A 72089-nucleotide genomic window follows, 5' to 3' on the forward strand; every position below is an offset into this window, starting at 1 on the left:
ATAAAAAATCTAACTCCATGTGCTACTTCTGGATTCAATTTAAATTTCTATTATACAATATATTCCTAAAACAATATATTTCGGCTAAAACTTTTTAAAAGTCTCATACATTCCAACATATCCTTCAACCATCCATTTCCATTTCTATGAAGAACCTTTTTATGGCTGCCATGTACTTCGCACTAGCTATTGCAATATCAAGATTTGGCATATCTGTAAGAAGTTCAATTGCCTGTGAACGCAAAATGGTGCCATATTTTAAGAAGACAGGGCATAGAAACTGCTTCTGCAGATCTAGCACTTTTGGACAATCCACTGAAATGTGTAGATTATCTCTTTTTGTACCCAGGCTACATGAACATTTTCCATCACATTGCATTATTTCTGCTCTTGTTTTCCCGTTAATCATACCAGGGTTAATACCAATTCTCAATCTTAACACTTCTACTCCAAACCGGTGGTAAGCTAATATGTACAGATAAGGATACCAGGCTTATTTCAGCTAGCTAGATAACATAAATTTCACGGACTCTTTTTCCCTCTGATACTCCATATCGTCCTTCTTGGATAATTCCTTTCCTAGAGTTCTGAAAACACTCCTTGTTATCTCTATTTGTAGGGCTGCCAATCGATTCTCACAAGTAGGTTTTCACAGACAAGATACAATTTCTTCCTGACCTCTTTGGCCCACTTTAGACCACTGTGACACTTTCATGGACTCTCCTGTGCCCAATCTTTTCCAGAACCTTAAAAGGGCCATTCGCATCTGTACATTCCAGGCTATCAAACCCAGCTCTACTCTGATTGCCTGACTCCAGAATCATGGATGAGCCTGGTAATGACATTAATGATTTTAAACATTTCCCTTCCTCAGCTTTTGCCAATTAAACAGATTACTTCTGCACCATATTGAAATTGAGTTGGGATCATAGCATTATAGGCCTTTAACACAGGTCTGTGGGACGTATCCCCATAGATACGATTGAATTTTTTCGAACCACCCACAGATACAAGTGCTCTCGCTTTCTGGGCCTCCAGGTGCGTATTCCACTTTAAAGACTTACCAAACCAGACCCCAAGATATTTATACTCCTTCAAAATGTCCAACTTGGTTGGACCCAAGTACCAATTAAACCTCAAGCCTCTCGTCCTAAAGCATAGGATCTTGGTTTATCCCTGTTTACAGTTAAATGCTTTTCCTCACAGTATTTAGTAAATGCATCTAACTTCTGCTGCAGGCCCAACTCGATCTGGTCAAAGATTACTAGGTCATCAGCATATAGTAGACAGGACACTTGTTTTCCATTCATTTTTGAGCTCGCACTTCTATCGACCTCCAGAATCTTTGGCAGATCTGCCAAGAAAATTGCGAAGAGAAGCAGAGCCAGTACACAACCCTGTCTTAGACCATTATTAATCGCTATTTTCAGCGTCAAGGACCACAATGTATCCTTAATAACTTGGGCCCAGTTCTGAGTACGTAACTCCTGGATTATCATCAGGAACCCTTCCGGGATTTCATATTTTTTCAACATCTCCCAGAGGCATTTCCTGTTGACCAAGTCAAAAGCTGTGCGTTAGTCTACAAAGCAGCAATTAAGCTTCCCTCTTTCTTTTATAGACTTCCGCACCACTGCCCATAGTGCGAAACACTAATCAATCGTGAAATTACCTTCCTTAAAGACTCCTTGTTCTTCTGGCACGATCAACCACTGTTCCACCCAGTCCTTCATGGTACTCAAAACTATTTTGGCGAAGACTTTCTCTCCAATATCTAACAGATTAATCAGTCTATAATTCTTCGGGGCACTTCTGTCCCCCTTCTTAAGTATTGATCTAATAATGACCCCCTCCAGGTATGAAGGATATGGCCAGAATCTAGAATGGTTACAAACATGTGAGATAGAAATTCTGCCCACCAATTTACCTGGGCCTTTATTATGATTGCAGGGGGGGTTATCAGGCCCTGCTGCCCTAGTTATTATTAGCTCACTTATAGTTTTCTTTACATTTTCCACCGTAAAGAGAATTTTCAAATTATCTACCTCCCCACCCCAATGTCTTTGTTTACTTATTGTGGCCACTTCATTTGTCCCATATAATTCTCCTACTTACTCTTCCCACACTGCTTCCTCCACTACCCAACTCAGGGGCCCGGGAGTCTGCCCGGAGGCTTCCTTGTATTAGCCTCTAAAACTGTTGTATGTTTTTGTTTCAATTTTTTCCAATAGATTCTCCCAACATTTCTCTTTAAAAACCCGCTTCTGATTCCTAATTAACATTTTGTACTCCTTTTTCAATGTATTCAGGTTTAACTGCCTGGTTTGGTCGTACCTTTTTTCTTTAGCTTCGCTCTTCTCTTTTTATTAGCCTTTTCTTCTTCAATTGTTGATAAAGTGCTATTTCACGGTGCATCATAGGCCCCCTAAATCATTTAAAATACAGGGGGTTAAGATCATTGCCTTCTCTTGGGGAAAGCCAAAACCTTTCCACCATGGTAAAATTCCATGCTTGTATAAACACATAATCAATAGGGCAGTTCTGCGTGTCTATTTTAAAGGTTTGTTTTGTTGGGCGATCAGTTTCCAGCCTGCCGTTTCAACAAAACTACCCCATGGACCCCAAATACTTTCCTAATGTTGATTCTTGACTAGTAGTTGTACAGTTGGGAAATTGCCCTGGTACTATATTATATGCACACAACATTTCCTTGAACCATGGGTCTAGTTTTTTTTGGTTCCATTTATGGTTGAAATCGCCCATTACAATAATCAAATTATTACCATGCTTTTCACACAATACGTCTATATCTTCTTTAAAGTGTCGCATCTCCAACCTTTACTCCTCCTGGGAACCCCATTGCATGTATACATTCACAAGGACCAGGTTCTCATACTTCCTATCTATGGCCAGTAATAATACCTTACAAACAAGCAACCATTTGCATGTCACTTTTATTGCCATTGCTTTCTTTCCGATCCTTGTTGATATGAGTGTCATAATCCCCCCGAGGGTCGACCAAACATGTTTTTCCTGGCTGGCTTATGAAGTTGGGAGAAGTCTTCGATTTCAGGCATTTTGTCGCATAGCCAAGTGTCCTGTAGACATATAGGGCCATATATAAGTAATCCAAATTTACAGATTCTAAAATACCAAATGTAACCGATTTGGTATTTCAGAATTGGTAAATGGCATGTAGGTATTGATTCGGTACATTTTACCAAATACCGATTCGGTATTTACCGAATCGGTAATTCCCATTCATTCCTATGGGGGAGGCCCATAGGAATGAATGGGAATTACGGATTTGGTAAATATCGAATTGGTAATAGGGGGAAGACTTACAAGAATGGCAGGGTGTCACAGTGACACCCTGTTGCACCCCTGAATAGTGCATGGGTGCACATGTGGCACACATACATGCCCTAGGGCATGTATGTCTGCCACATGACACTTTTGGAAAAGCACAAATTTGCTTTTTCAAAGGTTTTCTATATTTACCACCAACTTTTAGTTGGTGGTAAATACCGAATCCTTAATTCAGAAATGCACTCACTTGAGTACTCCCTACATTAAGGATTCAGTATTTTACCGAATCGGTATTTTAAGGAATCGGTAATTTACCAATTCGGTAAATTACTGAATCCTTAAATTTGGCTCCTACATCTCAAATGCCCAATACCAGTCGGTAACGGCCGCAATTGGGCTACCTACATCTGGCCCATAATCTCTACACCCAGGGCTAGTCGTTTTACATATTCTACCTTATGCTGACCTCCTAACCCATTTATATTCCATGATGTAATTGTCAGGCTATGCGACAATCCCCTTTCCCTAATCGACATTGCTCAGACAGTGGGACTCGTTCTGATGACACAGAAATGGACCTAAGTAACTATCTTCTTTACTCCAGTTACCCCAAGGGATGCAAGGCGCCGGGGCTCCACTGCTATTTGGATATTATGTTTTTCCCCACGTTCTCCAACTATCAACTTTCTCTGCCTTCTCCCTAATCCTGCATGCTATTTCAGGAAGGTACTTCTAAGGTGATGCATCCCCTCCCCTTCTTCTTCTGGGATTAACTTTATCCCTTCTTATAAAATCTAATTTTCTGCTTTTATGATATCTGCCTTTACGAACCCTGAAGACACCAGCACCGTGGTGATTTCCTTCCCTATATTAATGTGGCTAAAGCCTACCTGTCTTAGATCCTTTGACCCAATTTCCGTCAAGCTTGGGCATTTGGAAAAAGAGAAGAGAAGCTGAGACCGGTTTAGGGGTACAATTTTCCTTGATGTTTTTCCTCCCCTTCTCTGTTTCAGGCAGTTCAAAATGTATCCATATATTGCCACTTGTTTCTCTTGTAGTGGGACCAATATTCTCACTTCCTTGCTTTGTCTTCTTACTGGTTCTTACATTGGGTAATCTACCATCTTCTCCCGTGTTCCTTTTGTTTCCCTTTTGCCGCTGAAAGTTTTTACGTGTTGTATCCACCTTCTCTTCCTTTCTATTGATTACAATAATTTCCGGTTGCCCCTTTTTCCCTTTCATTTCTGCTTTTACCCCTTATAGAAGACCCTCCTTTACCCTACTCCTTTTAACTGTGGAACTTCTCTCTTTGGGGATTGCCAATTGCGAACCCATTTCACCCCTTCCTTTTCTTACAGCCTTTAGCTTTTCCTGTTCTTTCCTCAAACTTTTTATTTCCCTCCATGTATTGTAAAGCCTATACCGTGTGTATTCTCACCGTCTTCTAATCAACGTCGGGCATCTAGAGATATAAACCTCCTGCCCTTCATTAGCTTGCTTGATATCCTCTACACAACCCTGCTTCTGGGTATCGGGGACTGGTCTTACAACAGAAGGCATTAGGCCCCTTTTCCCTTGCAGTTTCCCCACAATTTTCTGTAATTGGGTTTCCTGTGTTTTTTAGCAAGTTTTTGTTTAACATGGTCGCTTCGAGCAGTCCTTGCAGAGTTTGTTGCAACATCAACATTACATCCAGCATTTAAGCTGAAGGTGTTGCTGAAATGTCTATGTCCAATGACGTTTTGCGCACTGATCCTTCTGTGGCCTCTATTTCTTGATTTTCAGACTGACCAGTACATTTATCTGGCATTACACTCCTAACCGGATCCGATTCAACTCTCTTAGTACTTCTTATTCCATCTGAGCAATTCCCCTCCCATTCAGATTCTCCATTATAACTCATAGAGAAGATTCATGGGGATGAAGAGTGTCTGGGTTATAGATTAAGTTCAGTTTGACTCTAATTGAATTGTTTGATAAATGATGCATCAGGAGTAGGGGTGCCAGTGTCTTCATGTTCTTTTTCATGTTCTTTGTTACTATCTGGGGTTCTCCCTGGGATATGCATCCTTTTAAAGTGTTTGCCCACAAAGTCCTTGATTGACTTTGACACTGTTGCTACCCCTTTCACTCCCAATTGTGTGTTGTCGCTTTCAACTTCCTTCTTCTGTGTTGACATCCTTTCCTTCCCTTTGGTCTCCCCATAGACCCCTCTGAACGCACATTATCATTTGCGAGCTCATTAGTCACTGTAAGGGGGGGATTTTGGCACTTTGCATACTTTGTCTTTCTTGGTGCCATTCTTAGTATCACTTTCTGTATTTACATAGTTCTTCAACCTCACTTAAGAGTTACATTCTATGGCTTTCTGGCACACTTTAGTTCAGGTGCTGCACAATCAGAGACAGCGTGTCAACCTTTTATCTGCCAAACATACCCTGGGGCTGGGTGCCCAAAACAATAAAAGAAGCACTTACCTCTGCTGTGAGATGGCTGGCTGCCCGTGACACTGTGTGGGCTGAGTGAACTTCAATCCTCCCCTTTTTCCTCTTCCAGGTCCTTTACTCTCCTGCACTTCCCTGCTCGATTGTTCACCTCCTGTAGCTTTCCTTAACTGTCCTTAAATGGCTCAACGTTGCTGTTTGCAGCCAGTTGCCTCCACTTGCTTCTCTTTTGGACTCCCTTTCAACTACTGCATCCTCCAGTGCATAGCCCCTAAGCAAAAGAGGGTTTGTATAACTGCGCCTTTTGCGTACTTCATACACACAGACCCAGTCCCGGTCCGTTTATCTTCACCTTTTGGGACCAGCAAGCGCCAGAGTCCCGTTTTTCCAATCGATGTACCTTCCTCCCCATGGCACCGCTCTTTGCCGCTCCTCACTAGGTAACCCCTCCCGCGTTCCAGCTTCTGCGCTCCAGCGCTGCGTCTCAACAGCAGGAAGTGAGGGAGCGAGGTATTTCGCTCGGCATTTGGCGTTCGCCAGAGCGTCGAAATTGCAGGAAGTGAGAAATCACGGGCAGCCACTCAGCAGATGTGATTCAGGATACACAATTTTAACACAGCAGGCACATGCTTGAAATAGCAAAACTAAACTAGGCAATGGGTGTCCATCTTTCAAAGATATTGTAAATAGACAATAGTGCACAACGTGACATTCACTCCTCCCAATTGCCCAAGAACTCTCAGAATCAGAGCGTGTTGTTCATGGCATAGCCTTTTTATTCACAAACCAGGTAATTCGCCATTGACCAACACGATTAACAGTATCCTTTTTGCATAAACAATTATTACAGCATCACTCTTTAGCGGCATCAACATAACGAAGGATGCAAGGCAATTAGGCACGACATTACACTTGAACTTGGCTGTACACTTTAGGGGCCTTGGCCTGTCAAAGTCAGTAAAGAAGGTATGCACCACATTACACTTGAACTTGTCCGTACACTTGAACTTGGCCGTCTCGGCCCACCAAGCCCCCACTCTTCTGCGCACATTGTGCCAGCAGGTCAGTCCTCCCTTCCGCCCACCCTCTGCACCCATGGATCCTACCCCCTCCTGGGGCCATCCAGTCGCTGCACCCCCATAGTTGTGCATGCCCTTTTGTTGTTAACTGTCATTGCTCCGCCCTCGTTTTTGCCGGGTGGGTGGGTGGTCGACAAAGCGCCCCTGCAGCTTGCCGGAGGTCCAAGGGGACAAAGAGGATGAAGATCCCAGGGCGCGGAGTTAAATATCCTTCCAGCGCATCCTGATGACATCACCTCATCCAGCCCCCTTTTCGGCCCCGGAGGAGGCCCAGTCCCACGGGCTTACTAAGGGCGCCCCTCCCCTAGGCTCGGGGGGCGCCATCATAGTACGCGCACAACGTGACATTCACTCCTCCCAATTGCCCAAGAACTCTCAGAATCAGAGCGTGTTGTTCATGGCGTAGCCTTTTCATTCACAAACCAGGTAATTCACCATTGACCAACACGAGATTAACAGTATCCTTTTTGGATATAAAATTATTACAGCATCACTCTTTAGCGGCATCAACATAACGAAGGCTGCAAGGCAATTAGACACAATATCACACTTGAATTAGGCCGTACACTTTAGGGGCCTTGACCTGTCAAAGTCAGTAAAGAAGGTATGCACCACATTACACTTGAACTTGTCCGTACACTTGAACTTGGCCGTCTCGGCCCACCAAGCCCCCACTCTTCTGCGCACATTGTGCCAGCAGGCCCCAAAGCGCTACAGCGAACAGTTGCACTACTTGAAGACCAGGGCACCGCATGGCACACTGGCCTGCCCACCGGGGTACCTGCACTCAGGCCGCCGCCCCAAGGTTCAACTCAGTCCATACGTTGTGGGTTAGGGCAGAAGAGTCCAGGACCACCAGCAGGTCAGTCCCCCCTTCTGCCTACCCTCTGCACACGTGGATCCTACCCCCTCCTGGGGCCATCCAGTTGCTGCACCGCCACAGGGTGAGTAGCTTCCTGGCGCGCTCACCCTCCCCCCACATGACGCTGACTGTGGTGCCTTATAGCCCCAGTATAGTCTGGCTAAAGAGCTTTCACTGCCAGATGCACCCCATTCTGACGGTACAGCTCCCTTTTTTATCTGGAGCAAGTTGTCCGAAAGTTGTGCCCATCATGTAACCTGCAACGATTCCCTTGATCGATTAGTTCCGCTTTTTTACCCATTTGTTCATTGACTTTCCATTGCCTGTGGATAACGCCCCAAATAAAGTGCCACCCATTATTGGAATGAGCTTTTAAAATTCATTACCTTCCCAAGAGCCACACAAATGTTATTGTTCAGCGTACCCTCAGACTTCTCCAAGGACATCATATAATTAATGGGCGATTAAGTAGTGCTATCCTAACATAGTTCGTAAGCCATTTCCCACATTGCCTGTGGAATATGTCCCTAAAACCTCACTACCCGTTTTTGGGCTGAGCTTTTGAAATGCATTTCCTTCCCAAGGCAAACTCCATGTTAATTGTGAATGTTAGTTGTGATATACACAATCCGTCCTCATTAGAAACTGCAGACGCTTAAACGGAAATGGAGGTCTCTGCATATAACTATCCAGCAATGGAAGCAAAGCCACCCTAATATTGTCCGATTTCTTAGTAATTCCCCACATTGCCTGTGGATTATGTCACCAATAAATCTCTTCTTGTTAGAAGAGTAAGCTTTTAAAATGTAGGTCCTTAATTACTGAGATAAGCCCACGGACTTTCGCTGGGAGACGGCTAACAGAAGAATGCTTCCGGTGTAATGAAGCCAACATGCCACAACTGCCAGGGTTGGTATGTCAATTCTGGAAAAACGAACCCACAAGCTTATCTAAGCACCCATTTAAAACAAAAAAGGGGATATGCCCTCATTCGCATCAAAATGTGGTACGACAACTTTGGTTCTTAATGTGTGTTTGAGCAGTCTCTTAATACAGGTGGATGTTCTTTAAGAAGGCAGGCTCCTTACACGCTATGCCGGGACACCCTCCTGGGTGATACCACGCTCAACAAAGCAGCATAGCACCCCATATAACCGAAGATTGCAACCTGTTTACAACCCCTCCAGGGTATTGTACAACACCGGGATTCGCTGGTACACCCAGGGGAGATGATATAGCCCTCGGCTACCCCTCCTGCGCACCCTTAGAAAAAAAGGGGTTTGTCCTTCAGCCACACAAGTGATGCAGCCTCGGATTATGACACCCAAAATCGCTTCCCGTTATTGGGATGAGCATTTAAAATGCATGTCCATCCCAGGGACCACTCCATGTTCATAGCGTTGTACCCCATCAGCCCTCACCGAAGACTGCTCCCACTTAAAAGGGAAAGAGCAACTCTCGACATCTATGTTTGGCAAGTAAATAAAGTGACCTATTTCCTTCCCAAGGCCCACTCTTTGTTAATTGTGTTCTACACCATCAGTCCTCACTAAAAACTGCTGCCACATACAGGGAAAAGAGAAAATCTGCATATGAATATTTGGCCAGTAAGTAAAGTGACAGTAATATTGAATGCTTGCTTAGCAATTCCCCACATTGCCTGTGGACCATACCACTAATAATTATCTACATGTTAATGTGATGAACTTTAATGAATTTGTTTAACCCCAGGGATAAGCTTGTGGCCGCTCACATGGTGCCCGCTAACGGAAACAGAGCTGATTCTTACAGCAGATGGATGTTCCTAAAGAAGGTGCGCTCCTTACAGCCACCAGAACACCTTCCTGGGTGATAATGTGCCCCCGCGAAGCCGGGTAACAACGTATAGCCATATATTGCAAACCATCTACTACGTCTTCCAGGTAATGAACAGCACTGGGAGTCCTCCGTACCCTGGGGAGATGATCTAGTCATATGCTACCCATTCAGCGACCCCCTAGAGACAGGGGGGTTGCCTTCCTGCTGCACCAATGAAACCAGTAGCTACCAGCCCAACATTGCCAGAGCAGGTAAGGGTGTATCTTTATAACGGCCAGTCTCAATTGTAATATTTTGATGGAGGAATTTCCCCCAAGGCGCAATTGTGTTAGCCCATGTATTAATCACTGCAAATCACCAACCAAGAAAGAGTAATACAATATAGCAGCAATGACCTGAATTAATAAACCTCTTACCAGAGCTGCGAGGCTTGAAACCGAATCATTTGGCTAGTTGCACCTCGGTTGCCCCTGCCCGAAGCATCGGTCCCGGCCTCGGAACCACAGTTCCTTAATACGCATAGTAAGAGCTGCCCCTGCAGCTTGCCGGAGGACCAAGGGGACAAAGAGGCTTAAGATCCCAGGGCTTGCCGGAGGTCCAAGAGGACAGGGGGACAAAGAGGCTGAAGATCCCAGGGCGCAGAGTTTAATTATCCTTCCAACGCATCCTGATGACATCACCTCATCCAGCCCCCTTTTCGGCCCCAGAGGAGGCCCAGTCCCACGGCGCTACTAAGGGCGCCCCTCCCCTAAGCTCGGAGGGGGGGGCGTCATTGTATATAGTTAAAGCCTGGATGCAACATGTAAAACCAATGTGTTGGCCATCTTGGAATGGTAAAACAATGATACACCATAAAAAACAGCATTCCATATTGCTTTCCTGGTTAAGAGAAAGAGGCCACATGAGATGTGGTGAACTGCAGGTGAAAAGAGTGGCAAGCAAGTGACTCCCCCCCTCCCTTGGCACTGCCTGGAAAGCTGCTCATCCTCCTAAGAAACAATAAAGTGAAAAGAGGAGAAGCAAAGAAATGAAAAGGGAACTTTTATTGGACAAAATTCAGAGCTAAAGGACCAGCCGACTAGCCCTGACACTGAAGCAAACTCATTTTCAGGTGAATTTACACACATCAACCAAAAATGCTGCCATTTAAGGGGGCAAAAAAGCCAATGACATGCAAATTGAATGATTTCCCTAGGCAGCTGGTTGTCATGGGGCGAGGAAGAGTGTAAATGGCACTTGAACAGGCAATGACATAACACAGCTGACCCAAAGGTAATCTATTAAAATTGGGTTACTGGTTGAGGTGGGTGAAACCCTAATCAAGCAGCAACCACAATCTATGTCAGGCGGAAACACAAGCAAATCCCAAATTACCCTGTGCTTAATCCTCTAGTAACTTGGCGCTGCCAATGTGTAAATTATTTATGCAGTACTTCAAACAGTGATAAAGTGAAAACACAGCACAAGGAATACCCCTCACCATTTACAAAATAGAGTAAACTTAATTAAAGTGTTTGAAACTAAAACAACAAAAATCCAATCAGTAGAACCGGAGATTTTTAATTTGAAAGATTAATGCCAACTACGGTTATCTGGTCATGCCACACTAGGGCAAAGTCACAAGCTAAAGCCCACTGCGATAGAGCAGGGGCCACCTACACGAGCCTATATAGGCCGCTGGACATAATACCTTAAATCCTGGTTTCAAGGCGGAGCCCCTCGTCGAAGATGTGTTGCATAATGGTGGTACCTAGGAGCTGTGAGGTTGTGATGCCAGGTCTTGTATCATCATCAATGTTGTACTTGATGAGGGGGCTTGTGCTTGCAATGCAAAGTTCTTCAACAAAGATGCATTGGGAACCGGGTGGTTTCAAAGAACCTACGGGACTTGCAATGAAGGGTTCTGCGTCATCTACGAGGATGCTGTCAACAAGGTATTTGCAATGCAATGATGTGTCACATAATGGCAGTTCCTGGGGGGCTGCAGGCAGCAATGCAAATTCCTGCACTGGAGATGTGTCAGGCAGTGGTCCCGATGCGGAGTTTGGTGAGTCAATGTGTCACACAGCTGCTCCAATGCGAAACATTTGGTAAGTGAATCGCCATGGTGTGTTGATTCTAATGGGACCACTTTGGGGCTGGAAGAGCACCTTTAGGCCCATGTCTGGGGTGGCACCGCCCGAAGAGCAGGTCTCACAGCTGGTAGAGTCCAGGTGCTACTTTCAAGATGAAAGAAGCCTGTTCCGTCCCCAAGGCTTCTTTTTTTAAAATTATTTTTATATTTTTCCAGAAAAAGTGCAACAAAAAGTCAATATACAAATGAGTACATTCCAAAAGCCATTATTCATATAATTTAATCATTGCTATAAAACCAGTTCAGTCCATTGACTGATGAAAACATTAGTGCAAAGATTTGAAAGGTTATAAAGGTATACTGACTATAGACAGAGAGCCAAATTGCTTAGGGGTTTTTAAATCATAAAAAACAATACTTCTAAAAAGAAGCAGCAGCATACTGAATATTAAACACAGCATAAGGCGGAGGGTACATCAAGATTTCATCATGAATACAAAATCATGATTGAGCAAAGCCTCAACATTTATTCAGTGGGTGAGTAGAGTGGCCAAAACCGTTAATGGTCCCCAGATCATTTTCCCTTTAATCATTCCCTTTCTACCTCTCCATTCATAAAGTGCTCTTTCTAAATTATATATGTGCAAAAGTCGTCCTTTCCACTGCTGAAAGGTTCGGGGGTATAGGATCAAGCCAAGCTGAGGCTACGCAAAGTCTGAGGACAGACATTGCTATAAAAATAAGCTCTTCTCCAGTTTTCCCAACTTGTTATGTTACGCCAAGTAATGTAATCTGACAGCGGGACATCCTCTTTCAATACATGCTGCAAAAAGCCACATATTTCTCGTCCGATCGGTTCTATACTAGGGCATGTAGTAAAAATATGAACCAGATCTGCACCATGTACCTTACACCTGAAACACTGGGTCCCATCCACTCCTCCCCATTTTACAATTATCTCAGGCGTTATGTATAGATCAAAAAGAGTTTTAAAATGCTGTGACCAACATTATCTGGGAATGTACATATATCAGCTCCTATTGACTTCAAATACATGATATAATCAGCAAGGTGTTATGCAATACAATCCATCCGGAGGTAAGGAGATGCCTTCTAAATGTATGGAAGCCCACGGATTTGAACGCCTCACAGACGCAGCGGGCCACTTTAGGGTTCATGTTAGCCAAAAGAAATATTGCTCAACTATGGGGGCGGCACATCCACCTACCCTGGAAGCCTGGGAAAGGAACCTTGATTGGTGTATGTTCAGAGAAAAAACGGAGTATCTAGCAAGGGGGTGCCCCAAGAAGTGGTCCCACATCTGGGTCCCGTGGAATAGCTATAGAGGAGAGATTTGTACACCACCTTGTATCATTGAACAAGAAGACTCTATCTCCCTGAAATGTTCCTCTCCATTGTAATGCATGTCTATCCTTCCACCCATATGTATTGTGATGTATAATTTGCCCAATCCTCTGTACTGTACAATTTGCAGATGTTTGTTAATAAAAAGAGTAAAAAAAAAATGCTGTGACCGCAGGTTGGCAGAACACAATACAGAATCCCATATTTCTAATGATTTCAAAAAACAAGAAATTGGGACCCCTAACCTATCCTGCCATCTCAGCCTATGCTTGCCCAGATCATCCGGGACCCCTTCCAGCAGGCAGCTACATAGTTGTGAGATCAAAGAAGCCTTTATTAGCAGTTTGATTAGGGCTACCTGCGCAAAGGCCGCAGCGCCAATAGCTTATTTGAGAAGAAAGTCCCTCAGCTGTAAAAACTTGAAGAAGTCCTGGGGGCCGATATTAAATCTTTTTCTACCTACTTGAAAAGATGCGATTTGGTCCCCAGCCAAGAGGTCTCCTATCCTATAAAAAAAGCTTTTTCCCACCTTGCCAGACACCCATCCTGTAAAATGCTCAGAAGCTGATCATTCTCAATCAAGGGAGTATACCTACTAAACCGGCCCACCCCAAGTTTTTTCAGTACGCCTGCCCAGTTACGGAAAACAGCGATAAAGATCTTAAAATGTGTTTTTTTAAATAACTTGTTTCGTAAAATTGCACAAGACAGCCATTAGCTGGTACTCCGATCAGGATCTAGAAAAATTGACGGAACATAACTTGGGTCATCGCCTTCCTTCGCTTTAATACCAAAAAGAGGCCCGTACTATTGCGGGACTGCATCAAAGTAGCATAGCCTGAAGTGAGGAAGCTCCATCCCCCTCTATCGTTAGGAAGAGACAGAAATGCATTGGCTCTCCTAGTATTACAATAAGACCAGTTCAATCGACCCACCTTCCTCTCGATTTGCCTGAATAAATCATTATGTATTTCCAGGGGGATCGTACAGAAGTTATACAGTAATTTCGGCAGGATCATCATTTTGATTAAGTTACACCTCCCCATTATTGACAGCTTTAAATTGTCACATGGCCAAAGGTCGTTCTTAATTTTCCCTATTATAGAGATAATGTTTACATCTACAATATCCTCTACCTTCACCGTAATATGTATACCTAAATAAACTGCTTCCTCCAGGATCCTGCTGTCAGAGGCAATGGTAAATCTATTTATCAGAATCTGTGTTTTCGCCTACTTCAGTGAAAATCCTAATTGGGTCACGAAATTTTCCACAATAATTTCCACAACGTGCAGCACTCTATCAAGGTCAGAGGTAATTATAGCATTATCATCGGCATACACCAGCAGTTTAGTATGCCAGCCCTGTATGCTGACAGAGATAATATCGGTGGAGGCCTATCAGCCGTCTAAAGAGGGTATCTATATATAATGTGAATAACTGAGGAGAGGATAAGGACACCCCTGCCTTGTTCCCCTGCCAATTGAAAATGTCTCAGATTCTTGCCCGATTATTCGCAGTAGCACTATAGGATTAGCATACATGACCTGTACTTCCTTAATAAAAGAGAAACCTAGGCCATTGGTTTCCAAAATCCTCCATAGGTAGCTCCATAACACCCTGTCAAAAGCCTTCTTGACGTCCAAGAAAGCAACCCTCATAGGGTTCATGACAACCTCTGTAGTATCAAAAAGGATATTACCTGCCTGACATGGTATACCATCCCCCTCCCCTGGATAAAACCATGCTTCCAAACTGACACAAGATGTTGCATTACATTATTCAATTGAGTGGCAAAAATCTTTGAATATAATTTAGCATTGCTGTTTAAAAGTGTGATAGGTCTATAAGAACCCAGATTGACAGGGTCTGTCCCTTTTTTTTAGAAATGTAACAATGTTGGCGATGTCCCATGAACAAGGTGGTGCAACCCCGTCCCTGACCTCCTTAAATAGAACAAGTATTTCCTGGCAGGTCTCTTGAAAAAAGATTTTATAAAACTCTAGAGGTTTTCAATCATTTCCCATTGCTTTGCCTGATGGAAGAGATTGGAGAGTCCGGTGGAGCTCCTCCTGAGAGATGTCCGCCCCAGTAGGAGGCCCTCCTCCTGGGAGACTCCCATATTCAGAGCAAATTTATTCAATTCACCATACGTTTAAGGATCTCCTGTAAGCAAAGCCATATATAAATCCTCATAGAACTCCTTGAAGGGCTCCCTAATGTCAGCAGGATCTGAGACTATTGTTCCCTGCATGTTCCTGACCTGCTCTATATGCCCTCCCCCCACCTGTTGCCTAGCCCTGACTGCTAGTAATCGGCCAACACCTTTGCTATTTTCATAGCATTCATGTCTCTTGGAAGGGTATTTCCCTGCCGCCCTCTTTACATTAAAATCATTGAAACAGGCTTTAGTTACCGCTATTGAGTTCAAAGCTGGAGAATTATCTCCCCCTCGAGTCACAGTGCTAATTAATTCTGTTTCCAGAAGAGCAAGTTTTTGATAGAGCCCTTTAATCCGTCCTGACCCTTTTTTTGATTGATCAAGCAATATCACAATGTTTCTCCTCTTGCTGATGCCTTAAAAGCATCCCAGATCATTCCTGGAGAGCACTATCCATATTGTTAATAAAAAACACCCTGATCCAGCACTTCATATAGTAAACATATTCTTGATCAAATAGGAGTGCCCTCTCGAAAGTCCACCTCTTATACTCTTTTCTTAAACCTGCAAAAGGGAGTTCCAGAACAACGGGATTATGTTCTGACATTACTCTGAGGAAAAGCTCCACCCGGGCCTCCTGAAGCAGAGATGGTGGGATTCGAAAATAGTCCAGCCTAGCGGACTTGCAGTGAGGAGCAGAATAATGAGTTTATCCAGGCTCCTGGCCTTTCAAACTAGGCCATGCATCCAAAAATCCAATCTTCCTTAAGAGATTTTTCATTGCCCTGAGAGATTGTGGTTTGTGCCCCTCGCTAAAGATCCCCTGACTCCCTGGAGCTCCTCTGGTTCCATTAATATTTAAATCCCCGCATACTATGTCTGGTGCAGGTCTGGAGGGTAATTCAATAGCTAAAAAGTTCAATAAACCAGGGTTGTCTAATATTGGAGCATAGACTAAACACAGTGTATATGATCCCATACCTCCTCTACATTCCAGTATTACCCACCTGCCATTCTTATCCACTATCTTTCTCCCAGGCGTAATGGCGCTACCTTTGATTAAAATGACCACACCCTTGGTCCCGAGATCTTGAGTTGTATATGCAGCAACTTTTAGCCCCAAAGAGTTAAGCAGATTGCTATTATTCCGTGCTACGTGGGTCTCCATATCTACCAGGTCTGAGTGATAGAGATAGCAAGAAACACCGCAGCACCCACCACTCAACACCCCTACATACCCCTTCAAACCATTAGCACAGACAAGGCCACCCACAAAAAGCACAGAAAAAGCCAGCCAGAAAGAGCACTTCTCCATACTATAGAAAAACAAACAAATGATAAAGAAAAAAGAAAGGGACCGCTTTAAGGTATACCATCCATATGAGGAAAGCCCTGTCTCATGACATTTGGCCCAGGATCCATTAGCTAAACTATTTCAAAGATCTAGTACAGTTCTTTTCTCTGCTAGAGCCTGAAAAAAATACTCTCTGGCTTGTATTTTGGAGTTAAAGAACCTTACAGACCCTCTAACAATTGTTTTCAGCCTATCTGGGGCCTACACAAATGCATCGAATCCGGCATCTTGATAATGCGTAATTAACTGCCTTATTCGCCATCTGCGTTTCATCGAAATATGACATAAGTCATGGCGGAGGAAAAAAAAGACTCCTTATACTGCCTTTTCACTATAAATAACTGAGGCCTCCTATACAGGGAAACATTCAGGCATACTGTGAGAAATTGAACACAAGGAGATGATGGACAGAGAGCTGAAACTTTTCAGACACTCACCCCCAGTCACAGATCTGAGTTGAATCTATCATCATACTTTACTCACTAAGCAACCCCCAAACTGGTCACAGGATGCTTGTTTTTGTTCCAGGGAAGGCCTGGCTTGGCCTTTAGGGCTTCACTGTTCCCATGAAGAACTGGGTCAAGACTGATTTGCATATGGCTGAGCCTGAACTGGGGTGGTGATGTGAGCTAAAGAACAATGATGGATTAAACCGAGGTCTGTCCATCTGTGACTGTAAGACATAACGGTATTATTTGGGAGGGTGTGAGAGCCCACCTCAAATAATAATCACAATCTTTGTCCAGGTGAATCACAAAAGTCACTAAATAAACCTGTGCCTATCCCCTTGGTAACTATGGCACAGAGCAGCCAGGCTTAACTTAGAAGCAATGTGTAAAGTATTGATCTAGTACTCAAACAGTAAAGAAGTGCAAACAGAGCAAAATTAATTTAGAAACATAGAGACCATTTTAATAAAGAAAATGACACCTAAAGCACAAAAATCCAATAAGTAGAACCAGAGGTATGAGTTTTTATATTTTGAGGTACGAATGGTGTCAAAAAGGCTGGGACTCAAATTGAACTAGCCGGGGTCAAAGACTAGGCTCATCCTGTGGAAAGTTTAACTTCAGACTTAGAAAGTTGTCTGGGGAAAAACGATTGTCAAAAAGTAATTGACAGGGCAAACTATAAGCAGGATGCAAGGAATCTCTTCGTGACAATGGGGACCCACTGCATGAGGTCTCAAAGTTGATCAGAGGCTGATTGGTCTGGGGAAGCCGTTGAGTAAGGTTGGCTGCATTGATGCTTAGCATCAAGACCAGTGAAGTTGGCAGTTAGGCAGCAAGGAGTACACTCTGAATAAACCAAATGTCCAAGATATTGGAGACAGTACTTTGGTGTCAAGGATCCCACAGAGAACAGCAGAAGGGATCTGGTCAGCTCCAGTTGAGACTGATCTGCGGGAAAGCAGACAAAGTCCTTGGAAACTTGTTGTGTCGCTGTAGCTCAAACAGGTCAGCCAACTGACCAATAGAGTCACGTCTAGGGTTTCAAGTTTTAAGTCAAGCAGGTCTAGTTTTTCTCCATGTTCTTCAGACAGCAGGGCATTCCTTTTTCTGATTCTTCTCAGATCCAGGAGTGTTATATGGAGTGGTGGAAATCAATTGTCCACCCTCCAAACCAGTTCTGGTCATATTACTCCCCCATGCCACTGGCTTTGGAGTCATCCTGAATAAAAAGACAAAAGGGAGGTAGGCCTGGGAGTGAGCTTCATCTGCCAATGCCAAGGTAGGCATACTTTGAAGCTCAGGAAGGGGTGGGCACAATCTCAAGACCATCCGGTAAAGGAAGGAAACTTCTTCCCAAGGCCCTTTATCCATTGTCTGTGAGCAATATACATCTCAACACAGATGAGCCATCTGTAGCCAGGAGACAGCTGAACACTGGCAGAAAGCTTTTAGGTTTTAGGCAAGAAAGAGACAACTTTCTAAAAGTGCCTTTTACTTAACAGTAATATAAATTGAGACTTTAACATTAAGTTGGATTTTAACTTACAATTACAATTAGTCATTGAGGTGCTTTCCTAGTTGTTCCCAAACTTAATTTAGCACTTATTGAGTGTAATTGTGTAAACCTATGGTAGACCATTGTTGTGAATGAAAGAGACCTGGTCCATGTAGCTTATATATGTCCTTTGATTAAGATAGATGTTATCATCAATAGCCCCACCAGGAGCAGCCTTCCTGCTGCTCAGCCCATTCTCCAACTGACTCTCTCACATACATTTCACACAGCATCATCACGCACCAACATTCCACACTACAGTCACACAGGCTGAGCAGCAATACAACACATCTCCTTTCTTTAAATGAGCTAAAACAACATTGCTATTACCCATACATCTCACAAATACATAACCAAAAGAAAAGAACCTTACAGGGAAACAAAAGGTGCACAGGCCTGTAACATGGAAGAATGTAAAGATAATAAAGAGACCATGCATGCAAAACAGAAAAAAAATAGTGCAATAACATTGCTACTAATGCATGTACGACTCACATGATAAAATAATAAACGTACCGGTGGTACATGTTGACATATTCAATGTAAAGATGGTAAAAGAACCTGAATGAAACAAGGTATAACACATTAAATGTAAGGATGGTATATGTCAACAAGTTGTATGCAATCTAAAACATGTAAGGATGGTGGAAGTTCAAACATGCAAAGATATCTATATATAAATCCACCACAACGTCTCCAAGTAAATATACCCAACTCACATCTCCTCCCTTTCCACCAAACAAACAACAAACACACACTCTACCACACCCCACCTCAACTACCAAACTCTAATGCCACACACGTACCAGCTTGCCAGGCTGGCACAGCAGACATCACCTAGGGAATTAACCAACGAAGGTGCAGTACGTCCCAACACGAAGAAAAGAAGCAAGAAAAAACTTGCATCACAGAAGGATTCGGGAATCTACAAACAATGGGTGAATCACACCCCACACAGTCATCCCAAGTGACAAGAAAATCTAGAATAATGTAAGCAATGGGTAAATCACACCCCACACAGTCATCCAAAGCCTCAATGTAATAAATGTAAGCAATGTGTGAATCACACCTGACACAGTTATCCAAAGTGACAAGGAATTCTAGAATAATGTAGGCAATGGGTGAATCACACCCCACACAGTCATCCAAAGCCTCAATGTAATAAATGTAAGCAATGTGTGAATCACACCTGACACAGTTATCCAAAGTGACAAGGAATTCTAGAATAATGTAGGCAATGGGTGAATCACACCCCACACAGTTATATAAAAAGTGACAAGGTAATCTAGAATAATATACGCAATGGGTGGTTCACTCAACCTAACATGTCATCCAACGTGACAAAAAATAACAAACTGACAAAGTCAGAAATAATTCCCAAGAACATGCAATCTGCACTGAAAGAGAGGAATTCACACACATATATGTTTTAACGAAGTAGTAAAGGTGTAACTGTATGTAATATTCTCGTCATGTGGCCCTCCTTGAAAGGAAGAAAGAAAACCATGGCAGGAGCCAAGCAACCAAGAATGCCAACTAAGAGGCCAAACTTACCCCCCACAGTCCCAGGTGAGTGATATTTTACAGTAGTTCACCAAATTTCCCAAGTTGCCAGTCCAGAATGCACAAACATCGAGAACCTTGGCGACATCTCCAAATTCCAGACCAAGAACAACAGGTATCTGCTCCAAGGCCCACAAGCAGCACAATCTGCATCCAGCGATCTCAGTCCCAAAATTGCCATGGAATTCATGACATGCAAGATGCCACTCAGCTGTGCTCTCTCCATGCTGCAAGTCCCTCCCACAAGGAATTCTGCCTGGAAAGTGTTAATCTCCACTGCAGGGTCACAGCTCCACCGGAAGCCACAGTCAGTTGTGGAGTCCCTCCCTAGTCATCCCTCCTCACCTCCCGAGTTGTTCAAGCAATCCGATCCCAGACGGGTTGTCACCCATGAGCAAAGCCTTACTGATTGCTCCGTGTCTCATCTAGAGGGAATCTGAAAAATGCTTCATAGTTCTTCATTACAACGTTGCTTGCCAGCCTCCCATTTGCGCTGACAGGCACGGCCGACCCAGCATATTTCCATTCATCACTGGTGTGCTGGCTGGCTCTCGGCACGTGCGTGCACCAATGTCACTACATAATACTCCATCAAGATAGCATCGGAGGGCGATCATCAATGGACCCGCAGCAACAGTGTGCACCACGAAAGCAATGGCAAGGGAATGCTGCCTGCTGTTCCAACATTTGTGAAGGAACTTGTAGACTCGAGCAAGGGCTCGCGTGTATCGCATGTTGGATAGGCAGTACATTACAAATCACAACCGCAGCGCCTAAAGTAACTGTATAGGCACAAGTTGAAGTACTAACAGTAATTTCTCCAAAACCAGATGAATGTGCACAGCATCCGAAAATGACACCAAAGTCATATAGGGGCATATTATCAAGGGGGTTTATCTCCGCTTGTTTGGCTTTAAAAGCCAAGAAAGCAGAGATAACATTATCTCCCTATTACCTAGCTGTCGCTAACACCAGTTAGCGACAGCTAGTAGGAGATAGCGACCTTCTTGGGCCCCACTTTGCATGTCAGTGATATTTATCACTAATGACATGGAAAGTGGGCGTGCCAAGATGTTAGCGACTGGAAACAGTCGCTAACATCGCTGTCTCCTATTACCAACTTTTGGAGATATTCGCGCTAAGCGCGAATATCTCCAAAAGCTAACACCTGCCCTGAGCGGTTCTTAGCCATGTTATCCAATGGGAGGTGGATAACATGGCTAAGAGCATTATCTCGGTAATGCATGAATATCGCGGACTTTTCTGCGATATTCATGCATTGCGGCCGATTTTTATCGCATTTGCGATAAACCTTGGTAATACCAAGGTTTATCTGCGATAAAAATCGCAGCAGCTCAGCGGTAAATTTTTGTGTCTAACCAAGCAATAGTGATGATTATCGCTACTGCTTGGTAATATGCCCCTTAGTGTGCTGTGATGATAGGAAAGTGCTGATTCCACTCAGTAGGCTTCACGAAAAGTCAATCCTCTGGAAGTAAATATCCTGAGGTCTTCTCACTGCCCCCTTACTGCTGAGAGATCGTCACACCATCATGTTGCCAAAACATTCTTAGAAATCAAGAGAAACACGCCCTTGCTGGGGCCGAATGGTTATGAGGTCACTGGGTTGGGGTTCAAGATCCTCTTGAGTTTCTTCTTTATGTTTCCTCATACAAATTTGACTTAGGTTGCAGTAGTCACATGATAGAAGCATCTTATCATTTCTCCGTCTTCCTCTGTAAAATATTTTCTTCTCATTCAGCTTACACATGTAGGCTCTTGATAAACCCCTTCAGTGCTCATGACGGAATGGTTCTGTCATGAGCACAAGTTTCAGTGTGCTCATGGCGGAACCATTCAGTCATGAGCACAAGCTCAGGAAATCCCTCTGCTGCAGACAGCAGAGGGATTTCCCATTTCTTTTTTGCCTGGAGAGGTGGGGAAGAGCTTCCCCAACCTCCTCAGGCATTATTTAGTGTTTAATTGCAATAATGATCGCACACATGGCGCACCATCGTCATTGCAATGAAATCAAAACTGCAACTTACAGTTTCTCTGTTTCAGTGCTTGTGGGACTATCTCGGCCCCTCGAGCACCAGAAAAGATGGGAGAGATATTGTTGGAAAGGGGGGAATCTCTCCTTTCCAATGGTACCCTTCGCTAGTATATCCCTGCTTGGGGATCACCCCAGCAAGGTGATACCCAAGCAGGGATCCACCCACTAGTGCCAGGGAGGGGGGAGCGGCCCCTTGGGCAAGGGCCTTTGCTCCCCCATATTTGTTTGGCCGCTACAGACTTTCTGCCACCCCTGGGGGGCAGATGGGGCAGTAGCCCCCAATCTGCCCCCCAGGGGGACAGAGAGCCCACTAGACACCAGGAATTTTTTTTATTGATGTTGGGGTGGGGTTGCCCAAAAAGGTCATGGCAATGTCCCCCCAGAGAAATATAAGTCTTTCTGCCCCCACTGGGGGGCAGATCAGGGCAGTAGCACCCAGTCTACCCCACCCCCCGGGGGGCAGAAAGCCTACTAGGAACCAGAGATTGTTTTTTTATTTACGTTTGGGGTGGGACTGCCCAAAAAGGGCTTGGTAATGCACCCCAAAGAATTGCCAGTCTTTCTGTCCACACTGGGGGTCAGATTGGGGCAGTAGCCATTTATATGCCCCCCAGGTGGCAGAAAACCCACTAAAAACCAGTGATTCTTTTTTTATTGATGTTGGGGTGGGGGCTGCCCAAAAAGGGCATGGGAATTCCCCCCAGAGAAATGTAAGTCTTTCTGCCACCCCTGGGGGGCAGATGTAGACATTAGCCCCCAATCTGCCCCCGGGGGGAGAAAGCACACTAGGTGCCAGCGATTACCCTAGCTTTTTTTTATGCTTGCGGGCTGCCCAGAATGGGCATACCAGTTCCTCCACCCCCCAAAAACATAGCCACAGTCTTTCTGCCTCCCTTGGGGGCATATCGGGGCAACCCCCCTGATTCCCATCCAGGGCGCCAGAAAGCTCACTAGGCACAGACTTGTTTTTAGCAATGTGCCTACCTGTGGATTTTGGGCTCTAGTGTAGTGGGCACATAGGGAAACCTAGCACACCTGTACATTTCTTAAACTATACACCAAGGGGAATCCAGAATGGGGTGACTTGTGTGCCTCTCACCAGGTTCTGTTACCCAGAATCCCTTGCAAACCTCAAACTTAGTTTAAAAAACACATTTTCCCCACAGTTCTGTGACGGAAAGTTTTGGGATCTGTGTGGATCCACAATATTCCACCCATCCCTCATTCCCCAAAGTCTCCTGAGAAAAATGGTATCTCACTTGTGTGGGTAGGCCTAGTGCTTGTAAAGGGTAACAGACCAAAGCGCAACCTGGACACACCACATTTTCACAGTGAAATTTGACCCTTTTTTGCAAGGTGCCTAGTGGTAGATTTTGAACCCTAGCTCTGCCGCACCTAGGGAAACCTAGCAAACCTATACATTTTTTAAAACTAGACATCCAGGGGAATCCAGGATGGTGCGACTTGACTGGCTCTCACCAGGTTCTGTTACCTGGAATCACTTGCAAACCTAAAAATGTGTAAAAAAAACACATTTTCCTCACATTTCGGTGGTGGAAAGTTCTGGAATCTGCGTGGAGCCACAAAATTCCACCCACCCAGCATTCCCCAAAGTCTTCCTAGAAAAATGGTACCTCACTTGTGTGGGTAGGCCTCATGCCCGTGACAGGAAATGGGCCAAAAAGCAACGTGGACACCACATTTTCACAGTGAAAACTGGCCTTTTTTTTGCAAAGTGCCTAGCTGTAGATTTTGAACCCTAGCTCTGTAGCCACCTAGGGAAACCTAGCAAACCTATACATTTTTTAAAACTAGACACCCAGGGAATCCAGGATGGGGTGACTTGTCTGACTGTCACCATGTTCTGTTACCCTGAATCCCTTGCAAACCTCAAACTTTGTAAAACAAAAAACACATTTTCCTCACAATTCTGTGGTGCACAGTTCTGGAATCTGTGTGGATCCACAAAATTCCACCCACCCCGCATTCCCCGAAGTCTTCCGAAAAAAATGGTACCTCACTTGTGTGGGTAGGCCTAGTGCCCCCGACAGGAAATGGCCCAAAACTCAACGTGGACACAGTACATTTTCACAGTGAAAACTGACCCTTTTTTTCCAAGTGCATAGCTGTAGATTTTGAACCCTTGCTCTGCCGGCACGTAGGGAAACATAGCAAACATATACATTTTTGAAAACTAGACACCCAGGGAATCAAGAATGGGGTGACTTGTCTGACTGTCACCAGGTTCTGTTACCCCGAATCCCTTGCGAACCTCAAACTTTGTAAAATAAAAAACACAAGCAAGGGATTTCACTACCAGGACACGTAAAACATTGATTTCTATGGGCTGATGTGTGTTCTAATGTAGACAGACACCTGCTAACATGTATGATAGATTTGTAAGGGAAGTAGATGAACATGGGAGGACCCTACCAGCAGTAGAGGTAGCTCATCCCAAGTCTCTGAAAAGTCAAATGCTTCACTTATAGTAGTAATTAAATTGTTCTGCCTCACACCAATCATGACGGGTAGATCTTTACATCTGCTGGAAAGAAATCCTAAATGCTGGGAAAGCTCAACATTTTATAAGTTGCATATATTCCATTGTCATTACCAGCTATTATTTTCCTTTCCTCCGTTGTGTACTTTTATTTGAAAGTAAATTAATTACACTAGTGTCAGTCTGACATCACACTTCTGTATTGCTGAATAAGTCTTAAAATTATTCAAAGAAAAAATTATTCATTATTAAATTCTGAGTACACAAAATAGGAAATATGTATGATTGAGCACCATGGAGTGAATAACAATTGCATAATTTGAATATACAGCTAACAGAACTCAGCAGGATTTCCAAGTAACTAAATCTGAGGGGAATGCAGATGGAAATTGACAAAATAGGAAAAAATATTAATTTGCCTCACAATAAACAGTAACCAAATGCACCTTCCCACCCCTTGCCTCAGTTTGAACAGGAAGATCTTCTCCAATTGCAGTTCAAATTGATTGTCTTCTAGTGCATTGTGGGCAACATGACATCACGAATCTCAGGTATCTAAATTTAGTTGTTTATCACTGTTACATAGATCCTCTTTTTGTCCTTGGCCTTTTTTACTTTGTAGGAGAGTGTTGACTGTAGGCGGAGGGGTGGAGAAGAGAGTGGTAAAGATGTCAGATCTAAGTACACAATGATACTTATAAACAGTTTTACTTTCCTTAGCTTGTAGTACTTGTTCAAAATAATACTCTTCACCTGGAGCGTGGGCAGACAGAGCAGAACACAGTTCATTCCAAACACAGCTTATTGTTTGTATTTAGGTTGCAGCCTTTTTAGGAGTTCCAAATTACAGGCTATGAGAGTCTTGGTAACTATAGTCTTTAGATAGATACATGTCCATAAATGCCAATGAATGCTAAGCGTAGACACTTGGGTATGCATGCATCTTGAGGAAATAAACTTAGCTTTGCCCTTTTTTCCCTTTATTTTCACAGATCCAGAGTCATCAGAAAGATCCTGCTGAAGGTTTTGAGAAAAGCTGCAGGAGGCGTTGGCTGCATGGAAGAATGTTGCTGCAGGGTCCGGGGTGCAGGAATCAGGTATGGATAAAGTCCTCGATGCTGACTCAAGATCAATCAATCAATCAATCAGGACATTTGTTAAATGCGCTACATACCCGTAATGGTCTCAAAGCGCTGGAGGAGGGGGGGGGGGGGGTGCTGCTACTGATCGAAGAGCCAGGTCTTGAGAAGTCTTCTGAAGGCCAGTAGATCTTGGGTCTGCCATAGGTTGGTGGGGAGGGTGTTCCAGGTCTTGGCGGTGAGGTAGGAGAAGGATCTGCTGCTGGTGGTCATTCTTCGGATGCGGGGGACTGTGGCGAGGGCGAGGCCGGCAGAGCGGAGCTTGAGGGTAGGGGTGTAGAAGCTGAGTCGTGTGTTGAGGTACGCTGGGCCAGTGTTGTGGAGGGCCTTGTGTGCGTGGATGAGGAACTTGAAGGTTATCCTCTTGTTGACGGGGAGCCAGTGTAGGTCTCTCAGGTGGGGTGTGGTGTGGCTGCGGCGGGGGATGTCGAGGATCAGTCGCGCCGAGGCATTCTGGATGCGTAACAGCCGACTCAGGAGCTTGGTTGACATTCCTGCGTAGAGGGCGTTTCCGTAGTCCAGCCTGCTGGTGACGAGGGCCTGGGTGACTGTTCTTCTCGTTTCGGTGGGGATCCACTTGAAGAGTCTGCTGAGCATTCGGAGGGTGTTGAAGCAGGAAGAGGACATGGCGTTGATCTGTTTAGACATGGAGAGGGTGGAGTCTAGGATGACCCCCAGGTTGCGTGCGTGGTTGGTGGGTGTCAGGGCTGTTTCCAGTGATGTTGGCCACCAGGAGTCGTCCCAGGCTGAAGGGGTGGAGCCCAGGATGAGGACCTCCGTCTTTTCCGAGTTCAGCTTCAGTCGGCTGTTCTTCATTCATCCGGTGACAGCCTTCATTCCTTCATGGAGGTTGGTTTTGGCGGTGTGAGGGTCTTTGGTGAGGGAGATGATCAGCTGGGTGTCGTCGGCGTAGGAGATGATGTTGAGGTCGTGCTGTCTGGCGACGTGAGCGAGGGGTGCCATGTAGATGTTGAACAGCGTTGGGCTAAGAGAAGAGCCCTGGGGTACACTGCAGATGATCTCGGTGGCGGTGGAGCGAAGGGTGGGAGGCAGATGCACTGAGTTCTGCCGGAGAGGAAGGATGTGGTCCAGTCCAGGGCCTTCTCTTGGATCCCGGCACTGTGTAGGCGTGTTTGTAGTGTGCGGTGGCAGACCGTGTCGAAGGCAGCTGACAGGTCCAGGAGGATGAGGGCTGCTGTTTCCTCGTTGTCGGGCAGGGTTCTGATGTCGTCGGTGGCGGCGAGGAGGGCGGTTTCGGTGCTGTGGTTGCTGTGGAAACCGGACTGGGATGGGTCCAGGATGTTGTTGTCCTCGAGGTAGCGGGTCAGTTGTTTGTTGATGATTTTCTCAGTGACCTTCGCCGGGAACGGGAGCAGGGAGATGGGACGGAAGTTCTTGAGGTCCTTGTGGTCCGCCTTGGGCTTCTTGAGTAAGGCGTTGATCTTGGCATGCTTCCAGCTCCCCGGGAAGGTTGCTGCCTTGAAAGAAATGTTGATAGCTTTCCGGAGAGGGGGAGCGATGATTGTGCTGGCTTTGTTGAAGACGTGGTGTGGGCATGGGTCAGACGGGGATCCAGAATGGACAGAGTTCATGATCTTTATGGTGTCATCGTCGTTGATGTTGCACCAGGCGATCAGGCGGCTGGTGGTCGTGGGGGTGGAGGTCTCGGTGGTTGGCGGGGGAGTCGTGGCATTGAAGTTGTCGTGGATGTCGGCGATCTTGCAGTGGAAGAAGGTGGCTAGTGAGTCGCACAGATGCTGCGAAGGGGGAATGTTGTTGGTGTTGGAGCTGGGGTTGAAGAGTTCCTTCACGATGCTGAAGAGCTCTTTGCTGTTGTGTGCGTTGTTATCCAGGCAGTCCTTGAAAGCGGTCCTCTTGGTGGTTCTGATAAGTTGATAGTGTCTGCGGGTGGCGTTCTTGAGGGCTGTGTATTTGTCTGGTGATCGTTCGCGGAGCCAGTTCTTCTCCAATTTCCGGCATATATGTTTGGAGGCCTGTAGGTCTTCAGTGAACCAGGTGGCTTTCTTGCTGGTGTGGTTGTTGGAGGATGTCTTGAGCAGAGCGAGAGTGTTGGTGCAGTCGTTGATCCACTGTCGGAGGTTGAGGGTGGCGGTGTTGGGTTCGGTGGGGTCAGCTGGTGGGCTCTGGGAGAGGGTGGTGACTAGCTGCTCTTCGGTGACTTTGCCCCAGCAGCGACGAGGCATCTGTTGGGTGCGGTGGTGTGTGGTGGGCTTCCTGAAGGTGAAATGGACGCAGCAGTGTTCGTTCCAGTGGCTTTCGGTGGTGTAGTTGAAGGAGACGTGGGTGCTTGCAGAGAAGATGGGGTCAAGTGTGTGATCGGAGGTGTGGGTGGGTGTTGTCACAAGCTGTCTGAGTCCGAGGTTGGCGAGGTTGTCGAGGTGGAAGTTCAGGTCCCCGAGGAGGATGTAGTCTGTGGAGGCGAGGGTGTGGATGCTGGTTAGGTCGGCGATGGAGTCGCTGAACTGTTGTCTGGGTCCAGGGGGTCTGTAGATGAGGGTTCCTCTGAGGGTGGTGTGGATCTGGAAGTGCAGGTGTTCGGCGGTGCTGAGGGTGTCGTTGGTGTTAGTGGAGACTCTGAGAGTGTTCTTGTGGACAATGACAATTCCACCTCCTACTCCGTTGGTGCGGTATCTCCGGGAGATCTTGTAGCCTTCCGGGATGGCTAAGGCGATGAAATGAAATGAAAATGAGTTTTATAAAGCGCAAAATAGCTGCCCGGAGGCGTCCTAGCGCTGAAAAACTAACAGGTGATTGCCTATGGGGCTGAGTCCAGGAAAGGTTACTTATTTATTGAACAGGAAGGTTTTTACATTTTTCCTAAAGGAGGTGAGGTCAGAGTTGGACCTAAGGTGGAAGGGAAGACTGTTCCATAATTTGGCCGCGTTCAGGGAGAAAGAGCGACCTCCTGATCTAGATCTTTTGACCTTTGGTATTACAGCTAGTAATGCATTTGTGGATCGAAGTTGTCTGCTGGGGAGGTAGGGGGTAATTAGGGGGCGACTAATCAGTGGCCCGGTTTCCCAAAAAGATTGATGGGCAACACAAAGGGATTTGAAGCTGATCCTGTCTTTCACCGTTGTTGGGTGCTGAGGCAGGGTTCAGCCAGGTCTCCGTCAGGAAGGTGACGTCTGGGACGGTTGAGTCGAGGAGGTCCCAGAGTTCGACGGCTTGTTTGCGGGTGGAGAGAGTGTTGAGGAGGATGCATCTCAGGTAGTTAGGTTCGTTGATAGGTGGTTTTGCGAGTCGGATGCTGGTGAAGCTGCAGTTTTGGCAGGTGAAGGGCCCTTGGGTGCGCTTCGGGGTGGCCCGTAGCAGGTGTGTTCTCGTCCGTTGTTGAGTGCGTGGAGGGTGCTGGCTTCGTAGTGCAGTCGGATGTTGTGGTGTGTTCGGGGTCCAGGGGTTCTGGCACTGGGCACTGTCCAGGCATGGACGGGCGCAGATGGGCTTGCCTTTAGCTCACCTTCGGCGCGCTGCGCGGTACGCGGCCGCTGTAGTGGCCGTCATAAGAAGGGGAGGTGGGAGGGAGGAGCAGCTGGGTGGGGGAACAAGCGAATGGGAGCTGGGGGGGTAGGACCGCAGGGGATGCAGCGGCGGGAATTGGGGCTGGCGAGGGGGCAGGGGGTGAGTGGGCGCATGAGAAGGCAGGCACAGGCCGGGGCACATGGCACAAAAAAACAGTAATTGAGCACAGAATTAAATAATTCTAACGGGCACAGGATGCAAAACAGCGTGGGACAGAACGTAGAAACCGGTAATTAGAGGAGGAATAAGACAATATTGACGGGCAGAAGATATAAAACAAAACAGTGAGGGACAGAGCACAAAACCAGTAATTAAAGAGAGAATTAGACAGTATTAACGGGCACAAGATACAAAGGAGAGAGGGACAGAGCAGATCGGGGCATACCAGGGGGGCCTCGAACTTGGCAGCAGCTAGGTGGAAGCACGGGTGCAGACCGGTGGAGCTATGCGATGTTGGGAGCTACCTGCGAGGGTGCAGGGTCAAGGGTCGCTCTCACTGTCGCATAGCGGCTGCCATAAGAAGGGGAGGTGGGAGGATGGGTGAATAGGAGCGGGGCCGCGGGCCGCAGGGGATGCAATGGCAGGAAGTGAGACTGGGGAGGGGGCAGGGGGTGAGCGGGCGCAGGAGAAGGCAGGCACAGGCCGGGGCACAGGGCACGAAAAACAGTAATTGAGGAGAGAATTACACAATTTTAACAGGCACAGGATGTAAAACAGCGAGGGACAGAGCGCAGAAACCAGTAATTAAAGGGGGAATAAGACAATATTGACGGGCACAAGATACAAAACAACAGAGGGCAAAAGAGCACAAAACTGGTGGAACAGAGGACAGAAGAGCACAAAAAACGAGTTGAACAGAGGGCAGAAGGGCAAAAAAAACGAGTGGAACAGAGGGCAGAAAGGCACAAAAAACGAGTGGAATGGAGGTCGGAAGAGCACAAAGAGTGGAAGAGCACAAAAAACGAGTGGAACAGAGGGCAGAAAGGCACAAAAAACTAGTGAAACAGAGGGCAGAAGAGCACAAAAAATGAGTGGAACAGAGGGCAGAAGAGCACAAAAAACGAGTGGAACAGAGGGCAGAAGAGCACAACAAACGAGTGGAACAGAGGGCAGAAAGGCACAAAAAACGAGGGACAAGCGAGTGGAACAGAGGGCAGAAAGGCACAAAAAACGAGGGGAAAAAACGAGTGTAACAGAGGGCAGAAAGACACAGAAAACAGTAGATGAGGAGAGAATTTAAATAATTTTAACGGGCACAAGATACAATGCAGAGAGCGACAGAGCAGATCGGGCCTACCAGGCGGGCCTCGAACTCGGCAGCAGCTAGGTGAAAGCATGGGTGCAGACCGGTGGAGCTACACGCCGTGGGGAGTGACCTGCTTGGGCGCAGGGTCAAGGGTCGCATGATTGCCAAGCAAGGCATGGCATCAAGCATGTTCTTTTTTAGGCCAGAGTATCAAAAATAGCCGCCAAGAATTCCTTAATCCTGCACGACTGCCAGGAGCCAATCAGAGGGCAGCTGGGTTGGTCCAATACATGTTGTTTCTGGGCATGTGTGTGTGTGTGTGCATGTCAGTTTCCTCTGTATGCTTTACTGTGTGCCAAGTGTTTGTAGGCATGCAGGTGTGCAGATGAGTGCATGTGGGTGTGCGTGTGAGTCTCCACCTCCTAACATGCACAATCTGTGTTCAAGGTGCCCACACATGGTGGCCCAGACATTGGGGACACCCTGGGGCCTGACAAAAGGGCCAGAAAGAGGAAAAGATGCAGGTTTGCATGGGTGCTGTTTTAAAAGTAACATGGTATCTTAACTATTTTAGACATGGCTCCACTATTTTCTTGGGCTGGATAAGTCTTTTCCTTAACCTGCTACCTACGTTGATTTAAGATCTTATTGTCCATGGAATGAAATCACACACCTGCTGAAGTGGACTTTACTCTTGAAAGTGCAGTGAGGAAATAAAACACTTAAAAACAAAACTCCATTACTTCTCCATCCGAGTCCTCATCTCAGTCGTTACTTGTGAGATGAATCTCACCTCGAGAAATAGGAAACAGGGAAAAATGCTGAATGGCAGCTCCACCCTCCATACCCTGACATTACCAACACCCTTATGTCTTGACTCAGAAAAGGTGCCAGGAAGTTCCTTTTGGGTTTAGACCTTCAACCTGTGTGATGCATTATAAATCCCTGCTGGACTCATGAGGAGTCAGTCAGTCATCCGATGTGAGAGCAGGAGCCATGTGGAGTACCACAGAAAGTATTCCCGGCATGGCAGATGAAATTGTATTGGATAAGAAGCACTCACTGCATAGCCTTGAGCCATGTAGTCCTCTATGATGTTGTGAGGCTGCTTCCTCCTGCTAAAGGGAACAAGGATGAGTCTGTGATTAGTGAATGCATGGTAGAGAACAGAGCTTCACATATACTTGATTAAACTTTTGGCCTGTGAGCCCGAAGAAAAGGGTCAGGTCTCTTGGAGATTCTATTTGAGTAAGGCTGCTGATACGTTAGGTGGTTGTGTGTTTGCAAGATCCCTTAACTTAACTGAAACTTGTACATCATATTGCGGGTAAGATATTTGTGGCTAATCTATTTTCTTAATATGATGGGCAAGCATTCAGCAAAAAGAAAATCTCTCTTACAACTTTATGTCGTTCTAAGTCTTCCTCACCCAAAAGATCAAAGTATGCAGGGGGAGTGACAATGAAGAGAGGTTAAAAGGCTAATCCTAGAAACGCCTCCATCTTTTCATAATAAAATATGTTTCTTCCAGTGAAAGAGCCGCAGCTGATGAATTGACATCTTTAGATGTTTCTGCATCCAGTGACTGAGTTGACGAAGAACAAAAAGAGAACTATATCTCTAAGAATATGTCACACATGTTATCCCATTTAGGGAGAATATTGGGTTTCATGTACAGCTTCATTAGAAAGATATCACACCTGACGAATCTCACATAACTTTACTAGTGAACTGACAAGATCTTTGGCTACACAGTGTATACATCTTAAGTCTCACTGCTAAGCAGTGGTAATGTGCATATGGCCCCCTTTCAACATGATGAAATTGACATTCTCCTAATTGGCATATTTAACTTATGTATACGTTCCTAGTAAATGGTACAAGGTACACCCAGAGACTGTAAGTTAAATGTTACCTATGGGCTCCAACACCCATTGTGCCACCCACTGCAGTGACAAAGCAAACCTGACTGTGGCTTAGCCTATGTAGCCTAGTTGTCCAGTTTTAAAACTGCAAATGTGATCTGCCAACATAGCCTCTTTTAACAGGCCTAATCCTTAAATCCTCAATCTTTAAATATGAATAAGTCACCCCCAAGTAGGCCTTACTGCCCATGAGGACAAGTGCATGGAATTAACTAATAAGACAAGTAGAAGGTTAACGGTAAACATGTCATACAGTGAAAAGGCCCTAAAAGCTATTTTTAATGTAGCAGAGTTGGCTGCTAAATATGAAAGCATTGGGATACACTTTTACATTTAATAATGTTATCTATGGGTAAGGAAAAACTACAAATATTGTTTTTGAACTTTTTGATATTATTATAACAATCCTAAATCATTAATGAAGTTGGATTTCTAATAAATATGTTGGATTAGGTAATTTTAGAAAGGTGCCCTTTCATGCCTAAAGGCCCATCTGCATGAGCTTTAACTGTCACATGGCATTTAAATAGCCCCACTTGATGATGTGTGAACTTGCTCCCAAAGCTGGAGGAATGCTATTTCTTTGGCCGGATGACCACCTGAGCTATGTTTATGAACGTGTTTAACTTGAAAGAGGCCTAAACTGTCAAAAGCAAGTGTTAGCTGACACCTGAGCAGGCCCCATGCATGTCCCTCCAGTCAGCCAGACACCAATTCCAGTGGGATAGGAACTGCCCCAGAACCATTTTTGAGTGACCATAGAAGAGGATTTGCTCATATCTGTGGTCAGACCTTTAGGGTGGGCACAGGAGCGCTGCACAGAGGAAGAAATATTTTGCCATGTTCGGATTTAGGTAGAGAAAGGAACTGTGAGATTGTTTGTAGTTATGCATGAAGGAACAGCTGCAAAAGTAGCCTCATTACCCTTGGGATCTTTTCCCCATTGGCTAGGGAAGGGGCAGGTGTCACCCCCGCCCACATGCTTGTTCCAGGCATAAATGTGCACTCCTGAGCATCCTCTTCAGAACACTACAGGACATGTGGAAGACAGAAATTAGTCTGCACCTGTGGTTCAGACCTATAAAGAGACCTGAAATGATAGACCTGCTCTGAGGAAAAAGAAGTGAACTCCAGGGTTCAGTTGACTGATTTCTTGTTAGCATTAGGGAAATAGCAAGCTGCAGAAAGTCCTTTTCCTAAAGAGACCGGCTGATCAGTTCCAACTGAACCTGCCTTGGACCTTGCTGGTGGCTACTGCTGGAGTGAGTCTTGCCCCCACGTGTTGTTCTTGGGATCCTGGGAAGCTTGGCTGTGTTAAAGTGTCCTAAAGATCTGAAAAATCTGGGACTTAGGAACTTCTTGGCTCCAAACACTTCTGGAGAACCAGTACAAATTTTCCAAGTCGGTTTGGAGAGGGTGTGCTGCTACTGGGCCACAGATTTAGGCTCCTGCAAGCCCTCTTTAGCTACAGCATTCAACATTACCCCTCTGGTGGAATCCGAACTGCAAAAAAGTGACAATGTTTGCATGCAGAAATCTTCACCGGGTGAATGTGCCAAAAGTATCATGTCAGCAAGGAACTTCCTTGGGTGCTAATTTATTTTTTCCTCCCACTTAGAGCTTTTTGGTGATAAGTCAGTGACTTCACCATAACCTCATCAGACTGCTGTCTTACCCCGCTGAAAATGTTGGACATCTATTTCAGAGTCTAAGGACCTAATTTATATCTTGGTGGTGTATATTCTCCATCACAACAGTGACAAAGCAGACATACCGCCAAGATAATTGTCCTCCCACCCAATTCAGATGCGGGTGCCATAGGTTTGATCATGGCAGAGAATACTCTGTCTCTGCCACGAATAAACCCCTCCAACGGATCTTTGGAGTAAGGCCTGTCAGAGGCAGACGTCTAATTCTGTCCACCTAATTTAGATGGGTGGAATTAAAGCTCAGTTTTCACTGCTCGTCACTGTCAGGAAAATCCTGGCGGTAAAGGGCAATGAAAAGTTCTTAAATGCGCCTCTCACCATGGGAGAGAACTGATATGATGAGGGAAGCATTTTCTCTTATATTTTCAAAAGAAAATTCCACTTCAGGATTTTCTTTTTGCAAATAAAAAAAGAAAACTGTTTGTTGAAGGGTTTCATCATATTGACAGAGCCCTGTACCAAAATGTAAACAGCATTGACAGGAACCGCCGTGATGGTGGTTCCTGCCAATGCTGTAAAGATAACCGCTGGCTTGACAGTTATTTCTAAATTGGGCGGGTGGAGTAGTCTCAGCCTTGCAGATGTTAAGTCCTCAGCCAGGTCAATAGAAATTACTTGGTCTGCCAAAATATAAATAGGGCCCTTAGAGGAACAGTGAACGCTCCAACCGGGGTGAACGTGGTTTCAAGATCTGGCCAGTGTTCCATTGCGTCAGCCTCAAATTGCACCTAGGTCCCAGTCAAGCGCAACCAGATGACCACAGTGGGTGAATAATGCTTTATGACACTATTATTAATTTTAAGCTATTTTTAAATACAAAATTTAAAAATTCATATCTCCAGTTCCCCTTATTGGATTTTTGTCAATGTCATTGCAGTGCCATTTTGTTTAATACATTAATCACCATTTGTATACATTAGAGTGGGAGGTTTATTATATTGTGTTAGCAACTTCTTTTACTGTTTTATTAGGTCTAAATGCTTTGCATATTTTCTTTAGCTAAACCTGTCTACTCTATGCCCTAGCTATCAGTGGTTGAGCTCATGTTTTAATTAATGAAACTTTTCTGAACCTAACAAGAATAGAAGCATTATTACCTATGGTGGGCTACCATCAACCCCAACTAATAATCCACTTTCTCACAGTATACATATTTGTATTACTCAAAAATGGTTACAGTGAAAGGAGTAGGGAGAAAGTAGCAAAGTGTGATAAATACACTTATATATTGTTGGGTTTTACTACTACTCTGCCTTCACAATGCGAGAGTTAAGAATAGTTGAGACTGAGCTCTTGTTGTGAGTGGGTGAGTTGATAGTGGTTGCTTGGTGGTATTGTGGGATGAGGTGGTGCAGGTGGTGGAAGTGGTCCAGGTCATTGTGGCAGAGGTGTGGTTGGCAGGGGTTGTGATGCTCCTACACTGAGGTGCCTCTGTACGAGCTCCTGAATACATTGTCTGTGAAAGTTTACATTGAAATTATTTGTATTTTGACCCTATCATCTTCAAGGCCTTCGTTGATTTTCCTTAAAAGTTCAAAGGTAACTTTTGTGTATCTTTGCAATGTCTTGGTAACATTTTGCAATGTTATCCAAGGTATGATTTTGCTTGTCAATCATCTGAAGGAATCCTTAAAGGGAGGCAGCTATTACATGAAGGGTAGCCGTCACATTAGATTGCTGGTTTTAAAACGGATCCTCTTAATAAGCAGCAGCAGCACTTGCATATACATCTAACATACTCAGGAAATTGTCCGGCACAGAGAGTGGTTGTGAGGAGGAGAGATGATAAATGGGGGTTACCTGTGGACTGGAAATGCACCTTCATTAGGTGTGTTGAGCCTTTGCTATGCATAGCTTTGTACACCAAATTCAGAGCCTTGAAGAAAATGCGAGTGTAAGAGCTTTACATAGGTGCCTGTTAGTTGAGAACTGTGTGGAGGTAACTGATGGCTAGGCGGAACAAACCTTTGTCACTTCTCAGCTAATTGCTGGGGACTTGCAATCTTTGGAAGTAATGTAGGAGGATAACCTCTGCCCAGCCATGTTTCATGAGGGGTGGGGCTACAGTGTCCTTCTCCTAGTCCAGCGTCTCCTCCTCCTACTTGACCAGCTCCTGCTCCTCCTCTTCTTGGCGAGCAGTGCTAGCCTCTGACATCGTTGCTTGGAGGAGGGTGGATTTTCTCCTTGTATTGTATATTGCCTTCCACTTATAGGTGGTCCAGGATTATCATCAGGTGCAGTGTTTCCTGTACTTTAAAGAAGAAAATGTCCACTGTTGAAGTACATCAAATACAGTGTTGTATCCAAATTCAAGACAGTAGTTTAATAAAACATTTTCTGCAAATAAATATTAGTAATGCAAGTTCTGTGTGAGCATAAAGAAACATGAAATTAAGGAATGATCCATGAGTGAAATTATTATTTTTCTTCAATGTGAATTCACAAGTTCCAGTCACAGAGATCTGATTTTTGGAGATCCCTCATGTGGCCAGCTGCTAAACCTGCATCCCTGTAGATTGTGTTGTCAAAGTATATTCAGATTCCACAGCTATAGAGATCGCTGACTGCTGCTATCGGGACCTTGGACCTGGCTGGGACTTTGCTGCTTATTACTTTGGAGGGCCACAGGTGCGTTGATTTTACTGAGACTGCTTGGGTGCTGATACGGGCTCACAGGACTGCGAGGACCAGCATCCTCAGCTTGTTCCCAGCTGGTGCCTCTTCCCGTGATTAGCCCGACCCCTGCCTGCAGTTTTTAAAACCACTCACAGCCCCCGCTCCGCGGGAGCCGCTCGTTGACTGCTGCTATCGGGACCTTGGACTGGCTGGAACTTTGCTACTTATTACTATGGAGGGCCAGAGGTGCTTTGATTTTACTGAGACTGCTTGGGTGCTGATATGGGCTCACGGGACTGATAGGACCAGCATCCTCAGCTTGTTCACAGCTGGTGCCTCTTCCCGTGATTAGCCCGACGCCTGCTCTACATAAACAAGCACTTCCCACGCAACACGGGAAGTGCGCGGGACGTGCCGGGGCGAAGCCCGGGCCAAGGGCGGGCCCGTTTTAGCCCGTTATAGACCGTGAGAGACCGACCGGGCCACCCATCTTGGCCTAACTTAAATCTAAACTTAAATGTACTATTGGACCACACCTATTTGTCACTGTGCTAACAACTGGATTTTGTTTTAAATGTTGGGTCTTTTGGTAAACGTTGGGCTGCAGCATGGCGGGGCAAGAGACTAGGAGCAAAGCATTGTCCTCAGCTACTTATACTGTAGGTACAATGGACAATTTTCTTATTAGAGCTAGTTCTCTCCTATCGCATGAGATTACCACCTTAGAGCGGAGACCATCACAGGAGATTGACAATGTTAAAAGATCATCTCTGGGTCATATAGCAAATGTGGTAACTCCAATTAGAAAGGCGGCCCACCCTGTTGTTAACCTGGTCACAACTACCCCCCAAATTTGGAGAGCTGTGCCGCATCACATATAGATTCCCCATTGGCTACTCCCGAGTCTACAGTAACATCTAACACCAGTGCTAATCCCCCAGTTGACATCCAGGCTAAGAATAATAACCGACAACTTATTGGGAATCAGGAGGGAGCAGTGCCTAAAAGGAAACTAGGGACCCAAACATCAGGGGGTAATAAGGCGAAGGTTCCTAAACACTCTGGACATGTAGGTAATACGGTCAGGCCAAAAGATAAGGAGCCTGCCCCTATAACTACCAATGCTAACTCTTCCCAGGCTTTAAACCAATTAGTTCCACCTCTTAAAAACCTAAAAACCCAAGCCCCACAGGTGGCTGATGAATACACAGCAAATGATAATCTGGGCTTACTCCTTAAGTCCTTGCTTAGTCCTTTAGAAGCAAGACTTATGCAAATTGAAGCTAGATTAGCGAAAATAGAACTAGCCACGGGGGTAACTGCAGATTATTTTAACTCACTTAAAAGCATACAGGGGAAGCCGGAGGGTAGCAAGGGGGTTGTGTCTGTAGTTAACACACAGATCTTAGCAACCACCTGCCCCCCAGCTCAGAGTGCGTCAAACAGGAATGACCTCCCCACCCCGTCTGCTAATCCTCCCATGGCGGCTAACATGCCAAATTCGCAAGGGGGACACCAAGTATTGGAGGGTAATACCCTGAATAAGAAAATGACAATCGATCTACCTCCTGATGTAGCTCCTTTGGTGGTTGTCTTAGCTGGGGTCCCTGAGCTTGATGCATCTATTAAAGAATCATTTGCATCACTGAAAAATAAAGTTGTCAGCTGGCTAAATAAATACAGACCACTCCCCCCTAGGATTTTTTGTGAAATTCTAATGGTCCGTAGGGTACCCTGGGTGGGCAATACTAATAAAAACATCAGTGGTGACTGTGTCCTGGTAAACTTCAGGGACCCAAGGACTGTTTCCCACATCTGTAATTGGCCGCAAGGTGATTCTGATACATCAATCCAGGCCCTTCCATTGTCAACCTTTTATCCATCTGAAGCGGTGTGGACCAGAGGGGGTCAGATGAGGGCTGGCTAGAGTTGAACTAAGAGGACAAAGCAGGGAGAATTGGGAAACACCCTATAACTCCTACTGTTAGGGTTTGTGCACAGCAAAGAGCATGTCCCCTCTCATTGCACTAGTGATCTCTGTAATAGCTCTCTTTAAACATAATTCTGAAAGCCTTTCTTGTTATCTCAGCCCCTCCCTAAGACTTCAGTGTATGTTGCTCAATGTATTCACAAGTTTGGACATTGCTGTCTTGTTTGCACATTGGACCTTGCTTTTACCAAGGCTGATTTAGAGAACATTGGACCTTGCTTTTACCTAGGCTTATTTAGAATGCTCCTCCCTAGGCCATGTGTTACTTGAACTCATTAGCATAATAACTGAAGCTCTGCACACCTGCTTGAGAGAACCACACCCAGTTCTTCGAACCACACCCAGCTCTTCGAACCACACCCAGCCCTGTCTATAAAAGGCAGCCCCTGAGCCTCACCCAGTGCTTGTGCTCATCTACCTCCCACTTACCTGAGAACAGATTCTTCGGCACTGGCAGTGCTGCTCTCTCCAGACCTTCATTGACTTCAACAGGCGCGGCTTCTGGCTCTTCCTTCTTCTGGTTTCCGGCTACTTCTTGCCTCAACCCCTCTTCTGTCCACTGCAATCAACCTGCAAAAGAGATAGAGGTCAAGGTTAGACTGATCGGTATCCCTTTTCAGCAACAAGTAAGTGCAAACCCTTTTATTACCTGAAAGAACTTTATCGGCGATTTCTGGATTCACGTAAAGTCAATTTGGAACAAGATATCTCCCACGAACTTTGTGGTTCAAACCCTTTGTTACAAGAATACTTTGTGGAACTTTGTGAAATGAACATTGTTTTACATGGAACTTTTTTAAGAATCGAACAGAGGAAACCATTGACAGCAAGGCAAACAGTAAATCAAGGACTTGCACAAATTACCTGCTGTATTTTGATGTAAAAGTACAGTATTTGTTTTATAAAAAGTCTGGAAATGTGTGAAAAGTGAGTTTGCTATTAAGAATTTTGGCATTAGTTATATTAAGGTGAATGTTAGACGTTGGTAATTCTGATAATGATATTCGTTTGATTTTACAGATGTTTTACAGTAATAGAAAGCACATCCCAGAACAGTAACGCATTCCAAACCTGGAACCTTGAGACAAGGATCCAAGAGGTACTTTTAGAAGAGAATTTCTAATAAGATTAAGGTTTAGTCAGGAACACATTTAGGGATAGGTTGCACTTATCTGTTCTTTGTTTATGTTTCATTAGGCACCAGTTTCTACAGAAGTCCGGACGCAGATTTTAGCAGCTCTTCTACAGTGGAAACGCAAGAACGGTGTTGTCTCTCTTTTTTTATTTTATCCACTTCCCCCCTTCCCTTGAGCTTCTGGTTCTTAGTGCACTGTTTTAAAACTAGTGTGCTGGAACAAGCAGTTTCAGGGTGGGGTCGGACTGTCTGCAACCTCCATCAGAACTGAACAGAAACTCAGGTGAGCTGGGCTTTGACAGAAGAACAAGCCTTTAAAATATTCAGTTCTGTTGGACGATGAATGCCGGGGAAGAAACAGAGGGCATTGACGCCACGGATATGGCGCAGGCCCTAAACGAGGACTTGGCCCATTATGAATCAGTGTCTGGCATCTTGCAACATATGCAAGACGAAATAGAGAAATTAAAGTTGGAAAACACCTTTTTAAAACTGGATTTAAGCAGGTATAAACCTAGGGAATCTCGGTGGAACACAGCTTTTACGCCTTTGTTTAAAACCTCCTCAGAGACAGGGGCGCGAGCAAAACATGCAACACCCCCCCCCCCCAGTTGAGGTTACTATTAATGTTCCTAATGCTGTGCCTTTAGCAGCACCTGAACGTTTCCATGGAGATAGTAACAAATTCCATGTTTTTATCAATCAATGTCAATTACACTTTATTTGTAAACCAAAACAGTTCCCTAATGATGCTAAGAAAGTGTCATTCGTCTTGTCTTATTAGGGCGGTACAGCAGCCAATTGGTCAATTCCTTCTGTGGATAGAGATGATCCCATCCTCCATAATTGGAATCAATTTAAACATACTATGACCAGCCTTTTTGCAAAACACACTTTTATGCTGGCAAGCGATAATGAGCTTTTAAATCTTAAACAAGGTAACAAGGATTTATTGACCTATCTCACTGGTTTTAATCGTTTACTCACCGAGACATGTTGGCCAAAAGAAAAGCGTGTCTCCCTTTTTTATAAGGGTTTAAGAGACAAGTTAAAAGATGCGCTGGCTCATATCGTTGATTTACCAGAAGACTATTCTGACTTTGTAGATTTAGTCGTGAAATTGGAACACAGACTAGGAGAAAGAAAGGTAGATAAATCCAAAGTGGAATCGCGGTTAACTTTTTTTAGACATGAGAAGAAAAACACAGATGATAAACTCCCTGAACCTGAGCCTATGCAAATAGGGACACTCAGAGGTCCACTCACGTCAGAGAAAAAAGAAGGAGAAAACTTCAATTATGTTTATTCTGTGGCAAGGCAGGACATTTTGCCAGAGAATGTCCAGTAAAACCTAAAACTTCACGAAAGGGTACTGTTTCCTCTATCTCCTCAATTGAGTCGGGAAACGATTAAGCTCGACAAGGGGGGAGGTTACTTGTTCGAGAAAACATCTTAATCAAACCTCTAATTCTGCAGCCTTCATGGTACCGCACATACCTAGATATTTCATAATTCAGAACTTTTTTAATTGTTACTACCCAAGTTAGACATTCTCTCCCTGTCCTACTGGACTCAGGAGCAACAGGAAATTTTGTGGATAATAAGTTAGCTAACACATTAGGTCTTCCTATTTGCCTAAAGCCTTGTCCAGAAGCAGTATGAGAAGTGGATGGGTCGGAATTGACCTCTGGATTAATCACAAAACAAACAAGTCCCCTTGTCATGGTCTGTCGAAACGGGCACACAGAGATGATTAGCTTTGATCTGATAGATACCCCTAATTTTGGCTTGATTCTCGGGGTACCCTGGTTAACAACTCATAACCCAAAAATTGATTGGGTGAACAGAACAGTTACTTTGGATTCCTCATTCTGTAGAACCAATTGCTATCAAGAAGCAGGTACAGAACAGAGCTCAGTAATACACTGTGCTAGTGTTATACAAGATGAACCAAGTCTCCCTCCTGAATATTCTGACTTTAAAGACGTTTTTTATCCAGTGAAGGCTAGTGTGTTACCCCCACATCGGTCATATGACTGCCGAATAGATCTCATCCCAGGGGCCCCTTTACCTAATAACAGAGTACATGCTTTGACTGACAAAGAGACCAAATATTTAAGAACCTACCTAGACGACCTACTACAGTCTGGGTTCATCCGACATTCCACATCTCCGGTGTCCTCTCCACTTTTTTTTATCCCGAAGCCGGATAAATCTAGGTATATAAGGCTACAATAAAAAATAAATATCTTCTTCCTCTAATACCTGTGTTGTTGGATCAATTAAGACATTCTACTATATACACTAAACTAGATCTGCGGGGAACTTACCACCTGGTCCGAATAAAAGAGGGGGATGAGTGGAAGACAGCTTTCAAGACAATGTTTGGTCTATTTGAGTACATATCAATGCCCTTTGGGTTCTGTAATGCCCCTGTGGCCTTTCAATTCTTTATAAATGAGGTCCTACACGAATTCCTGGACGTTTGTGTCATAGTATACATAGACAACATCCTCATTTACTCTAAGAACCCGGAAGAACATACCCAGCATGTTTGTGCAGTATTATCAAAGTTAAAAGAAAATCATCTGTTTGCTAAATTAGAAAAATGTACTTTTAATGTCAGCAAAGTGGACTTTTTAGGATTCTGCCTGTCACCTCTAAGAATAATTATGGATGAAAAGAAAATTAGTGCTATTACTGATTGGCCAGAACCCTCATCTGTGAAGGATGTTCAGAAATTTCTGGGTTTCGACAATTTTTATAGGAGGTTTATTTCTCATTTTGCAGATATTGCTGCCCCAATAACCACATTGTTGCGGAAAGGGCAACAATTTCTTTGGTCTGATGAGGCGGCTCACGCCTTTCAACTCTTGAAGCAAAAGTTCACTTCAGCCCCAATTCTGAAACATCCTGATCCTGACTTGCCATTTTTTGTCGAAGCGGATGCTTCACAAGTAGCTTTAGGAGGAGTTCTCTTTTAACAAGATGCAGTAGATGGCCAATTACATCCTATAGCCTTCTATTTCAAAAAGTTATTACCAGATTACCAGCTGAACAAAATTACACTGTGGCTGAAAGAGAACTATTAGCTTTCAAAGTAGCCTTTTCTGAATGGAGGTACCATTTAATGGGAGCCAAGTACCCTGTTACCATCTTTTCTGACCACAAGAACTTACAGTTCTTTGGATCACTAAAAGCATTAACTCCACGTCAGATGCGCTGGTTACATTTTTTTAGTACATTTGACTTTGTTATAACCTATAGACCAGGTGCACAACAAATTCAATTTGATGTGTTATCTAGACACGAACATACCTCAGACATGAAACAAGGCAAAATAGGAGAACCCATTATTCCTCCCCAAAAACGTTTGGCATCAGTACAACAGAACGATTTCATCACAGATCTATATAATGCACACATGCAAATGGCACCTCAAGATTGGTTAAAGGATTCCCATAACTCAATACAACGAGGTTTATTGTATCACGACAACATGCTGTTAGTGCCCACCACATTATTACAAACACAGGTGATAATTTGGCATCACGCCTCACCGTTGGCAGGTCATCCTGGCTGGGTAAAAACCCTGGAAAATGTGCAAAAACACTTTTGGTAGGACAATATGAGTAAGGACATTAAGCAATTTGTCACTACCTGTCCAGTTTGTGCAAGACATAAATCTTCTCATAAGACCCCTGATGGTTTGTTAATACCAATGCCATCACCCAAACAACCTTGGCACACTGTGAGTGTAGACTTTATTGTAGGTTTACCACCAGTAAAATCCTTCACAACAGTATTAGTGATAGTGGACTTTTTGTCTGAAATGGCACATTTTGTGCCATTACGGAAATTGCCAACTGCAGCAGAATTTGCCGATATTTTTATAAGAGAAATTGTGCGTTTACATGGTTTGCTAAGTAAAGTGGTGTCAGACCGAGGTAGCCAGTTCAACTCTATATTTTGGAAAAAAATATGTGAAAAACTGAAAATAGATGTGGCATTATCCACTGCTTTCCATCCAGAAACAGATGGACAAACTGAACGACTGAACCAAACCTTACTTCAAACGCTGTGTTGTTTATTGGCTGATTATTCTAGTGAATGGTTGGAAGCTCTCCCTGTAGCGGAGTTTGTTTATAATAATACTGAGCATGCAGCTCTACTTTGCTCACCATTCTATTTCATGCAGGGGTATCATCCGAGAGCTATACCCATTTTATTAGAAGATTCCCTGTTGCCTACAGTAACAGATAGACTAACGAGATTAGGTGACACACAAGACAAGGCCAGGAAACATTTATTAAAGTACAAAGAAAGCATGAAAAGACAAGCAGACAAACCCAGATCTGAGGCCCCAATGTATAAAATCGGTGACAAAGTATGGCTGTCCACATAGAACCTAAATATAGAGGGATCTCGAAAGCTGCAACCACGTTTCATTGGACCCTTTAGTATAACTGCCATAGTAAACCCGGTAACAGTAAAATTGGACTCACCAAAAGAATACCCAGTACATGCTACATTCCATGTTATGTTATGTTATGTTAATAAAGCATTTATTAAGCGCACTATCACCGATTGGTTTCTTGGTGCTGAGATCAACAACAACATAAACGTGAATGTGAGATGGAGAGTTATTGGTGTGCTTGTCTGTAAAGCCAGGTCTTCAAAGCTTTCCGAAATGAGAGAAGGTCCTGGCAGGTCCGAATCTCAAGAGGGAAGGTGTTCCACAGACAAGGAGCCAGTGTTGCAAACCTGCGACCGCTAGAGCGCTTGAGTTTAAAAGGGGGCATCTGAAGGAGGCCATGGTGGGATGAGCGGAGGTTGCGAGATGGTACGTACTTTGTGATTAGTTGGTCAATGAATTTGGGACATTTGCAATGTAAGGATTTGAAAATCATACATCCTGTTTTAAAAGCACAATGTTGGGTAACTGGAAGCCAATGGAGTTTCATGAGTAAAGGAGTGGCTGCATGCCACCTAGGTTGATTCAAAATCAGTCTAGCGGCATAGTTCTGTACCATCTGAAGGCGTTTTGACAAATAGAGGGGGAGACCTAAATAAATGGAGTTTGCGTAGTCTAGATGGGACAGCACGGTGGCGATCACTACCTGGGTAATTGCCTCCAAGGTGAGAAGACGCCGAACCTTCCGGATTTTTTTAATTGGAAAAAGCATTTAGAGACCACCTGGCCAACTTGTGCTTTTAGTGAAAGGTCGCAGTCCACAGTGACCCCAAACATTTTAGCTGATGGTGAGGGGGTCGGGCTTGACCCAAATCCGATGGCCAGTAGTGGGGACCCCAGTGCTTAGCGCTGTCTCCAGTGAGGACCAACTTGGTTTTTCCCGGGTTTAATTTCAGCTGGTTTTGGTCCATCCATGCTTTGATGAACCTCATGATCGATTGAAAGTGCAAGATGGAAGTTTCAGAATTATCAATCGTAAATAACAGTTGTAAATCATCAGCATAGTTAAAAACCTATACCTGCTCATCCCTAAGGGCCTGAATCAAGGGGAGGATGTAGAGATTGAACAGGTGGGGTGACAAGGAGGAGCCCTGTGGAACTCCACATGTAATGGACTGTTTTGAGCCAGCTAGGTCTCCAAGGCGTACTGCTTGGGAGCGGTTCTCCAGAAAAGACATCAGCCAGCAAGCCGCCGTGTCCCGGATGCCGGCCTGTCCGACACGGTCGATCAAGATGTTGTGATCGACCGTGTCAAATGCGGCCGACAAATCCAGGAGCACCAGAGCCTGAGGAGAACGTCTGTCAGCACATTCCCGCAGAGGATTCAGGACTGTGGTTACCACTGCCTCTGTAGAATGTGCCGGACGGAACCCTGCTTGGGGGGGATCAATGCAGCCAGATTCCTCTAGGAAGTCAGAGAGGCATTTAGCTACGTGAGCTACCAGCACCTTTGCCAGATAGGGCAATAAGGAGATGGGCCGGTAGTTTGCCTTACAAGATGGATCAGCCCCGGGTTTTTTAAAGAGCGGTATGGCCGTGGCTACCTTAAAGGCTAGAGGAACTAGGCCGGAAGTCAGAGAGTCATTCAGGAGTGTAAGAGCAGGGGCCGGGAGGACGGAAAAACACTTTTTCAAGATGTAGGGGGGGGGGGGGGGCAGCTGTCCGAGGGGGCACCGGATTTAACTCTTGTTAGTAGTTCCTGAAATTGATCCTGGGTTATAAGTGGAAAACTGCTGAGAGTGCCCGGGCTATTCTTGATTGCCATACCGGTAGTAATTGGAATCACAGACTGGGGGATGCTGGCTTTAATGTCTACAATTTTCTCACTGAAGTAAGTATTGAGTGAGTCACAGAGAGACTGGGTAGGAGTTATCCTGGGGCGGACATTATCCAGGTTCGTTAGTTCGTTAAGAATAGTAAAAATATCCTTAGATCTATTTGAGGATTTAAGGACTCGGTAAGAGAAATAAGCCACCTTCGCAACGGAAATGGCATTTATATATTCCTTCCTGGCCCTTGTATATTTATTCTTTAACTCAGGGTCATAGTCGCGACGCCATTGACGTTCCAACTGCCGCAAGGCTGATTTCCTGGATTTTAAGTCAGAGGAGAACCATCTATGGGCGTCAGCGCGCCGTACCAGTCTGACTTTTTTTTAGGGCGCATGTAAATCACTAGCAGCTTGTAGCCAGCATGAACGATTGGATTCTGAGGAATTAATATCAAAGTGAAGGATGGGAGTGGTGTTGGTTAGTGATTGTAAAAATGCTGTTTTATCCATAGCATTCCAATTTCTAGCTAGACAACCTGTGGCCGGTGTGGTAGTCCTAGCAAGGGCGAAACATACATTAAATTTGAGGATTAGGTGATCTGACCAAAGACATGGCAGGGTTGTCGGAGTTGTTACACATGTGGTGTTGGTCCACACCTGGTCTAAAATGTGGCCCTTGCATTGAGTAGGGGAGAGCACTAATTGTGAAAAGTTTAGATTGGACATAAGTTCAGTCAGTTCGACCGATTGAGGGCTTTCCATGGGATCATTGAACCAATAGTTTAGATCGCCTACTAAGAAAATCTTGGCATGGTCCAGTGCTAAATTAGCAACTTGATCACTCAATGCCATAGGAAATGTTGGCATCGAGTTAGGAGGTCTTTACAAGAGAACACATGCCATCGTCATATGGGAAAAGTCAATCTTTAACACTAGGTTATCCGTGTTTAATAACGTGAGGCAGGTCAGAGAGGTAACTTCCAAGCTTGTGCGGATAATTGCCGTAACTCCCCCGCCCGCTTCCCCCGTGTCCCGGTCTGCATGAATAATATAGTAATTCGGTGGGAGACCTGCTATTTTATCAGGGTCTGAATCTGGGGTCAACCACGTCTCGGTGAGTAAGAGAAAATCCGATTTCTCCATGTCCAACAGAAGGAAAATATCCATCTGGTGTTTCACCAGGGAACGAGTGTTTAAATAAAGAATTGTAAGCGAATGGGGATGTGGCCCAGGATTTACCTGGCTATTTAAAGGGTCTGCCGGAGAACGACCCTTAATCAGAATGCCATTTCTGCTTACCCGTCTCAGTGTCTCCATCGGCAGGTAGCCCTGACCTTTATTATATTCCATAAGGTCTTCCCTGGAGTAATGGATAGAATGGGCAGCATGATCTGCCCCTAGTCCCGGCTGGTCGCGGACGGGCGCAGATGGGCTTGTCTTCGGAGCGCCGCTGACATGTCCGCTGCGCTCGTCCGCTGCGCTTCCTGGGTGGAAGAGTCATTTTATGGATGTAGAGATGGGAGGGGGCCGAGCACTGTACCACTCGCCTGCTCCTCACCAAAGATGGTGGCTTCAGCTCTGGACCCCGGCAGCGCTTAATCGGCTGCAATGGTGCGAGCAGGATCGGAGGAGCAAAGAACAGAAGTGAGTTTAAAATTAATGCCCAGAATGATCGTTGGGTCAATTTAAAAACAAAACACAAGGTATACAAATACGCTTTTAAAAGTCATTCTGCTGCTTACTCACACAGACAGTCCCGACTTCCACCTCAGGACACTCAACATCCGCGTGCTCACTGTTAATTGGTGGACGCGATCGAGATCAGCGTTTTTATGTGGACAGAGGTGGGAGGGGCGAGCACTGTACCGCTCGCCTGCTCCTCACCTAAGATGGTGGCTTCAGCTCTGGACCCCGGCAGCGCCTAATCGGCTGCAATGGGGCGAGCAGGATCGGAGGAGCAAAGAACAGAAGTGAGTTTAAAATTAATGCCCAGAATGATCGTTGGGTCAATTTAAAAACAAAACACAAGGTATACAAATACGCTTTTAAAAGTGATTCTGCTGCTCACTCACACAGACAGTCCCGGCTTCCGCCTCAGGACACTCAGCATCCGTGTGCACACTGTCCTTGCTTAAGCCGTACAACCCAAATACCTGACCCGAACCACCACCTCCACCCATACCAATTAAGGGAAATCTAGAGTATGAAGTGAAAAGCATAAAAGACGCGAAAAGAATTCATGGACGTCTGTTTTATTTAGTAGAATGGAAAGGATATGACAAAACTGAAAATTCATGGGAACCAGCGTCCTATGTACATGCCCCACGGTTGATTAGACAGTTTTATCTAAAAAATCCAGGGAAACCCCGTCCAGTAGGAGGGCCTTTGAGGGGGGTGACTGTTAGGGTTTGTGCACAGCAAAGAGCATGTCCCCTCTCATTGCACTAGTGGTCTCTGTAATAGCTCTCTTTAAACATACTACTGAAAGCTTTTCTTGTTATCTCAGCCCCTCCCTAAGACTTCTGTGTATGTTGCTCAATGTATTCACAAGTTTGGACATTGCTGTCTTGTTTGCACATTGGACCTTGCTTTTACCAAGGCTTATTTAGAAAACATTGGACCTTGCTTTTACCAAGGCTTATTTAGAACACTCCCCCCCCAGGCCATGTGTTACTTCAACTCATTAGCATAATAACTGAAACTCTGCACACCTGCTTGTGAGAACCACACCCAGTTCTTCGAACCACACCCAGCTCTTCGAACCACACCCAGCCCTGTCTATAAAAGGCATCCCCTGAGCCTCACCCAGTGGTTGAGCTCGTCTACCTCCCACTTACCTGAGAACAGATCCTTCGGCGCTGGCACTCCTGCTCTCTCCAGACCTTCATTGACTTCAACGGGCGCGGCTTCTGGCTCTTCCTTCTTCTGGGGTCCGGCTACTTCTTGCCTCAGCCCCTCTTCTGTCCACTGCAATCGACCTCCAAAAGAGAAAGAGGTCAAGGTTAGACTGATCAGTATCCCTTTTCAGCAACAAGTAAGTGCAAAACCTTTTATTACCTGAATGAACTTTATCTGCGATTTCTGGATTGATGTAAAGACAATTTGGAACAAGATATCTCCTACGAACTTTGTGCTTCAAACCCTTTGTTACAAGAATACTTTGTGGAACTTTGTGAAATAAACATTGTTTTACATGGAACTTTTTTAAGAATCGAACAGAGGAAACCATTGACAGCAAGGCAAACAGTAAATCAAGGACTTGCACTAATTACCTGCTGTATTTTGATGTAAAAGTACAGTATTTGTTTTATAAAAAGTCTGGAAATGTGTGAAAAGTGAGTTTACTATTAAGAATTTAGGCTTTCGTTATATTAAGGTGAATGTTAGACGTTGGTATTTCTGATAATGATATTCGTTTGATTTTACAGAAGTTTTACAGTAATAGAAAGCACATCCCAGAACAGTAACACATTCCAAACAACCTGGAAGCTTGAGACCAGGATCCAAGAGGTACTTTTAGAAGAGAATTTCTAATAAGATTAAGGTTGAGTCAGGAACACATTTACGGATAGGTTGCACTTATCTGTTCTTTGTTTATGTTTCATTAGGCACCAGTTTCTACAGAAGTCAGAGAGAGACGCAGATTTTAGCAGCTCTTCTACAGTGGAAACGCAAGAACAGTGTTGTCTCTCTTTTTTTATTTTATCCACTTCCCCCCTTCCCTTGAGCTTCTGGTTCTTAGTGCACTGTTTTAAAACTAGTGTGCTGGAACAAGCAGTTTCAGGGTGGGGTCGGACTGTCTTCAACCTCCATGAGAACTGAACAGAAACTCAGGTGAGCTGGGCTTTGACACCTACCCACCCAGTCAATTTTTGCATTATAACCGGTTTCGCTGTTTGGACTCAATCGACTGACTATAACACAAGCAGGGGGCACCAGGTTCGTCCAAGTTCCCAGGACCTCTTATTAAAGATCCTATACAATCTGGGGTGGCTATAATTTGTTTCAGTATAGATGGCCCTCAAGGACTCCATCAAGAGGAGATTAGACACCCAGGGCCAATGGAATATCCATTCCCTGGCTCTACTGAGGGTAGCAGTTCAGTAAAAGGTCCAAACACCATAGATATTCCCTTGGCGACCCTAATGATACTAGCCCCGAGGCCCCTGCCTAAAAGTAATACGTCTATTGCTAATGGAGGTTGTCTGTCAATTCTGTCCTGGAATTTGGCAGGGTTGAGCAACAAAATGACATGTCCAGAGTAGGGGTCGTTTATTGTTAACGAGACGTGTGCCTGTTCCAGGAAACCTGGGCTAAAGAGGATAATTCACGTAGTGGATTTGTCACATTTTCAATCCCGGCAAAATGGGGGGGGGGAGGGACGCCCGTCTGGGGGACTAAGTATCTGTGTGGAGTCCCATTTAGGATGCAATGCCAGGACATTGAACACTCAGTCCGATGATGTCCAATGTGTGCTTCTGGAATGGTTGAATGCATTTAAACTTGCATTGATCAACGTGTACTCCAGACCAGTTAACATAACAAAGGAATCTTGAACCATTGATGAGCTCTCCCTATGTCTGAACTCCATTCCGCAGGGCTCATTTTGGGTGGTAGGGGTGATTTTAACTCCCACTTCGAGCCGTTATCAAGTTTGATGGATGGCGCTTCTATGGAAGAGGATGATCAGTGGGTAATACCTCCAATAGCGGGCCCACCGGTTAGGTCTTGGACACCGTTAGCTGTTCAAATCATGGCCCTGACGCTTAACCACTCAATCAGGGCCTGCAATGGACGTATACATTCAGATATCCCTCCCAAACCAACATATAATAAACTTGGTCAGGAGTCACATCTGGATTATATTTTTGTAGAATCACGTGCATGGGACAAGGTCAGTGTTTTTATGGTCATTAGAAGATACGATAGCGACCATAACGCGTTGATTCTGGAATTTTCCCTGCCTGGCGTCTTAGATAACAATGTGATGGTCAATGTTGCCATTGACTCCAGGGCGATCTTATCCGGTAATAGGCGTAGAGTCAGATGGACGAAGCTAGTAGAAAATCCTATTGAGATTGCGAAGCTTTATGCCCGGGTCGTACCAGTACTTGAGGGTATTGGTGATTTAGCTTTCCAATCTAATCCCGCTGAGAATTCCAATAAAATTGGGGCCTTACACCGGGAATTGATTAGTACAGTAGCTCAGGTGCTTAACCCCCCTGTGACAAAACAGGTACCCAAGGGCAATAGAGCATCCTGGTATAATGCCGCCTGTAGAAAGGCGAAATCAGACCTATTAGTGTCCTTCAAGCTAAAGAGCAGCAAGGTGGTAATAAAAGCCAGGAGATTAGAATACAAATGCCTAATTCAATGGGCCAAGGTTGATTGGGATCATGACAACTGGGAAACAATGTTGGTTGCTCTTAAAACCAGGGATGCCCGTAAATTTTGGCAAATTGTGAAGACAGGGTCTGGTGAGCCGACGCCTGCAGTTGAAGCAAATATTGCTGCGATGGTGTGGGAGGATCATTTTCGTGCCTTGTATGAAAAACCTAACTCTGACCCAGCGGGGGATACAGGAGGTGTTTTATTAAATCCTATTCCCCAAAAAGATTGGGATGGATTTACTGAGGTCGAGGTCTGTGCCGCAATATCAAAACTAGCGGCCGAAAAAGCCCCAGGTCTGGACAAGCTCCCTGGAGACTTATTCAAACACGAACCTAAGTTCTGGGCTCCTTACTTAACGATCATTTATAATGCAGTCTTGGGGGGATGGAGGTGCCAGGTACTTGGCTGAGAGCAGAGATTGTCCCCATTTTTAAAAAGGGCTTTCCTCTGCTCCCGGCGAACTACAGGCCTATCAGCCTTATTGATGTGCTACAAAAGACCTTTTCAAGGCTGATTCTAGACCGCCTCCAGGACTGGATGGATGACAACTCAGTCTTGACCCCTTACCAGGCAGGGTTCAGAAAAAATGTATCCACTACAGTTCAAATCTTCCGTCTGACCCTTTTATTTTGGAAAACGGTGAAATCAGAGGGCGGTAGACTTTACACTGTTTTCGTAGACTTCCTTGCGGCCTTTGACATAGTCCCACAGGGGAGAGCTATGGTCTGTGCTTTCAGACCTGGGAATACCACCTCAACTTTTATGTTTAAAGTATTTTATTGCATTTTCAAATAAAACAATACAAAACAATAGAAACAAATGAATATAGTCGTCTCGAAAAAAGGTAGCATAAAGCTGCCGCTCTACTGGAGCGCGACCGGCATGCAAGGCTCTGCTATCTTGATGTCCATCAGAGCTCAGTGTCAGCCACGTATGCTTCAATGACAACCACAAAACCAAACATCCCCATTCCCAACTCCCCCCCTTCAACCCACCCTCCCAATCCCCTCCTCCCCCCTCCAGTACTGTGCGAAATTCGTCCTCCCATACCACTCCTGCGATGTGTCCACCCTTCCCGCCCACCAACGCTCTCAAGCATCCTAACTAACCGGGGGCCCCGGGGATGTTAGTCGTAAAAGCCTGAGATATCGAGGACACGTAAGTTCCGTGAATTCCGTCACCAATAAAGAGTGAAACGGCAGCCACAGCTCCTCAAACTTATCCGCCTCCCCCGCCACTATAAGGGACAACTTCTCCATCCCCAGGACATGCCATAGCCTATGCAGCCAACCGGTAACAGTGGGAAGCGTGGTGGTGCGCCAGTGGATGAGGATGTTCTGGACCGCAGAGCCCAAAGCAATCGCGATCTGCCTCCCCCTATGAGACCTCAGAGGGTACATCAGCCCGTTGGGCAGACCCAGCAAGACATATGCAGGGAAGCGAGGCAGTTCAATGCTAAAGCGCAAATCAATCTCATCCAGAACCTCCTTCCAATAAGGACTCAGTAGAGGGCAATCCCACAGAACATGTGTTAATGTGCCTATCTGCCCGCAATCTCGCCAACCGGTGTTCGTAATGTTATGATTCATTTCATGTAGTCTCTCCGGCGTGTAGTACCAGTATGTGGATACTTTAGTGAACGTTTTGGTGAGTCCGGTGTGGTACGAGGAATGTCGCGCCCGGTAGGAAATGTGATCCCATTCTACGTGACTCAAAGTCCTACCCAGTTCCCGTTCCCAACGTTCCCGCCCAGGATTATAGATGTGGAAAGGAGAAGGCTGTAGGAGCTTATGGAGATCCGAGATGAGCTTGGAGTCCGAGGAGCACGTCACAAGCCACCTCTCGTAAGGTGTGAGCTTACAGTCGGCCAGCTCGCGCACTTGCGGCTGAAGCGCCCAGTGACGTGCCTGCATATACCGCATCCGTTCAGTCTCAGGCAGTTGATACTCCCGTCTAAGATCCTGAAACGAGACGACACCGTCCGGGCCGTACATGTGAAACAGTGCGCTGCATCTAGCCGACCGCCAATGCGCTTAGGCCCCGGCCTCCATCCCAGGTTGAAAATCCGGGTTGCCCGCCAGTGGCGTAAACGGTGAAGGGAAGGTGGTGAGTTCACGCGCAGCATTCGTTGCGTCCCAGACTCGCATCAGGACTCTTGTGATATAGGATGCGTATAGATTAGGGGGCCAGTGAGTTCTTCGCAGGAAGGGTACCTCTTGCAGGGTTCTACCCGCCACCGCTTGGTCCTGGAACAGCCAATGTTTGTCCGATTCCCATCTGCTCCATTCCACAAGATACCGGAGTTGTGCCGCCTGGAAGTACTTGTGAAGATCTGGTATACCCAGGCCTCCAGATTCAGGGGCCAGTGTGGACAAGGCCCTCTTCAGTCTGGGTTTGCGGCCCTGCCAGACGAAACGCGCAATATCCGCCTGAGCCTGCCGGATCCACCCTTTTCTGGGGTTGAAGTGGCAGGGCTCGAAACAGGTAGAGTACCTGCGGCAAGAGAGTCATCTTCACAGCTGCTATTCTGCCCAGCCAGGATAGCGTCCCTCTGTTCCAGCGGGTCAACTCCTCCTTAATTTTCCTGCTTAAGGCCGCGTAGTTGGCGGTTACCATGGTGGACAAAGAGGGTGCCAGCAGAATGCCTAGGTAGGGGACCAAGTCCTTGGACCAATGCATGGGGAAAATGCCCTGCAGATCGGTTCTCGTGACAGCGGACAGCGAGTTGTCAAAAGCCGCCGATTTCACCATATTCATCTTAAAACCCGCCACAGCGGCGAAGTCCTGCAGTTCAGCTATACAGGCAGGGAGTGCCCTTCTCGGGTCTTTGAGCGTTAATATCACATTGTCCGCGTAGAGGCTGATGGTATGAGTATACCTCCCCATCCGCACTCCGGTGGCGTCCGGGTTCAGACGTATCCTCTGGGCGAGCGGCTCCATATAGAGAGCGAAGAGCAGTGGTGACAGCGGGCACCCCTGTCTAGTGCCCGGCTCTATCGCAAACTTTTGGGAGCTACAGCCATTCACCCGCACCACCGCGGACGGGAATCTATAACAATTGAACACCAGGGTGCGGAATTTCTCCCCTATGCCCACCTTTGACAGGACCTTCTCTAGGTAGGGACAGTGCACCCGGTCGAAGGCTTTCTCCGCGTCGACCCACAGCAGCATCCGCTCCCCAGGGATTCGGGAGGCCTTCTCCAGGATATGGACCACTCTCTTAGTATTATCTACAGTTTGCCTCCCACGGACGAACCCTGCCTGATCTGGATCCACCAATCCCGGCAGGTGGGGTGCCAGACGTGCCACCAATATCCCCGTGTATAGCTTAAGGTCCACATTCAAGAGGGAAATCGGCCGGTAGGATCCGCATTGAGTCCAGTGTCCTTTCCTGGTTTGGGGATAACCGATACCGTGGCTTGGAGCCTGTCCGGAGGGATAGCTCCCGGCTCTGAGAAAGAGTTAAATAGGCGCACCAGAAGCGGCGCCAGCTCATGGCAAAACGTCTTATAGAAAAGGGGGGTGTATCCGTCAGGGCCCGGAGCCTTCCCGTGTTTAAGCCGAGAGATAGCCGAGATCACCTCCTCACCTCGAATGTCCCGTTCTAAGTATTCTGCCTGCTCCGAAGTAAGGGAGGGGAGGTCCACTGAGCCCAGGTAGTCTGTCTCCGCTTGCGCTGAAGTGGGCGCACCTGCATATAAATTGGCATAGTAGCGGCGGAAACCGTCTGCTATCTGACTATCCTCCTTGACCATCACCTCGGCGGTAACCGTGAGCTTCTTCACCCGGTGTCGTTGGTGCGCTACTCGGAGCTTATTCGCCAGGAGCCGACCACATCTGTCGCCCCCAGTGTAATATGCATGTCTCAAGCGCAACGCCGCGTATTCCGCCCTGTCCATATCTAAAGCCAACAGAGACTTCCGAGCAGCCTTAAGTTGCTTCTAGACTCTGGGGGCCCCAGTTCTTTGATGCACCTGTTCCAGCTCACGGACCTTACCTGTAAGGTCATCTCTCACGCGTTGCCGTTCTTTATTCTCCACTGAGGAGACGGCAATAAACTCACCCCGGAGCACTGTTTTCAGTGCGGCCCACTGTGCCGCCCGAGAGGTGTCGTCATTGTCATTGTGCTGCAAGTATTCGCAAATTGCTTCCCGTACCTGTTGCACTACCGTCTTTTTATGTAAAAGCATGTCCCGGAGGCGCCACACCCTTCGTGGAGGAGTCACCGGTGGCAGATGAAAAGTACCCGAGACAGGAGCGTGATCTGAAAGTGAAAGAACCCCTATTTCAGAGGCCGTGGCTAGATCGTAGACCGGTCCTGTGACTAAAAGATGATCCAGTCTCGCGTAGGTTTTGTGGGTGTGCGAATAGTAGGAGTAGGCTCGAGCGTTGGGGTGAAGACGACGCCACAGATTGTGTAGATCAAGGTCGCCCATGTGGGACTTGCCCAATTGCGAGATCTCTCCTGTTTGAGGGGACCGCTGCGCCAATCTGTCTATAGACGAATCAAAGACCATATTCAGGTCTCCACCAATGATTATGTGTCTATCCGAGGTGGCCGTAATGTTCACCAAGGCCGAGTGAAGAAACCGCTCCTGGTGGTCATTGGGACTGTAGATCGAGCTCACTGTAAACACCAAGCCCCCGGCCTTGACCCTATAAGCTAGGAGCCTCCCTTTCTGTTCCGCCACTTTATGCAAGATCTCCCCTCTAAAGGACCTAGATACCAGGATTGCGACTCCAGCCGTTTTGGTAGTACTAGAGGAGAAGAACTGTATCAGGAATTTCGGGGATCTCATCCTGTGGCAGTCTCTAGCCAGGAGATGGGTCTCCTGCAGGAGACAAATATCCGCTTGCGTGTTTTCCAGTAAGGACAACACTGCCCTCCGTTTGACCGGGTTATTCAGCCCCTTTACATTAAGGGTAACCACCTTAAGGGCCATCATCGATGTGGGTAAGAGCGCAGCTCAAGCAGCATGTTGCGGCCCGGGAAAGATGGTGCCAGAGTCACTAGCGTGTACGTGTGGTATGAGGACAAAGCAAATGCAACAACAATACAGTACGGTTCCAACACCCCCCCCCCACCCCCTTGAACTGTCCCCCAACAACCCATCCCCACCGCCCCTTGCCTCTCCATTGCCTTTCTCCCCAACTCGCCTTGCGAGAAAGCATCCTTCCCCACCAACCCCCTACCTCCTGCACCCTCTTCCAACCTCTCCTCCCAACTCCTCCACTCACTCTGTCCGCTTCAGGACTATCCCAACCACTCTTCCCCTTTAACGCCAATAGGTCCAATGTCCCAGCCCGGTCCATTACGGACAAGTCTGTGGAAAGTTACAGAAGTGGACGTCCAGCCACTACGCACCCACCTGTCGTCCCCCCCCCCCTGGGCCCCCAAACCTGCATTATAGTTGAAGCGATGTCGATCTCCCCCCCGGAGTTCCTCTCAAGCTGTCAGCGCTACATCACCGGTAGCCGTGTCTCTGGCCACTCCCCGCACTGTGCTGTCCATTTCCGCCCGAATAGTAGACGAGTCCGCCCTTGCAGAGGAGGTGGAAGGCCGACGACCGGGGACCGACTGCCACCTGTCCCTAGTGATGCGACGACGGCGTGGGGTGGGGGCGTCCTCATCCGTTGCGGTGATCCCCAGCACCCCGCAGGTATCCTGAAGTGAGCGCAGCTGATGCAAAGTCCCATTCCAGCGGAAGATGAGGCGGAAGGGGTGGCCCCATGAGTATTGGGTGTCATGTTCCCGTAAGATGTCAGTCGCTATTTTAAAGGCCTTACGTTTCTGCAGCGTGACCGCCGATAGGTCTTGGAAGAGGGCCACCCGGTGACCTCTAAATTCCAGGGATGGCTTGTTTCGAGCTTCGCGGAGGATCCTTTCCTTCAGGGGGTAGTTCGGCAGGAAGGCCAGGATATCGGGGGGAGGTGCCGCAGACCGGCGCCGTAGGCCCACTCTATGCGCCCTATCTATCCGGACAGGAAAGTCGGCCGGTTCATCCAATATCTCTCTGAACAAGTCTCTCAGGTAACCAGCCACGTCTTCCCCCTCTTCTCCGGAGGGCACGCCCCGGACTCGAATGTTGTTTCTCCTGGACCGGTTTTCTAAGTCCTCCGCATGGGACTGAAGATCGATCTGCTGGTCCCGCAGCCGTATAACCTCCTGCTGGAGCTGCGCAATCTCTTCGTCTCGGGCATGACCGGCTTCTTCTACCGTGGTTACTCTCTCACTCAAGCCGTCGACCTCCCTCCGCACCTCTCGGACCTCTCCCGCCACCTCCTGCTTCAACGCCTGAAAATCCTCTCGGAGGGAGCTGAAAAGAGATTCCAGGAAAGACCTGGTGACCGGTGGCTCCCCTCCGCTCGCCCCCTGGGAGCCGCTCGGTTGGCCCGGGGATTGCTGCCCCCGATCTTGTCTCGTGTTGCCTCTGCTCAACATGTCTGGCAGAGTACGATCCCCCTTCCTGTTCCCTTTGTTACCGGCCATCCTGCGTGTAATGGCGCTCTCCTTGGCAGCCTGTAGCGTCACTGAGCAGCCGTGGCCTCCTACCTCGCCACCGGGGTACCAGCGGATCGGCCTGCACCACTGTCCAGCACCCTTAGCATCTCCTCGACACAGTCCGGGTGTCGGTCACCCCAATGTCCAGCTGTCCGTTGGGCCCTCTAATCCAGGTCCTGGGCCAGCACCATTCCCTGCACCTCCACAGCCGGTATTGTAGGCCCAAGCTCCCCCGATCTCCTGGGCACCCAACGAGCAGGGTAATCGTCTCCAGCGCTTCTCTCCCTGTGGTGAGGGTCGCCTACGGACCAGGCACGACGTCTAGGGAACCACCAGGTCCTCAGGCCAAGCCCGAGCAACACGCCTCCACTCTCGTTGCGGTCGTGCAGGAGGGGAAGTTTAGTCCGCGCTGTATGTGCGACCCGCCTCCGCACCCCTGGCGAGTCCGGGAGAGCACTCGCTAGGCAGGCTGCGCTGATTCCGGACTCCCTCCAGGCCCGATTACTTGGGCGCCAACACAGCGGACAGGGTCGTCCTCAATGGAAGGAGAGCAAAATGCACCTTTCCGCGTCAGTTCATGAGGTCCGCCTGCCCCAAACCGTCCTCGGGGCGAAGCCGGAGGCGTAGGCCGCAGCTGCGGAGTCGCATGATGTCACCCTTCCAGTGGCGTCCCAGTGTTCGGCTGACTCCTCAAGGCCTCCACCTCACTGTCAGGGCCACTAGCCCCCACAGGGACACAGCTCGATTCCTTTCCGGCACCTCCAGTGGAACGAGGCAGGCCGAGGATGTCTCCCAGCGTCGCCTGGGCCTGGCGCGCAGGCCGTGACCCCGGCCTCACATAGTGCCCGGCTCTGGGGCTTTCACCTCAGCTCTTCCGCTTCCGGGGGTCAGTCGGCCCGGCCCACCGGGGACACCTGCGAGATCAGGTATGTGTTGCCTTCGCCGCTGGGTAGGCTCCGCAGCTCCAAAACACCCTCCGGGCTTAGCCACCGCCGCGAGGCGAGTCCGGCTCCGCCTCCGGCCTGCGTCCAGGGCCGCTTCCGTTCCCGACACTGCCTCCGGGGCCCTCCAATCGCAGCCACAGGCTTCTTTGTCCCCCGGGACCGAGACACAGGGGTTCCCCCTACCTCCCGTTGCCGATTAGTAGCAACGTGGGGGGAGATCAGCGTGTTTTCAGCAGCTTAGGGCCCCAGGCTCGGAGGAGCTCACGGCGAGTGCGACCACTCACTCCGCCATCTTGGCCATGCCCTCCCCCCCTCAACTTTTAAACATAATTATACGCCTCCACACGGAGAATTATGCACAGGTCAGATACGACAGGAATGGTGAGTTATCTAATAGATTTCCCATTGACAGGGGGGTGAGACAGGGTTGTGTATTGGCACCGACCTTGTTTTGCCTCTATGTCAACGGGGTAATCGCCCATCTGAACGAGGTACCACATATTGATGCCCCTAAGCTTGCCGGTAGAAGGGTCCCTGCGATTATGTTCGCAGATGACACCCTGCTACTTTACAAATCCCCTATGGGGATCCAACGTGTCCTTGATGGATTTGAGGCATTTTGTGTTGAACATGGTTTGGAGATCAACGCTCTTAAAACAAAATTTATGATTTTTAATCCTCCATCAACTACACGCCCCAACCCGATGATTGGCACTACCAGGTTGGAAAGGGTCCAGACTTTCGAATATCTTGGGGTGACCATAAATGAAAGCATGACGTGGGGACACCACCAAATTAAAGCCCAACTTAAGCTGGCCCAGTTGGCAGGAGGCATTACCAGGCTTGTAAATATGAACAAATCAACTATTAGACCGATTGGCCCGCCCTTAGAGATATACAGACTACAGGCTAGGGGAGCTGTTTTGTATGGTGGTGAACTCTGGGGTCATATGTGTTGACAAGAGATGGTTGTTACTGAGAATACATTTCTCAGGCAGCTCTTGGCTATGCCCCCGAGTACTCCACTATTACCTCTGAGACTTGATGTGGGTCTCAGATCAATAGATGAGGACTAGGGACTGAAGCCTCTGGCCTTTTGGCGGAGGCTTTGGTCAATGCCAGAGTTACTGAATTACAGGCTTGAGCTACAGGAAATTTTAAGCTTCCACAACTTGGGGAAAATCCCATGGCTTAATTATGTTGAACTCGGTTTTAGTTCGCTTGGACTCCATTTACTGTGGTCCGACCCGGAAACCGTGTGTATCAGGGTCACACGCAAGTATTTGGCAAAATTGTACTATGGAAGTAAAACTATGGCCTCTATACAGGGCACACAAACCGGCACCCTTTCAGAACTATTTTTAAAGACTAAAGACTGCTATCAATTTGAGCAAATTTCAGATGAGATTTATCCTAAAATCACTAGGAAACTATATTTGCAATGGAGGTACGGCACCTTGCAGATTGGAAACTTTACAAGCAAATGGTTTCCGACCTCCTCAAAAAATTGTCCTGGTTGCAACTATGAGCTGGAAAATGATTTACATATATTATTCTTTTGCCCAGCATATGCCAAGGCTAGAAGGTACTGGATTGTACCCGTTTGTATAAACATGAGTTTTATACACTGTACGTATAATCAAAAGGAGGGGGGAGTCAGAGTATGAATCCTTTTAGTCTCCATTGTGATATCTCATAATCAAGAAGGGGAAAGGATCACTAGTCCTGCTTAAACCAAGGTTTTGCAGGTCGGTAGTCGGTATCTCCCAAAAATGACCCTCATACACGTGTATGTTGGAAGTATCTCATAGTGGTATATAATGTGTCCCCTCTTTAATTTACACGTGCATGCGTAATCATTGGGTCGTTTCATGTGTGTGCACCCTCCACCAGGAGGTGTTACCTTCGGTTTAAGGCAGTAGTGATCATAGAACAGTGGTGAGATGGGTGATGATTTAAAAAAAAGTCCGGACAGCCAGAGAGGGAATTTTAATAATTCTGGATTCGGACAATAGTGAAAATTATGCGTGCAGCTTTAGAATGAGTTAGGAATTCGAGCGCACTTCATTTGTGAATTAAAAAAGGTCAACATGTTTCAGCCTTACGTTGCCAAAAGGTCAATAGGCTTTCGTCAGGACCATTAGGGGTGAAAACGTGAAAAAATTAAAGAAATTGTAAAGAATAAGTGAGTTTTAACCTGATTCTTCATTAGGTAGAAGGCATCATTGTACCTGTAGAATAAAGATAAACAGACATACACACAACATACAGGGAGATGGGGTATGGAAAACATATAGTTATGTACAGAAGTACTCTTACGAAATCAGATGATTTCGAAAAGGAACTAGAAAATGGCAATGCTTTTCAATGAACCACACTCATTTCTGGCGTCAACTCTCCCATTGTCATGCTTCGGCGGGGGGAGGTGATTCAAACTATACTGTAGTGATGTGCCCATTGTTCTAAAATTCGCTGTGACTTACTTAATTTGATGCGTGGTCTAGGGTGGGATAACGTGGTGGTATTCGGTAAAATGCCTCGTGAATTGCGTTTATAACGCTGCATACATCCAGTGCTCAGTTGTTAATTCACTGTTCGTGCGTGTTGTTATAACGGTTTTCATTATACAATTGTGCTCCTTATTGTGCATTGGCATTTTTCTATAAATACCATTTCTATTCTTGGATATTATTCTAATCTGTGGTATTACTATGCGGGGGTCTATATTTGGTTAAGTTTTCAAAAATAAGACACATGACTTGATTCGCGATGTACTCGTAATGAGTACGCTTTTTGGATGTCAGACTCTGTGGTATTTAAGCGTACCTTTGTTATATTGAGGTATTGCTTCATCGGGGGATAATGCAGGACGAGAGAGGCCTCACTGTTGGAATTATAAAAGGAAAGGGTTTTGAGAAAAGGGTTTGTTACTTGCGGTTCCGTTGAGTAAAGAAGACGCGGTCTCCTCGGATACCTGGGTTCCTTCTACTCTGTCCCGGCAGCATGTGCTGACTCTGCCTTCCATCACCCGAAAATCAAAGAACGGTCATTTCCGGGTTGATTTGTACTCTGGACCCATGGTCATGAATGAAATACTACAGCGCAGATTTGCACAGCAATAATTGGAAAAGGTGTTTTTTGCGCCTATTGATTTCCTTACATAAAGTCGGTCGACTTACGAGTTTTTACGGATATTTTTGCGGGCTCAGAGATATTAATTTGTACTTCAAAAACATAAAGGTAGAAGAAATACTATTCGGCAGTTTGCCCGATAGTGTTATAAAAAAGGGGGGTCCACGTGTTTTAAGGTTATAATTCTTTTAGTACCACATTAAATGAAATCTGGCAACCTGTGAGCTTTGAAAATAAAATATTGATCTCATCATAGGCTATTGCTAGCCATATTTAGCTAACCTGTTATAGACTGAGATAAGGGACTCATATTGTATTGATAGGACAGGTATTTACGTTGACTCTTTTGTCCATTTGGACAACTTTAAGATGGAACTTCTCCAGGGGGCATAAACCTAATGTCTTGGACCATCATAATATGTATTTCATTAGTGATTGGAGCACATATATATTCTCAGTAGTGGTTGAGTTAGAGAAGTGGCCACTCTATGATGAGGTTATCTGTTTAGGGATAACCAAGGAATGGAGTCGTTGAGGCCCAGGGTATCTGTTTTGAGTCTATGGACCCAACGTTGCTCCTTCTCAAAAAGGATTTTTGCTGCATTTCTGTCCACTGTTTCCAGCGTCTCTAGAATTACCCAGTGGAGGTCATCTACTGTGTGACCTAGTTCTTTGTAGTGGGTTGACATCTTGGTTGTAGTTTTCTTACAATTGACATTGCTCTGGTGCTCACAGAGTCGTTGTTTTGCCTTACGGCACGTCATCCCTATGTACCTCATACCGCAGGGCCAGGTGATCATATAGATGACGTGAATTGTATTGCAGTTGGTGTGCCTTCTTAACTTCTACATAAAGTTTGGAAGTAGCTGCAATTCCTTTGTAGGTTCTTTGGTTGCTCAGGCGGTACAAGTGCCACACGGATAGTGTTCGGTTACTGGGGTGGTGTTCCATAATCCTGATTGTTCTTTCTTTTTCTTTGGTGGTGGTCTGGTGTGGACCAATAGATCTTTGATGTTTCTGCTTCTTTTGTTGGCAAATCTTGGTTTTGACCAGGTCAGGGTGTTGGATGTTATGATTTTCCAGTTTCGGTTGATTATTTTCTTTACTTGGTTTGTAATAGGACTATAGGTGGTGACACACGTAGTCCTGTTATCAATTGGTTTTGGATGACTTTAAAGTAAAGACTCTCTCGGTTGGTTTCTGGCAGGTTTTTTGCAAGAGTTAATTACTTTCCTGGGGTAATTTCTAACTGTGAGTTTTTCACACAGATCAGTGGCTTGGGTCTTGTAATCTGCCACGGAGCTGCAATTTCTCCTTAATCACAGGAACTGACTGTACGGGAGGTTTTCTCTTAATGAGGGGGGTGAAAGCTTAATGAGGGGGGTGAAAGCTATTAAAAGATACCTGACCTGGTCAAAACCAAGATTTGCCAACAAAAGAAGCAGAAACATCAAAGATCTAATAGTCCACAGCAGACCACCACCAAAGAAAAAGAAAGAACAACCAGGATTATGGAACACCACCCCAGTAACCGGACACTATCCGTGTGGCAATTGTACCGCCTGCGCATCCACAGAACCTACAAAGGAATTGCAGCTACTTCCAAACTTTATGTGGAAGTTAAGAAGGCACACCAACTGCAATACAAGTCACGTCATCTATATGATCACCTGCCCCTGCGGTATGAGGTATATAGGGATGACGTGCCGTAAGGCAAAACAACGACTCTGAGAGCACCGGAGCAATGTCAATTGCAAGAAAACTACAACCAAGATGTCAACCCACTACAAAGAACTAGGTCACACAGTAGATGACCTCCACTGGGTAATTCTAGAGACGCTGGAAACAGTGGACAGAAATGCAGAAGGAGCAACGATGGGTCCATAGACTCAAAACCGATACCCTGGGCCTCAACGACTCCATTCCTTGGTTATCCCTAAACAGATAACCTCATCATAGAGTGGCCACTTCTCTAACTCAACCACTACTGAGAATATATATGTGCTCCAATCACTAATGAAATACAAATTATGATGGTCCAAGACATTAGGTTTATGCCCCCTGGAGGAGTTCCATCTTAAAGTTGTCCAAATGGACAAAAGAGTAAGCATGAGCGAATTTTGCGGATCTCGCGTTCGCGAATTTTGCGGATTTGCGGATTCGCAATCCGCAAAATCCGCGAATTCCCGCGAATTTGCGGATTTTTTTTTTTTGTGTTCGCCCGTGTTTCTGCCAGTTCGCGAGGGTTTTGTACACTTTCGCAAATTGCGAACTTACCTGTCGGGTCGCAAGTTTCGCGAACTTGTTGTTTCTACGTGTCCAGCCTGTTTGGGACACTCTTCTTCATCACTGCCACTCTCTGTCACCACTGCCACTCTCTGACTACTCATGCCACCCTCTGGCCCACCCATGCCACCCTCTGTTTCATCACCACACCCTCTGGTTGTCCAGTGTACATTATTTTCGGCAAAGCAAAGCACACCTTCCCTGCCTCAAGTGACCTGAATTAATTTGGGGCTGATTAATGTGTCACAGAATATTTTTTTAGCTGGCACCTGCTTCCTTAGTGCGCCCTGATTAGTGATCTTTTGCACTTGCTAAGTGCTTTCATTGTTGCAAAATTAGTTACAACACCTGCCCTGCCCCAACTGACAATAATGAATTAGGGGCTGATTAATGGATTTTAACTTCCAGCCTGGCTCCTGCTTGTCTCCCTTAGCTGTAATTCAGGACCTTTGTGGCATATGTGTAACTATTCTGAGGTTCAGAGCAGGGTCACATAATAGTTTCAACTGGCAACTGAACTCTGGAGGGGCCCCTCAGGAAGCACTACAGGAAATGGCTACTAATGATGAGCCTGAACTTTTGAACCTGGTAAGTAGTTACTTTCAGTTTTGCTAAGATCGTATTTCTGCAATTTTGCACTTATTCGCGGGGCGCGAACTCACGCGAACAGTGCGAGCAGTGCGAGCAAAATCTGCTGCTCGCGGATTTGCGGATTTTGCGGGAAATTCGCAAATCTCGCGGATTGCGGATTTCCCGAAAATCCGCAAAATCCGCGAGCGGAACGGATTTTCCGCCCATGCCTACAAAAGAGTCAACGTAAATACCTGTCCTATCAATACAATTTGAGTCCCTTATCTCAGTCTATAACAGGTTAGCAAAATATGGCTAGCAATAGCCTATGATGAGATCAATATTTTATTTTCAAAGCTCACAGGTTGCCAGATTTCATTTAATGTGGTAATCAAAGAATTATAACCTTAAAACACGTGGACCCCCCTTTTTTATAACACTATCGGGCAAACTGCACAATAGTATTTCTTCTACCTTTATGTTTTTGAAGTACAAATTAATATCTCTGAGCCCGCAAAAATATCCTTAAAACTCGTAAGTCGACCGACTTTATGTAAGGAAATCAAAAAGCGTGAAAAACACCTTTTCCAATTATTGCTGTGCAAATCTGCGCTATAGTACTTCATTTATGACCATGGGTCCGGAGTACAAATCAACCCGGAAATGACCATTCTTTGATTTCCGGGTGATGGAAGGCAGAGTGAGCACATGCTGGTGGGACGGAGTAGAAGGAACCCAGGTATCCGAGGAGACCGCGTCTTCTTTACACAACGGAACCGCAAGTAACAAACCCTTTTCTCAAAACCCTTTCCTTTTATAATTCCAACAGTGAGGCCTCTCTCGTCCTGCCTTATCCCCCGATGAAGCAATACCTCAATATAACAAAGGTACGCTTAAATACCACAGAGTCTGACATCCAAAAAGCGTACTCATTACGAGTACATCGCGAATCAAGTCATGTGTCTTATTTTTGAAAACCTAACCAAATATAGACCCCGCATAGTAATACCACAGATTAGAATAATATCCAAGAATAGAAATGGTATTTATAGAAAAATGCCAATGCACAATAAGGAGCACAATTGTATAATGAAAACTGTTATAACAACACGCACGAACAGTGAATTAACACCTGAGCACTGGATGTATGCAGCGTTATAAACGCAATTCACGAGGCATTTTACCGAATACCACCACGTTATCCCACCCTAGACCACGCATCAAATTAAGTAAGTCACAGCGAATTTTAGAACTATGGGCACATCACTACAGTATAGTTTGAATCACCTCCCCCCGCCGAAGCATGACAATGGGAGAGTTGACACCAGAAATGAGTGTGGTTCATTGAAATGCATTGCCATTTTCTAGTTCCTTTTCAAAATCATCTGATTTTGTAAGAGTACTTTTGTACATAACTATATGTTTTCCATACCCCATCTCCCTATTTGTTGTGTGTATGTCTGTTTATCTTTATTCTACAGGTACAATGATGCCTTCTACCTCCTGAAGAATCAGGTTAAAACTCACTTATTCTTTACAATTTCTTTAATTTTTTCACGTTTTCACCCCTATTGGTCCTGACGAAAGCCTATTGACTTTTTGGCAATGTAAGGCTGAAACATGTTGACCTTTTTTAATTCACAAATGAAGTGCGCTCGAATTCCTAACTCATTCTAAAGCTGCACGCATAATTTTCACTATTGTCCGAATCCAGAATTATTAAAATTCCCTCTCTGGCTGTCCGGACTTTTTTTTAAATCACCACCCATCTCACCACTGTTCTATTATCACTACTGCCTTAAACCGAAGGTAAAACCTCCTGGTGGAGGGTGCACACACAAGAAACGACCCAATGATTACGCACGCACGTGTAAATTAAAGTGGGTACACATTATATACCGCTATGAGATACTTAAAAAAAATTCGTGTATGAGGGTCATTTTTGGGAGATACCGACTACCGACCTGCAAAACCTTGGTTTAAGCGGGACTAGTGAGTGATCCTTTCCTCTTCTTGATTATGAGATATCACAACGGAAACTGAAAGGATTCATACTCTGACTCCCCCCTCCTTTTGATCATACGTGTCGAGCAGCGCACAGCTGTGGGAGATTTCTTCTTAGGAATCTGAAAAAGAACCTTTGTTACCAACCTGCCCAAGAAGGCACTGTCGTCATGGCAGGCAGTTTTGGACTCAGCTATTCTACTGAGGATATAGATGAAATTCTGGCAAGACCACCGCTACTCATGGAAGGTGACCTCAACCAGACTCTGTCTTCCACGGCGGAATGGGACGAGTTAAGTGAAGTGAAGAAAGAACAAGTACGCACGGCTGTACACGGGATAATAATGACCGAATATCTTCGGGTCAATGCCGCCCCTAGAGGTCTGTAGGTAACAAATGCCCCACGGATCTTTCTAAAAGATCTAGCCTTTTGCAAAGATTGGTCCTTTATATCATGGAAATGTACAAGAGACTACCTAGTGCTAATAATCAAGACAGCCACTAGATTAACGGACGAACTCGCAGTCAAGATTGAGATCTTGGAGACTAAACTGAACAACACGGTGAACATAACCATCTATAAAACCCGTCTAGATGAAATCAATAAAGAAATGAAAGAAAGCCAGGAATACTTGACCCAAACAAAGTTGCAAAAACTCACAAAAGAACTGAAAAGGTTTTCATTGGAACGCATTCTTCCGTACAGTAGCAAAGACTACAAACCTAATGACAATGCTTCAAACTATCACTCCAACAGTGTGTCATCAAACGATAGCTCAGATCAGAGCGGAGATGAAACAACCAACCGCGGTCGAGAAAACTTCAGAAATAGGAGAGGACAGAGGAGAGGACATAGTAATTTCTGGCGCCCTCCATATTTCCAGCACAATGGACAAGGAATGCCATTCCATCCATTCAACCCACAATTTCAAGGGTGGCCTAACCCCTATTTCCAAGTACCTATGAACCACCAAATGCAACCGCAAGGTGCCCAGAATTACCAACAAGGCCTTCCTTTTTTAGGGAATGGCCAGGGCAACCGCAGGTCCAGGCAAAAAGGAGTAACCTGGTCCGACCAGACAAGACAGGTCCAAACCAGAAGCGTCACCAAGGCCAAGACGGGGCAAGGTCCAATGACCTCATCGTAAACTTGACTGAACTAACACTAACTAAAGACCAAGAAAGCGTCCTAAATAAAGGATTAGGCTTTATTGCCTACTCCCAAAACAGACGTCTTCAAGACGAAATGCAAATTGGCAGGCTTTTGCCGCACCTTGAAACTTAAAGCTTTCTTCAAGGACAAGCAATGACCACCTCAAGAAGGAGACACTACCCTGAGAAATAAATCCAACAATTGCCCACTAAATTCACAGGTACCCATCGAAATAAGTACTTTCGAACAAGCTATAATGAAAGAAGTGGACGAATTGAACCAACAACTTCCTAAACCCTTCCAAAACCTAACCAAGGCAGAAAATCTTGCTCTCACGGAACTAAAGTACAATAAAGACATTGTCATAAAACCAGCAGACAAAGGTGGGGGCATAGTCCTACTAACAACAGAAGGATACGACAGACAATGCATGGACTTATTGGCAGGTACCAAATTCTACCAAGTACTGACGACAGACCCTACAGCACTTTTACAAAGAACGATAGCCCTGATGGTTGAAGAAGCAGAAGCCAACAATTGGCTATCCAAAAAAGAGGCTGATTACTTGGAGACAAAATCACCAGTTATACCGTACTTTTACTCTCTGCCCAAAACGCACAAAGGAAGAATGCCACCACCAGGAAGACCAATCGTTTCTGGAATCAATTCCATCCTAGAGCCTCTATCTGAATTAGCAGACCAATATCTGAGACCATTGGTCCAAAAAACGCCTACCTACTTAAAAGACACGCGGGATCTGATCAACATGTTACTCAATTTTGAGTACTCAGAGAACACCATGCTCTTGGTAGGGTTAGACGTCGAGAGCCTCTATACCAGCCTGCCACAACAGAAAACACTAGAGACCCTCAAAACAATACTCTTTAGTACTGATTGGCCTTACAAAACTCCAAGGCACTTTGTAATGGAATGCTGTAGACTGGCACTTATGAAGAACTTTTTCCAGTACAAAGATGACCTCTTCCTCCAACGACATGGTACGTCAATGGGAAGTACTTTCGCGCCGAGCGTAGCTGGTTTGTATGTGAGTACCTTTGAGCAGGCCTATGTACACAATGAAAACAACCCCTTCATTCGTCATATACTCTTTTGGAAGAGATATATTGACGACATTCTGCTAATCTGGCAGGGAGACACAACATCTCTAAAAGATTTCTACATGTGGCTGAATAGTCAAGATGAATGCTTAAAGTTCATGTATACAGCCAATGAAAAAAGTCTGGATTTTTTGGATATTACCATTTTCTCAGAAGGCAACACATTGCAAACAAGAAAGTTTTTCAAACCGACGGCAAAAAACAGTCTGCTATCTTTTAATAGCTTTCACCCCTGGCCATTAAGAGAAAACCTCCTGTACAGTCAGTTCCTGCGATTAAGGAGAAATTGCAGCTCCGTGGCAGATTACAAGACCCAAGCCACTGATCTGTGTGAAAAACTCACAGTTAGAAATCACCACAGGAAAGTAATTAACTCTTGCAAAAAACGTGCCAAAAACCAACCGAGAGAGTCTTTACTTGAAAGTCAACCAAAACCAATTGATAACAGGACTACGTGTGTCACCACCTATAGTCCTATTACAAACCAAGTAAAGAAAATAATCAACCGGAACTGGAAAATCATAACATCCAACACCCTGACCTGGTCAAAACCAAGATTTGCCAACAAAAGAAGCAGAAACATCAAAGATCTATTGGCCCACACCAGACCACCACCAAAGAAAAAGAAAGAACAACCAGGATTATGGAACACCACCCCAGTAACCGGACACTATCCGTGTGGCACTTGTACCGCCTGCGCAACCACAGAACCTACAAAGGAATTGCAGCTACTTCCAAACTTTATGTGGAAGTTAAGAAGGCACACCAACTGCAATACAAGTAACGTCATCTATATGATCACCTGCCCCTGCGGTATGACGTACATAGGGATGACGTGCCGTAAGGCAAAACAACAACTCTGTGAGCACCGGAGCAATGTCAATTGCAAGAAAACTACAACCAAGATGTCAACCCACTACAAAGAACTAGGTCACACAGTAGATGACCTCCACTGGGTAATTCTAGAGACGCTGGAAACAGTGGACAGAAATGCAGCAAAAATCCTTTTTGAGAAGGAGCAACGTTGGGTCCATAGACTCAAAACAGATACCCTGGGCCTCAACGACTCCATTCCTTGGTTATCCCTAAACAGATAACCTCATCATAGAGTGGCCACTTCTCTTACTCAACCACTACTGAGAATATATATGTGCTCCAATCACTAATGAAATACAAATTATGATGGTCCAAGACATTAGGTTTATGCCCCCTGGAGAAGTTCCATCCTAAAGTTGTCCAAATGGACAAAAGAGTCAACGTAAATATCTGTCCTATCAATACAATATGATTCCCTTATCTCAGTCTATAACAGGTTAGCTAAATATGGCTAGCAATAGCCTATGATGAGATCAATATTTTATTTTCAAAGCTCACAGGTTGCCAGATTTCATTTACTGTGGTAATAAAAGAATTATAACCTTAAAACACGTGGACCCCCCTTTTTTATCACACTATCGGGCAAACTGCACAATAGTATTTCTTCTACCTTTATGTTTTTGAAGTACAAATTAATATCTCTGAGCCCGCAAAAATATCCTTAACACTCGTAAGTCGACCGACTTTATGTAAGGAAATCAATAAGCGCGAAAAACACCTTTTCCAATTATTGCTGTGCAAATCTGCGCTATAGTATTTCATTCATGACCATGGGTCCGGAGTACAAATCAACCCGGAAATGACCGTTCTTTGATTTCCGGGTGATGGAAGGCAGAGTCAGCACATGCTGCCGGGACGGAGTAGAAGGAACACAGGTATCCGAGGAGACCGCGTCTTCTTTACACAACGGAACCGCAAGTAACAAACCCTTTTCTCAAAACCCTTTCCTTTTATAATTCCAACAGTGAGGCCTCTCTCATCCTGCCTTATCCCCCGATGAAGCAATACCTCAATATAACAATGGTACGCTTAAACACCACAGAGTCTGATAATACCACAGATTATAATAATATCCAAGAATAGAAATGTTATTTTTAGAAAAATGCCAATGCACAATAAGGTATTTACAACAGGGGGTGGTGAGGGACAGAGTCTCTGAATTAAGCAGAAAGCTCTCACCCAGTCAAGAGATCAGGGCTAGATCCAACACCGTTTTTTAGCTCACTGCACCATCCCAGTTTCAGAACCTGGCTGTATGCAAATTAGTCTGTTCCTGTCCCAGTGCATGATGGGAACAGGGCAAACCAAACTACAAAAGCCAATTCTTACACTGGGAAGGAAACAAGCTCCCGGGGACCGGTTTCTGGCATTACAGCCGTCTTCGGCCCGGTTTGCTTGAATCCTGATGGTCCAATGAGCAAGGGTCTCACATCTGAGAATACCCTTCCACGCTTAGGGTGGACAAAAATATTTACAACAGGGGGTGGTGAGGGACAGAGTCTCTGAATTAAGCAGAAAGCTCTCACCCAGTCAAGAGATCAGGGCTAGATCCAACACCGTTTTTTAGCTCACTGCACCATCCCAGTTTCAGAACCTGGCTGTATGCAAATTAGTCTGTTCCTGTCCCAGTGCATGATGGGAACAGGGCAAACCAAACTACAAAAGCCAATTCTTACACTGGGAAGGAAACAAGCTCCCGGGGACCGGTTTCTGGCATTACAGCCGTCTTCGGCCCGGTTTGCTTGAATCTTGATGGTGCAATGAGCAAGGGTCTCACATCTGAGAATACCCTTCCACGCTTAGGGTGGACAAAAATATTTACAACAGGGGGTGGTGAGGGACAGAGTCTCTGAATTAAGCAGAAAGCTCTCACCCAGTCAAGAGATCAGGGCTAGATCCAACACCGTTTTTTAGCTCACTGCACCATCCCAGTTTCAGAACCTGGCTGTATGCAAATTAGTCTGTTCCTGTCC

This window comes from Lissotriton vulgaris, chromosome 6 (assembly GCF_964263255.1).
Source record: "Lissotriton vulgaris chromosome 6, aLisVul1.2, whole genome shotgun sequence".
Lineage (NCBI taxonomy): Eukaryota > Metazoa > Chordata > Amphibia > Caudata > Salamandridae > Lissotriton > Lissotriton vulgaris.